Genomic DNA, 72,089 nt, shown 5'->3' on the forward strand with positions numbered 1-72,089 from the left:
ATATTTGTCCGCCTTTTTGATATATTGAATAATGAAAGCGTTAGCGTTGAATCCATTAAACGTCAGTGTTAACAGTTATTTTAAAGGTTTGAATGGTAAGAACTTATTACAACTTCATGACTCAAAGGTCAGGTGAACTCACGACCACCTGTGAAGTTAACCTGACCTTTACATAAATACAAATTTTGTAAGGGCAAACATCGCTATTAGGCGTCCAGGTTATAAAAGGTGGTTTATCAAAGTTTGGCAACCATTTTAGTCTACCATTTTGAATTCAGTAATTATGAAAGCTTTGTACTGTTTTGTCCACCATAGTAGTTTTTCGTACTGATGTACATATACATATGTAGCGTCTAAGATTTTTTGAAATTAACAGTTGAATCTCAAAAAAAACTTAAAATGAGATAAATACACTGCCCTCCAAAAGTTCTGTTTTACGTGCAGTTTTACAAATATACATAAAGTAGTGAAAACCCTTTTTAATAGAGGCATCAGAATACATTATTTATCAACCTCTTTATCTTCTCTATCTCATTTTTTTCAATAGTTGTCTCATGATAAACTGCCAGCAATTTGTAACCGAACTTTTGGAGGGCAGTGTAGTTTTGTGGTTGACTTTTTAAATGAACTATGATTTTTTTATTATTTAGCGGCCATCTTTGACGAATATGACAAGCTATTTTTTTGTATATTTATTTATTTGTATGCCATCTTGACATTTGAAAATTATAAGAGTGGTAATGGACACTTTATATAATACAACACAAATATAAACAGTTTGTATTTTTATTTTTTGTGTGAATGTTAAAGACATGGCCATCTTAGACGCCATTTTGAATAAGTAGAATACTCACTCAAGGGTGGGAGCTCCACACTCACCTGGATCTTTATATTTATAAAGATAATATTCAGTAGAGAAAACACTATATCAGATATATTGACCATTATCATTGCAATTTTTTTTTCAATACAATACTGATTTTTCACGAGTGTTTAATTTCCCGATTTGCGCGCAAAAACTTTTGCGGTGTTGTTATTTTTGCGATAGATACACTTTTAGACACAAAGTTCATACATGTACAAAATATTACACGTGAGAATTTTCGCGACCAAGCAGCCTTCACGTAATTAGCGTAAATTCACCCCTCGCAAAGCTTTTTACAGTTTACAGTATTCTAATCACTTTTTGATTGATAATTTTTATTGTTTACTTTCACTAAAACTTATAACTTAAAAATAAATTATGAAAACTTTCACCGTGTTGGATACTGTGAATTATGATATATATAAATGGGCTTCTTCAGTAAAACATCTAATGAGGGGTACCACCTGTAGTTTAAAGTGAAAATAAAGTGAAGAATGATACTTGTGTACACATTGGTCCTTCCTGAAGTCCAGATACATAACAGTCAATACTCAGGTGATCGTTTAGGTATCTTGGTCCCTTGTTTTTTTATTAACATAACTTAATATAATAAATATCACATATTTCCAGTGTACATAATTAAAACTGTGATAAACTCAGCCATCAATATCACATATTTCCAGTTTACTTATTAAAGCTATAATAAACACAGACATCAATATCCATTGATCCTAGCAATAAAAGTTGCTTCAATATATTTATAAAATCGACAGTCCTCCATCTTTGAAGCATCCACGGTCGAAATATCTGTTGGTACAAGGATGGAGCCTGTTCTAAGTTCTCTTAATATTTGTGATTTTAATGTGCTACAGAATTTTGCAAACCGACTTCTTTCTTGTTGGGAAACATCAGTTCCTGAAAGAAAACATAATCTAATGGAAAACTTCAATACATCTACACTTCAAATATTATTACCACATGTTAACTGCCAGTTTAAAATATATTACAGTATTGCCTTACTTCAAAGTCCCCATCAATTAATTCTAGAAAATTAATCAAGAGATCCCACGGGGATATCTGCTTTTTAAACTTTAAACTACAAACTACATATGAAATTTGAGAATTCAAAGATCCATTCAATTCCTTTCTGTGAAATTTCGGTATAAACAAACTCCAATTATAAAAATCCAAAATGGCGCCATGTAACCCAAAAGATCACCTTAGAAAAAACACTGATGGCTATGAGAGTACATATGATTTATATAAATTAAATTTAATGATTTTTGCTTCACAGAATCATTTTCACAAGTTGACAATCTTAATCATGCCTTATCTGTACCCTGTAACAATTTATGTACCCTGTGAAATCCAAAACTGATCCTTCTCAATACTGGTTGCTTTTTGAAACTAAATGCAGATGTGATGTTTGGAATGAATTCCTATTTGATATAATGGTATTGCTATTTGAACCAAGTATATCGGGTAGCCTTTGTGTTTCAGTACTTCCAGTACTTTGATTTAAAATGACCATCTCGTTGTGTAGTTATAGTAACTATAAACATTCAGTAATTGCAAGGTCAACCCAAAGTTGAAGGACCAACGGTAGGCAAATGTAAGTCAACTAGTGGAGACATGCAACTAATTACCGTATTTGACCCAATAAGCATCCAGGGTGCTTAAGATTTTTAAGGAATACAGGATGCGCTTAATAGAAACAAATTTGGACTAGCCTTTCATTAAATTGTTCTCCAAAGTAAGCCATAAATCAATTTGCAAAAGATATCAGTAAGAAAACCAAGCAAATTTCCATATTTTCAGTCTGCATTTAATTCAAAGTAAGTGAAATTGAAGCCTAAAAAAAGAGGAGGGGCGCTTATAGTGATGGGGGCGCTTATTGGGTCAAATATGGTACGTTTATATATGGTAATAAAGTGAAGGTTGTTTTTTTATTCATTTTAAACAATGTTTTTACTCTTTTGTGAAAACATTCAAATAGATAAGAAAATAGATCAGTTATATAGAGGTTACATAATGAGTGGTTGTTGAATATTGAATTTATTCCACACGAGTGAGTTATTTTTTAAAAGTTACAAAAGACACAAGCTTTAGCGAGTGTCTTTCGTAACTTTTAAAAAATAACTTAAGAGTGTGGAATAAATTCAATATTCAACAACCACGAGTAGTGTGACCTGTTTCTACCACAATAATATTCGGTTTTAGCCGATAGAAATACGGTAACGTGTCTTTACCGAAATATGCAAATAAGGTGTAGTAATATTTTCATCAGCAAAAAGACTCTAATTAATATTCAAAAGTCATCGTTTGATAAAGAATCTGTCGATATCAAAGTCTTCTAATTGGGAACATCATTAGGGTCAAATAATACTCATTTAACGTCTTATTGAGTTCAAATCTTCAAAATTGCTTCCAGAAAATAAAACTCAATGTCGGACTACATGTATACATGTAAAAGCATTCGCACGACACGGCATCGTCTATTTCCCGCCAGATAATCATCAAGTTATTACCGTCAAGATCAAGTTCGTTTCATACACGTTAAAACTATGAAACTCATCAGTAAATTTCTTGTCCGGCAAGATGTATTACTAGTACAAAAGGTCAATTTTACATGTATGAAAACGTCATGTATTTTGACACAATGACCAAGGTGCATACACTTTCCAACAGCAGTTTTGCACGTCAAGCGTCCATCACAACATAGAATGATGTCATTTGATTATTGATGACGTTGACAATGATGACGTGACACTGGGAAAGAAGTAGTTCGGTCAAAGTTCACCATGTCAGACAATCAGAATGCATACAGAGTTTATACCACATGTGGTATAAACAAATTGTTAATCAACAGTTGCAGTGTTTATTCAATGACCTGAGAGTTGAATAACACTGAATATTGTGGTAGAAAGTATGTCATACAATATAATGTAGAAAACATATCATGGCCTGTTTTTGTACCAAGATACATACAAAAATGTATACTATGCATCTGATTTGTATACGGGTATACAAATCCCAAATGACACTGGTCAACTTTATACAGATCATAATGGTCGAGATTAGGTTCACTTCTCAAAACCAAACCCTCTCTAATCCGACTGAAATTCTATACACCGACTATGGTCAGTTCAGGGAAGTTCCAATGTAATATGTATAACCAATATTTCATGCACTTCCTTGATATAAAGCATTCTAATCTTCATACAAGTATTCCCCCTAATGGGAAATCCTACCTGTGCATTTGATGCGAGAGCTGACAAGTCTGCGGAGAATTTGATCAGCTTGATGAAGTTGATTGGCTGAGCAGATATGCCGACTCTCTTCCTTACCCTCGACATCTTCCAAAACTAACCTTGGGGGATCCAACATGGCTGATTGCACCAGTTGATGGAAGACATGCAACAGACTGTAAGAAAATAAATAATACACACATCAAGTACAATGTGCTTAAAATAATAATTTATAGAAAACGCAAATTTGTTTGATTTTGGGTCTTAAAAATTTTTAGTATATTGAACAAAGTGACAGGCATTTGTAATGTTTTCCCTGGGGATTTTACTGGGCTTAACAGATTCAAAAACGACTTTGCCAACACATCAAGGTATACACCTAATGTCATGTGATACTGTGTAAATCCAGTGTCTTCATATTCAGCATTTTATTAAAGTCTCTCCTAAAAAACAAAACATACAAAAATACGAAACTATGGCTATTTTGATATATAATGTGGTGAACAGCAGTTTATATGGAAGGTTGTTATCTCCCTTGACTATAGGACAATCAGAAGTCTTTAAATAGGTTTACAAATATATGTAAGAAATTCAAACATTTTCCTCGACAGAAAACCTAATTACATCCTAATTATTGAAATGTTGAATTTTTATAGTCATATACACGTGTACACAAATTCTGAAAATAGTCCCATTCAGAAGAAGTTAATTATCTCCCTTTACTATAAAGAAGAAGTAAATGGATTGTCCCTTGACTATACAGAAGAACAAATAGATTATCTCCCTTTGAATCTGTGCTTACTAGAATCAATCATGTGGAAATATGATGTAGTAATTGAGAACAAAATTAGGCCATGGCCATCTATCATTGGGAATGGAGTGAGTTTTAAGCTATACAAATTCACATATTATGTACCTTTGATTAATTGTAGAAGTATCTAATATAACTGAATGTTGTTCCCATGGACATTCCTGTGGATTGGGCATTTCCATTTTAGTTGCCATAGTGATAATGACATCATTGGGAACTCTCCTTTCTGTCCTGGTACTATTTCTCGTCATGGCCAGTTCTTTGTTGCACTGGAGGTGTATTTGGCAAAACCCCTGCTCATCTAAAACAGTGATAAAACTGTATTTACATGTCGCATTGATGTAGTGTTGTTCCATTTAAACCAGAGAACAGAGAGGTTGGAGTCATGGAACATATATGGATACAACGTAAGGTAGAATCCTTAAACGTTAGAAATACATACACTTTCGAGCGAGCTGGAAATATTTGTGCCTCATACTTCTGTAATACATGTTGTCATCAATAACTAAAACACATGGCCTGGAGTTCTCTCCCCTGAAATCGCTACAATCCTGAGTTTGAACAACTTGAGAAAATCTGCTCCACAATGCTTCGTCATCGACAGGCTTCTCCTGGTCTCTCAGTCGGTTTGATGATAGTAAACATTCCACTAGACATTCAACACAGTTTACGATCTTTTCTCTCAAACTTTTCCATTCTGAGTCAACCTGTAAAATCAAAGAAACCAAACTTAATACATTGCTATTTATTTTGAAAATAACAAAGATATATTCAATTGAATCACTTTCTTTACATGATATCTTACTTGCATACATACAGACTGTCTTCGACATTTTAGAGTAGAGAAAATTAATGTTCCTAACCAAATGTTTGGGATGAAATTATGTTATGGTTCAAATTGTATTACACAGATGTGTTATTGATATATAATTAGACAAATGTTCTGTTTGGCGAATGTAGAGAGAGAGAGAGTTGCATTGATTTTGCATCGAGACAGAGAAAGTTGCATTGTTTTTGCATCAAGACAGAGAGATCGAGTTGCATTGTTTTTGTAAGTCTTTATGATTTTTATTCCCCACAAACATTTGTATTTTCTGCGTTGTATCAATGAGTGGTCATACCAACTAAAGTACTAACTGAACCCATCAGTGACCTATTCACCTAAATATATATTTTGTACACTTCATTAATCCATATATTGTGTGTGTATAGTTGTATGGGTGTGATGGCTTTACATTAGGTGGCCAAAGGGGAGATAATTTTACTATAATTGTACGATTACTCCCCTTGCTCAACATGTTTAACAAAAAGAATAACCCTAGACTTGGAACTGACCAGAAGTGTTTTTGTGTTGTAAAGAATCAAGACATGTAGAGCGAGTTTCCTAACCAAGTCCTCACATCCATGACAATATTGAGAATATATTGGCAATATCTCTGGGTTCTATGCCAGCGACAAGGCAAAACTAGATCTATTCAGGGCCTTTTCTGTGGGAGCCAGTTTAGGGCCCAATTAAAAATGGACATATTTTAGCTAAATTTCCCAATGGATGCTTAAGAATCACAGTCTGTGTGTAGATATAAAATGAATTACTAAACTGTAAATATAGCAAAATTAATTATGCTTATTAGACTCCCAATATCACTAGTAGGTATTATAGAGTGATATATATAGTGTGATCAGTTTAATCCTGCTGTATATAGTCACACCCCAAATTCTGTAAACAAACTTATATGCGCGGCTATTACATTTCGCGAATTCCGTTTCAAAACAAGAGCTGTTTGAGAACAGCAAAGCTCGCCTATTCAGAAGAAGTTGATGTTCAAGTATTTACTATTTAAACATGGAAATATGACAAATTAGCAGATTAAAAAAAAACTAAAGGGCCCCAAATTGGTTGTATTATCACGTTCAGCATCCATACACATTCGGAAAATAAAATCATAAACATTTATGATGACTTAAGCTTAAACAATAGACAAAATAGAAACTTGCTCAAAAACTTTAACATGGAAATATGACAAATTAACAGACTCAAAAAAAACCTAAATAGCCCCAAATTGGTTGTATCATCACGTTCAGCATCCATACACATTAGGAAAATAAAATCATAAACATTTATGATGACTTAAGCTTAAACAATTGACAAAACAGAAACTTGCTCAAAAACTTTAACGTGAAATGGGACGCCAACGCTGACGCCGGGGTGACAACATTAGCTCCCCCTATTCTTCGAATAGGCGAGCTAACAAGTTGCAGAGATTAATTTTCATGGAACAGACTGTATAGTCATTTTATACTACTCCAAAAACCTGTTACCTCAGCACTTTTCCTGAAAGTGTTAATAAAAGAAGTTTCATATCTGCTTTTGTAAAACAAACGATAGCCATTTATCAACAGTATGTATGTGTTTGTATGTACATGTTCTGGCAATATCATTCGTAGTAAGTGTTAATGCCTACACAAGCACGTACGACTGAATATAACTCAAACACAAATGAACAATAGAATCAGAAAATATTGGCAATGATCATGCAGTATGCGTTTTCTTTGGTTTTGTATTACACATGGACCTGTTGTGTGTAATGTTGTAGCCTACAGGTTGGATCATACTATGTCTGCAGACATTGACAATAATATGTGGGGATTAATTTCGCGAATTGGAGTCTGTCAATCGCGAAAGTAAACCGGACGCGAATAAAAGTTTGTTACAGCATACCACTGGATTATACCTACATCACTTTGAATCATCTGTACCTCCAAGTCTTCTGGTATCAACTCATCGTAAGAAACGTGAAAAATCCTTGTCGACTGCTGGTCATGTGTCACTTCACGCTCTGGTGGCTGTGTGGATGGATGGAGATTGGTATGTGGTTGCCATGGTGATGGAGTGTCCTCTTGATGAGTGTTCGGACAAGGGTGACTTGTGTCTGGGACACTGCTAGCTTTCAGTAATCTTGCCAATGAGGACTTTCCACATCCAGGTAAACCAGACAGAACCAGAATACACACTCTAGGTGAGTTATCTCTTATAGACATGGGGGAGTTATCTCCCTTATACATAGTGGAGTTATCTCCCTTTAACATGATTCAGTTCATTTCTGTCTCCCTTAAGTGACAAAGTCTCTGAAATAATCATCCCAAACATAATCTCTTAGAATGACTCCAACACTATTTCAGAGTGACATTCCAGGCTTCTTCTAGATATTGAGTTATAGTTGTGATTCACTTGGGTTAATGGTTCCATCTGACATCATTAATATAAGTGGACAGTTTACCATTTTACCTGAAATGAAATTAATAATATTACTTTTAGCAATACATATTATACTGTAGACTAGTACTAGTACTAGGTTGCTTTGTTTATTTTTGAATATTAATGAGATTATGACAGACCTGGTGATTTTATATTGTTTTTAGACCAGGATTGACAAGGCCCTATATGCCTGTATGAAAATCTTTAGGTACACCAGGATCTATTCAGTATACTTGAAATAATGACTTTAATTAATTAACTACTTTGATATTGATAACAATATTAGGAAATTGCTATGTTTTCTGGAAAAAAAATGTTAGTCTTAAGGTTCATGTAAAGGCTTTAACAAGAGATCCCAGAGGGATCTTGGCGCCCACCAAAGAATGATCTATGTCTGACAACAGAAAGAGGGATCTTTTCCCTGCTTTTCAAACTTTTACTACATACTATATATGAACCTTGAGAAAGATCCTTTCAGTACTTTCTGAGATATGTAGCAGTAACAAACTTCAATTATCAAAATTCAAGATGGCTACCTGTCGATCATCTTGCTGACCGATTTGTCCCAAAATGCAATATGCACAACTAGGGTCGTAGGGGAATCTACATATGAAATTTGAGAGAGATCCCTTCAGTACTTTCTGAGAAATAGCGGTAACAAACTTTAACTATCAAAATCCAAGATGGCCGCCGGTCGGCTATCTTGTTGACCGATCACTCCCAAAATGCAATATGCACAGCTACGGTTCAAGGGGAACATGCATATGAAATTTGAGAGAGATCCCTTCAGTACTTTCTGAGAAATAGCGGTAACAAACTTTAACTATCAAAATCCAAGATGGCCGTCGGTTGGTCGGCCATCTTGTTGACTGATTGGTCCCAAAATGCAATATGCACAACTAGGGCCCTAGGGGAACCTATATATGAAATTTGAGAAAGATCCTTTCAGTACTTTCTGGGAAATAGCGGTAACAAACTTTAACTATCAAAATCCAAGATGGCCGCCAGTCGGCCATCTTGTTGACCGATTGGTCCCAAAATGCAATATGCACAACTAGGGCCCTAGGAGAACCAACATATGAAATTTGAGAAAGATCCCTTCAAAACTTTCTGAGAAATAGCGGTAACAAACTTAAACTATCAAAATCCAAGATGGCCGCCAGTCGGCCATCTTGTTGACCGATTGGTCCCAAAATGCAATATGCACAACTAGGGCCCAAGGAGAACCAACATATGAAATTTGAGAAAGATCCCTTCAAAACTTTCTGAGAAATAGCGGTAACAAACTTTAACTATCAAAATCCAAGATGGTCGCCAGTCGGCCATCTTGTTGACCGATTGGTCCCAAAATGCAATATGCACAACTAGGGCCCAAGGAGAACCAACATATGAAATTTGAGAAAGATCCCTTCAGCACTTTCTGAGAAATAGCGGTAACAAACTTTAACTATCAAAATCCAAGATGGCCGCCAGTCGGCCATCTTGTTGACCGATTGGTCCCAAAATGCAATATGCACAACTAGGGCCCAAGGAGAACCAACATATGAAATTTGAGAAAGATCCCTCAAAACTTTCTGAGAAATAGCGGTAACAAACTTTAACTATCAAAATCCAAGATGGCCGCCAGTCGGCCATCTTGTTGACCGATTGGTCCCAAAATGCAATATGCACAACTAGGGCCCTAGGGGAACCTACATGTGAAATTTGAGAAAGATCCCTTTAGTACTTTCTGAGAAATAGCGGTAACAAACTTTATCTATCAAAATCCAAGATGGCCGCCAGTCGGCCATCTTGTTGACCGATTGGTCCCAAAATGCAATATGCACAATTAGGGCCCTAGGGGAACCTACATGTAAAATTTGAGAAAGATCCCTTCAGTACTTTCTGAGAAATAGCGGTAACAAGAATTGTTAACGGACGGACGGACGGACGGACGGAAGGAAGGACGGACGGACGGAAGGACGGACGGACGGACGACGGACCACGGACGAAAGGCGATTTGAATAGCCCACCATCTGATGATGGTGGGCTAAAAAGTGATATTTTGCAAGCCTAAAACTCATTACTGTGCTGCAATTGAACAGAACTAATTTCATTAATTGTTGGTATGTACCCTGGCTAACTGTCAGTCTTACTGTTGATATGTAATTTGTGAAGCTGTTCGTAAAATTCAGTAAAATATGAGAAAAATGTATATTTCTGGAGAAGACATAGAACTCGTGTGAATTGCATTGATGGAACCAAATAATCATGCCATATCGTGTTCAGTTGTGAATATGCCAGGTACTCCAACATTTTGTTTGGCAAAATCGGACCAGCGAATAGCGCAGGAGCCTACTGTAGTAAATGCAAATGACTGCTATAAATAGCAGATCACAAATATCGCATATAAGAAGCCATCTCAATTGATACAAATGGTCTTATAGACACCATAAGGTACTCTGAACATGACAAGAAGACTCTTCACGAAAAAAATAGTTCAACCGATCTGTTTGGGGCGAAAAATACAAATTTCCGGAAAGAGCCTCAAAGTCCACATTTTAAAGGTGATAAAAACAGATTTTAAATATGCTATTTTTGTGTTGATATTTGTTTATTGTGATGCACTTTATGATTTCCAACAAAAAATACAGGTTGTATTTGACGTCATTTCCATAAAATGTGCTTGAAACGAAGTCCACAACGACCCTTGTCTAGAACGATCGCATCGCTTATCGCCCCTGATATCACTAGGTGGCCGTAGATTCGTGGAAATTCAATGGGGCAGTGTTGCGGTATTGGCGATTATAGATATTTAAAACAGTCGCGCTACGTGTAATTGCTATATTGATAAGTGGACATGTATCCGTATATATAATATACAATCTATAACATACCCTGATAAAATAAAAACAATAGTTTACTCATTCTAATCGTCATATTCTGGGCTATAAAATTGTTGTATTCTTTAGGTCAAAAGTCATTTGACATTGTGTAGGCTACGGGTGTGTCAACTCAGGTTCGAGGAGGTTACGCTTGACTTTTGTCTGTAAATTAAAACTCTAAACATAGACTTTAAAGTTTATATTAACAATAAGAAATGTAAGTTTGCAAGAAAATGGACCAAAACATCAATGACACTACATGCTACATGTACATACATATAATGCATATAAAGTAGACCCCGCCACCTTTCATACCCTTTCTAAAATCCTATCATACCGCGACATACGTGCCCCTATCCCGCCTTATATATGTACTACACACATCTATTTCCTATTTGGAACTTAATCCTTCAGAACACCGCACAGAAAGGGTTAGGCTTATTTATTTTTTAAAGTTCTGTAATGAGTTTTACGGATTTATTCGACAAAATTTCGGGGCTTTCCGTGTACGAAAATAGAATAACATGTACAATAGTAACACTACACGCACGACCGATAAAAAAGACGGGACAAAACACAGGTACTAGATACAATGACCAAATATGCATGACATGTACTCGTGGACAAGATATGCATGTTTAATACAACACAGGGCCATGAAACAACATATTTCTTATAAAACGCAAATCATTCACAAGACCACTTCATTATATATTATCTAAGCGAGTGCAGTTTTGGAAATAACAAACCTGTCGACCTTAAGCAAATTTTAAAAGTATACGAACAGTCCACAGTGATTTGAGAATTAGTTAGTTTATGTCAATATGGACACACTAGATAGCCTATTGAACACTATGAGACAATTTAGCCGTCTAGTTAAAAAAAAACGGTAAAATTTGTATTCTACATATACGCAAATGTACTATGTAGAATATAACAGGAAATTAATGAGTATGCAAATTGGCCAAATTGGCGAGCATTGTGGTGTTTTGAGGGTTCGGGGGAGACCCCCAGGAAAACATATCAAGATTTAGAATGGCTGAGATATGAGTTTCACGATGTATTTTAATGATTTTGCGAGCGGCGAAGGCGCGATATTTTGGTGTTTGGGGGTCCGAAGGTCTCCCCCGAGAAGGAAAAAATATTACTATTTACAATGGCTATGATGAGTTTTACGATGTATTTTGAAAATTTTAAAGCGTTTTCAACATTGTAATTTTTGATTTTAAATTACCTGCATTTAAATAATGATAATATTTTTAATGTCATCATATCATTATGCAACCCTGCTTGATCTGAACATACCGGCTTAACGCCATCGGCACATTGTTGTTTAACTCAAAGTACAAAGAAATTTAATAATGAATTAATTGTCTTGCTCAGATTTTTTAAATACATGCAGTAGAATCCCTAAAGTGAAGTATGAAAACTGTTTAGGAGGACCCTTTTTTCTTTTAAATGCGCAGAACATTTCAGTCGACGAAAATGGGAGGCAAAAAGACACAACAGATAAATAATCTGCGTGTATTTTTCTATGTCACCATTTGCTTGTAACGGATGATTTTTTTCATCAAAACGTAAGTCTAAAGAGGAGGGCCGCAATAATTGTCCATTTTCACTACGATCTTATTTCGCACATAAAATTACCAGTATGTATATCAAAACTCCCCGGTTAATTTTATGTGTAAACTATAAATTACATACATGCACAGTCGTATTAGGCTACTCCAGGGTGGACTGAATAGGAAAGTAATACTTATTCATTCGTGAAAAATGACCTTATACTTAACCCCTCACATGATACTCCACATGATACATGTATATGTACTTGACATTAATGACATCATCATTTACATATAGTGACGTCATATTATAGGTTATGACGTCAATAATGTGTCATTATGTAGGGGATAAATCATGCTACCCAATAAGTCGAAATATAACATATTTTTCTCCGTGTGTATTTCCGTAAGTTCTAAGACCTATTGCTAAAATACACATGCATGTTGACAGTTCCGCGATCGGCACACCGGCTTCCGGTAGTTGATTGTCTCAAATGACGTCACAACTCATCGGAACTCAAGGGAGGTAAGTCATAGAAAAAAATCTGTCTTCGAAAAGATGTGAAGATTGCTTTCATTAATTTTACTATTTAGAGACAAAATAAAAGCAAATATCAAACTGGTATATGTTTAGATAGGACATACAAATGTTACTAGCGTATTATCTCATTTTCCATGTCCCTTCTGTTTTTATCACCTTTAACTATTTTTTTCGTAAATAGTCTTCTTGTCATGTTCAGAGTACCTTATAGTGAATATAAGAGCACTTGTATCAATTAAAATTTAGGGGCCGCGGTGGCCGAGTTGTTAAGATGTCCCGACATATTACCACAAGCCCTCCACCTCTGGGATGCGGGTTCGAATCCCATGTGGGGCAGTTGCCAGGTACTGACCGCTGGTCGGTGGTTTTTCTCCGGGTACTCCGGCTTTCCTCCACCAACAAACCTGGCACGTCTTTACATGACCCTGGCTGTTAATAGGACGTAAAAAATAAACAAACCAAACCAAGTATCAATTAAAATGTCTTCTTATATGCTATATTTGTGATCCGCCATTTAAAGCAGCCATTTGCATTTACTACAGTAGGCTCCTGCGCTATTTGCTGGTCCGATTTTGCCAAACAAAATGTTGGAGTACCTGCAAACAGCTTCACAAATTACATATCAACAGTAAGACTGACAGTTAGCCAGGGTATATACCAACAATTAATGAAATTAGTTCTGCTCAATTGCAGCACAGTAATGAGTTTTAGGCTTGCAAAATATCACTGGTTAAAGCCTTTACATGAACCTTAAAATAACAACTTTTCCAGTGTTTATCTAGCATCACTTCAAAGCTGTATACTGTATCTACATCTATAATATGCTGCAGTAAATGATTCAATGCATCTATAATTCTGTTGCTGAAGAAATTCTTTCTTTAATCTAATTATATAAATTACAACGTTTCTTTAAAAAATCTCTAGGCTGCTATCTACAGTTTTAGGTACCGATGTAAAGTTGGAAGCTTTAAACACAGGCGCCTGCTTCTGGTTTGATAAAAAATATAATAACCTACCCCAAGGATTTATAAGTGAGAAGGATTCGTGTCTGTCTCTTTACATTACTAAACACCACGCGAGACGCCTATGAACCGGGAATAAAAACCGTTTTTCTCAACAAATACTTGTCTTATTGAGTCAAACGAAACACCATTGTAGAGTTTATTAAATTTCAAGACGTTTATAACTTGCTTTAAAGACGGAATATTTAGGGGATATGTCTTAAATTTTCGTTAAAAAAATTTACAGCTCATGAAATGACAGCACCGCTTCAGAAAGTAAGACGGTAACCCTCGCACCCGCAAGCTACATCAAAGGCTGCGCCGGCGGATATCAAAGGAAAATCAGTCGTCGCCCAACGTCACGGTCAGTGCACAAACACAAAAGCGCCTGCCTCGGACTTCCCCAAAACCCAGTGTGACTTATCCTTCTCATATACGTCCTTGCCTACCCCTACTTATATGAACATAGTAGGGTTAGGACATTGTATTTTTCCAAAACCAAATGCAGACGCCTGTGCTTTAAACCGGAAGAATTAGTCTATCTAGATTTGTCAGTACATCAGACAAATATCATTCAGCTGATTATCACCAAATTTGCTCGGTGTAAAGCTTACTTTTTCCTTATTACCTTTCAACTTTAGGAAATTCTCTATAGGCCTAGTCAACTGCAAACTAGGCCTAATGTGTGTTTACTACAGGGGATCTCCATTATGACCTTTGACCTCCAGCAGCTCTGTCTGTTGATTGGTAATTAATTTTGTTCAAAAAAATAATAAAAAGAGAAACACTTCTTTTTTATCACATTTATCAGTCAAACAACCGAAATATATTTCGGAAGAAATCTTTATCTATTCTAAAATTAAAAAATAATTGAATTATTAGCCACAGAAACACGCAGATGATCCTGCCCGGGATGGCTTTTGACGTCAGAAATTTCACATGGTCAATGGCGAAGAAGGAACCCACGGCTTTGATTGCACAATCACACGGCGAAAAGTTCTATTTTGGGTTCTTACGATCATAAACAGAAAAATATCACTTAAACAGACTTTAAGTGTTTCAGTAGATCAAACTTACACCTGTAGACCTGAGATTTAGTGCGTAAGAGGCGGGTTTCAGTGATTATTCCCGCCATACGGCCAATCGAAGGGAATTGACATCAGGAAAGTTTTTAAGCTTTGAAGGATGGCATCAAACGGTACAGATGGTGAAAGCAGTGCGGACAGAAATGTGGAGATATGGAAGATAAAGAAACTGATAAAAAGTCTAGAAGCAGCGAGAGGGTAATTTATTGAAACATTATTTGTCGAAATCTAAACTCGCACGTGACATGTCAGAATAACAACTTATTGTCATACGTGTCATGTCCGTAATACACTTTAACAACAATATCTTTACTGAAGTTAAATTGGATGTAGGTTTGACTTTTAGATTGGTTCATGGTTGGTACAATTCAGAAAATTGATCTTAAATGTTTCCTAAAAAAACATTTGATCACAGTACATCCTTGATACTCCAGGAGTTACTATCACTGATGTTATGTGCACCCCTGGAATTCTCATACATATTTACCTGTTAATAACCTCTCCTAGAGGTCTTCATAATATTAGGGCCTAGGCCGGAGGCCTCTCTGAACCATCACATTTATTGCTTTCGGTTTTTCTCAGAAAATACTGAAGGGATCATGCAGTCTAAAATTTTATACATATGTAGGTTCCCCTATGACCTTAGTTGTGCATATTGCATTTTGGGACTGATCGGTCAACAAGATGGCCGCCAGGCATCCATCTTGGATATTAATAGTTAAAATTTGTTATCGCTTTTCGAGAAAGTACTGAAGTGATCTGTCTCAAATTTCATTCGTATGTTCCTATAGGGCCCTAGTTTTGCATCCCTCTTTCCTAGGGGTGAAACGATTAGTCGAATAATTGGAGGCGATTAGGTTAATGAAACTAATCGCTAATAATCGATTGAAGATTTTAATAATCGTTAATGGTATCATGCATAGCAAGTGCATTATAAGCTGACTAAACACGTTGACAGATCATGGATTTCTAAGGAAGCCATTACGACTAGTAGTTTCATCTCTTTATGTACACGTTTTGAACTCAACAAAGCATATATGATGTGAGAAATACTTGTTAAATTACGTCTCTGTGGCAGTTAAAAGTCATTAATTATATTATATAATCAATGAGAAAGTGGATGTCATGAGAAAGCTTACAACACGCAGTACGCTGTTCGCCAATTTTCACTAGCGATCGGCTCCATGTTGTTAGTCAGGGAGGCCTAATCGCCGCCGGGACGCTCAGGACGGAAGGAGCAGTAGTCTTGAACATTTAAATTTTACTATTGCATACAAAAAGAATGTTTTTGTTCATATTCTAATTGAATATAAGAGCTGTTGATGATTTAATATTTTATTTTTTTGATCACGGAAATAAAAAAAAGTTCATTGACAAAAATATGGTCATGTAGCTCCATGGCGATCCAGATTTGGTTGATTAGTTGTACGTGTGAAGGTCACGTCAAAACAGCGGTTTAATTATATATTAGCAGACTGGATTTAAATAATGTTACCAGTGATTTTTCAGGATATTTTGGGGGAAATGTTTTAAAAACAAATTGGGAATTTTTAATCGCAAAAAGAGCAGTTTTGGGGAAAAGTTACATATTACTGAACATGGTATTATAGGTGATTAGATATTGTAAAACAGTAAACTCTGTCAATTTATCAAAAGGTGACGACCATCACAACAGTTTCAGAGTAGTTTTTTTTTTTTAGATTAAATGAGAGGAGAGATTTCCGGGATTTGTTTGGTTTTCAGCAATTTTGATTTGGGAATTTTTCATTGTAATTGGGAAAAAAATACTAAAAGGGGAGTTTGGCATTGGGAATGGGGTCGTTTACCGACCCCAGTTATATAAGGAGAAAAATCACTGGTTACAGAAGATGATACAGGGACAGAATTCAGAACTTATTTGGGATAAAATAAGTTTGTTTTGTCAATAAATATATTCTAATTTATTGGTAGGCTTATATTATGTAAGGCATATGTGCTCTGTCATATTGTACAGTAGGTGTTATTATTAGTCGATATCAAAACATGGCGGACGTTTTCAGTAGTCAGTAGTATATATATATATACATAGTGTACCTTCAATTCAAGTAATTAATCGATTAGTAATCGATTACATATGTGATCGAATAATTGAATACAAATATTACGAATCGTTTCAACTCTTTCCGTTGTCAGACATATCATTCTTTGATGGAGGCAAAGATCCCTCTGGGATCTCTTGTTTCTGCTGAATTGCCTTCAGTTTTACTGTGAGATAGGTGAATATAATGTTAGTGTTAATAAACCCTGGAGTATCAAGGATGCAATTAATATGACTTAAATATATATGTACCATAATTGTTGTGTAAGAGAGAGGGCTGAATAATTCCTATACCCTTATTAGTGTTTTTTCTCTTTTCAAGTCTTTTTACATGCCTCTTAATGCATCTTTATTTTTATTTGGTGTGTTTATGATTATAGAAATGGCACCAGCATGATTTCGCTGATCATTCCACCAAAGGACCAGATATCTCGAGTTTCCAAGATGTTGGCTGATGAATTTGGTACTGCATCAAACATCAAAAGTAGAGTGAACAGGTTATCTGTACTAGGTGCAATCACATCAGTACAGCAGCGACTCAAATTATACAACAAAGGTTTGTATATAGAGAACAAAAATCCCCTCAAATGACTATCTCTAAATGACCAAAAACATGGAGGATTTCTATTTGTTTTCCCCCCTTGCTTTTACAAAAGTTTTTACTTCAAGTGCAACTAACAAAAAAGTAAAAATGATCTGTAGCATATAATAGAAAATTATTAGAATAATAAAATAAATTAGTGATACACAAAAATGGAATTAGAAAATTTATTGCCAGACTTGCCAGTTGGTTTTTTATTTGCCTCTCTGATAATATAATTTGCTATAACTTCCAAATATTTATTGTTCGCCGATGGAGCACTAAATTTATTGTTTTTAGTTCACTGACCCGAACAGCAAGTGATCACGAGCTTATGTCATGGTGCGGTTGTCAATTTTTCCCTTTATACAAGTTCTTCTCCAAAAGTAGGATTAACTTGCAACAGTACAGGGGTTATCTTAACTTTGTAAGATATGGGTATTATGATTTCTTGTTTAAATGTTAAAACAATTACTTCTTCAGTTCCTCCGAACGGCCTGGTGATATACTGTGGTACCATTGTGACAGACGAAGGGAAGGAAAAGAAAGTGAACATTGACTTCGAGCCTTTCAGACCCATCAACACATCCTTGTATCTCTGTGATAACAAGTTTCATACAGAGGTAAGACCAGTCACAAAAAGTTTGGGTTGTATGAAGGGAACTTCAGTCACTTTTGTTTCATTGGTATTGATAGTATTGGCCAATTACAGGCAACAGTGTTGTTATTTTAAACAGTTAAACCTAAACTTTTGTTAGAAAGTGTTTTGTCTGCAACTTTTCACTTGGCAAGACATTAGACAGTAGCTTTGTGATCAATGCAAACCACATATAATTAGATGATTATGAAACTAATTTAACATAATTTCTCAGCTCTTAGATAATTCTAACCAGCAGAAATTATTTTAATGCTCATTGAAAAACAGTGCTGGAGTTCTTTGTCATGCAGTTTTCCTCGTTGGTTCTTAAATCTTGATGCAATATATATATAATTGATTTTTAAAACTTTTTTCATACATCATCAGATTTTATTTCTGATCATGTATAAGCTTAAAGCGAATAGTCGGACAAACAAAGGCTTAAGTCGGTAAAAATGGTGTTAATATATCCAGTATAATTTCTTATGAAATAGAAAATAAAATCTCCCATCAAAATCGCTCTGTATGCGAAGAAATTAATATATATTATAGGAATCCTAATATGTCTTCCCGACCTGCTATCAGTGCAGTTCACTCTAATGCATATCCATGCAGCCTCGTTTTCAAAGAGTTAGGCAAATTTATATTTAGAACTGTGCTAAATTTACACGGGGCTTCCCCATAATTTCAATGGTCAAAACTGGACACCGTAAGCAGAACTTGACCATCATTATGGTATACAAGGACTTTTGGAAGGCCAAAGAACGTATTTAGACTGGTTTCCTTTGCCCGACTATTTGCTTTAAGCCAAACATTGATTTCCCTGTAAAACAATTTTGGCTTATACACTGAAAAATATGGTTTAAATCCGGCACATATTTGGTATCTAAAATGGATCTTTGTTGTGTGTAGGCCCTGACCGCCCTCCTGGCAGACGACAATAAGTTTGGTTTCATTGTAATGGATGGAAATGGTGCCCTGTTTGGCACACTATCAGGAAATACACGAGAGGTCCTACACAAATTTACAGTCGATTTACCAAAGAAACACGGTAAGCATACCATAGCATAACTAAAAAATATCTTAGATAATTTATAAAGTATGAATAATATCTAAATAATTTATGAAGAATAAATGCATATTCAACAGATATCTAAATAATTTATGAAGAATAAATGCATATTCAACAGATATCTAAATAATTTATGAAGAATAAATGCATATTTAACAGACAACTAAATAATTTATGAATAATACATGCATATTCAACACAAATGCTTTAGCATAATCAGTTTAAAAATGGGTTGAATGGTAAAATCCTTAATTTCAATCATTTGGTGGGAAGGCTTCTTTCTGTGTTCCAAAAATCTTTGAAGTTTAGCATGATTTCTATTGCTATATTACATGAAAATATTTGTTCTCCTTGGTGTGATGTCATGAAAATATTTGTTCTCCTTGGTGTGATGTCTAATGCATGAACTGATTTCTTTGTTAGGTAGAGGAGGTCAGTCAGCTCTTCGTTTTGCCCGTCTCCGAATGGAAAAACGACACAACTATGTCCGAAAAGTTGCTGAGGTGGCTGTCACGCTGTTCATCACAAATGACAAACCAAACATCGCTGGCCTAGTTCTGGCTGGTTCTGCCGACTTCAAAACAGAACTCAGTCAGTCAGATATGTTTGATCCAGTAAGTGTGATGTAGCTCAGTCAGACACAGTAAATTTAATGGTGACACTTGGAATTACAAGTACACAAGGTGCAATTAATTATACCTAAACATCATTGAAAAGATAGTCTAACTGGCAATTTACAAGCTAACTACTGTAGACCTACCACTGTGTAAATAAATGTCAATCACTGTGTTAACTCATCCCGCCAGGTAATTTAAATGACCAAAAGGTTGTTTTAAGCACTGATAAACAACAAAACTGTTTAAATTTGATGCTTAAGGGTATTTGGAGACTATGCAAATTTTGGATGAAGATGCCCAAAAATTTTTTTTTTTAAATGATGGAACTGATTTTTTTTTTTTTTTTTTTTGTAATTTTTTATTTATTTCTTCCCCCCCCCCCCCTCCCCCCAAATTAAAACTGGAAAATGTACCTCCACACTCGCACAAAAATAGGTAGTTGAAAAATTGCTGGACTTAGAGGTCTGTAAGGGCCCAAACAATTCATATTCCCAGCACTTAAAAAGTATGGTTGAGATAGATAATAAAGACAACATCTTTTTTAACAGAGATTGCAAGCGAAAATCATCAAGATTGTTGATGTATCGTATGGTGGAGAAAATGGATTTAATCAGGCCATCGAACTTGCAGCCGACGCTCTAGCAAATGTTAAATTTATTCAGGAAAAGAAACTCATTGGTAAGTAATGATATAATTATGGTAGAGAATCAGTGACAAAAGTGTCTCCAATTTGTTTCACAAAAATGAAAAATTCTTGACTCGGTTTCATAAAATCTCATATGAAATGAACGCTCATTTAAGATCCTATATTTATGGCAGAACATGCATCTAGTACGTAATTATATTCATCTTTATTATATTTCCTAGACAAATGATTTTTTTAAACACTTTTACCGAGATTATTCCGATGTAAACTTTGCTATAGTGAGGAGTACAACTAATTACTTTCGGGGAGATATTTTGATGTTAGAACATTTTTCTCGCTTCTGCTAACAGTGAGATATTCTGATGTTGGAACATTTTTCTCGCTTCTGCTAACAGGGAGATATTTTGATGTTAGAACATTTTTCTCGCTCCTGCTAACAGGGAGATATTTTGATGTTAGAACATTTTTCTGCTAACAGGGAGATACTTTGATGAGATCTCACAAGACACAGGGAAATATTGTTTCGGTGTAGAAGATACGCTGAGAGCTTTAGAAATGGGTGCAGTAGATATTCTGATTGTGTGGGAAAATCTCGACATTACACGATATGTATTGAGGAATCACCAGACTGAAGGTAAGCCTTAGTAATCACTAGCCCACAATCGCCTGTCCTTTTTCAATTTCAACAAAGTTTATTTCAAATATTATTTGAAAAAGGATTGAACAACAGGCATAGCCTATATAAGTTCTCTCCCTATCTCCCTGTCCTTTTGTCCGACTATTATGAATTCTTGTTCACATTTTTTCTCAGACATCATATTTTCACTAGTCCATCCTGAATTTATATTGGCTCTTACAGTAAAATGTATCAAATTAATTGAAAATTGATAATACCTATAAAATCAGATAATTTTGAATCTGAATGAATACCATCATCAGATGGCGTCTTCGTCTTTATGAAATTAAGAACCCATTAGTAGTGTAAAGCAATAATTATTTTTGTTGTTTTTAAGAAGATAATTAACAAACAATGATCTGTTCATTTCCGTTATATACTTTATGTTTCTTTTATTTCATTTTTCAGTTGAAAATATTTTACATCTGAAGCCCGAACAAGAAAAAGATAAAACATACTTCATTGACAAAGATGTAAGTGGCTTAAAAACAACTGTTGTAGTCAAGTATATATATATACTCTTGGAAGAAAGCAATTGTAACTTGTTCTGTTAGGTAGAAAACTTGGCTTTTTTTAGCGTTTATTATACATGTAATAGCTATATTATACTCATTTTGTATCACATGGTCCTGTCTATTGGTCATTGACAGGATCAAAGAGATAACAGAACCTCGTGGATCTTTTGTTGGGTGCATGATGATGTGTGAAAAGTTTTTGATTCATTATTACAAAAGAGGCAATAAGCTACTCACAAGTAGCTATTTATTTCATTAGCGGCTCGGTTATTGGTATAACAAACACATCCAACCTACTTTATATGCTACTTAATCATATACAATCAATTCCGATGGTATGAGCAATTAATCCAATTATCATTGACAATAATGTGGAATTTAATATTCTTTTGTTTTATTTTTCTTAAGGAATATAGAAAAATAGTTTTATGTAATAATTAGCTTCACTGAAATGTCCCTTTTATGACAGTATTACTGTTTTGATATATAGGCCCACTACGTACCTTTCACAAAAGATTTTTAATTTTTTTTAAACAAAAATTTAAATCGAGATTGATAATTTGTTACAAGTTAATGGCTTACCATTAATACTGCACTTATCATAACCTTCTGAACAATTAAATTAAATGCTGTTTATCAAAACGCACATGTACACAGACTTTTATGTTTCCCAGCGTCGTCATAATTATTGCCGATTAGTTGACTGTCACTGTGCCAGACGGCAAAACACTTGAGATGAATCTTTAACTGATAGTATGGATTATGCAAGAAATTTTGCATTTTTTTGGTGTTATAATCTCATCTCAGGCCATCGATATATAAATATATTTTAAAGTTAATATTGTTTTTGAGAAACTCTTAATTTTTGTTTCGGAAAAGGTTGAGTTGTTTTACAATACAATAAGCATGAAAATATTTATAAATATTTACTTTGTCTTTCCTATAACACTTTAGTTACATTATTATACCACTACCTTTCCGAAACGGCTTTTAATTTTTAAAATGGGAATGTAAAACAAGATCGATAATTTTGTAGAGTCTTAAGAATTATTAACTTACCGTGAATACTACATTCATCATCACCTTCTGAACGATTTGATTAAAATAAATAAAATGTTTATTTTCATAACGCGGGTCGTATTATGTTTCCCGCCTTCGTCCTAAATACCCGCGCGGTAGTTGACTATAACTGCGCCAGACGGCAAAACAGCGAATTGACTCTCCACTGTTTTCATATATTTACGCAGGAAATCTTGCATACGTTTGGTGTCGTAACCTTATTTTAGGTCATCGGTATGCATTTTCTGGTGTTATTAATGTTTTTTAAGAAACCTTATATTTTGCTCCGGAAAGGTAATGGGCCTTTAAGTTACATTATTATATCAAGTAATTTGATTTAAAACTCACCTTATTTTATATAGACTGGTGTTGAACTTGAGTTGTCCGAACAGATGCCACTACTGGAATGGTTTGCCAACAACTATAAGAAGTTTGGTAAGTAACAAAACTATCATAGAAGATCTAGAATAAGTGAAATTACTAGACCAGGCTTAAGATTCAGAATAAAAATTATACAAAATGATTTTTTTTTCAAGGAAATCATACAAAATAATTCATATATAAGTACCATATATTACTATTATATAAAGTGAAAAATATTGGGGTGCACACTTTACGCATTACAAGGCCCTGGATTAGGGCTGTAACGAGTATCCGAGTACTCGAGTATTCACAAATTATTGAGAAAGATCGGATACGAATATATCTGACCATTATTGATTTATCAATAAAAACAGTTTTACTAACAGTTTTACTTCAATTGAATCTTTTGCTTAAAACTGGTGATTCGTGGTCCGATCTGTGAATCGTCAACCCTGAATCGTGGATCGGATCGCCACATGTTAGACAATCCACAGCCCTACCCTGGATCAGGATCACTTATGTTACTTAAGTCGGTGAAAGGCTGATATTGGGAAACTACAAAATAAAACAACGAAGTTAAAAAAAACGTTACTACACACACTACACGAGTGTGCACTATATCCCTACTACACACTACTACACGAGTGTGCACTATATCTCTACTACACACTATACACGAGTGTGCACTATATCTCTACTACACACTATACACGAGTGTGCACTATATCTCTACTACACACTATACACGAGTGTGCACTATATCCCTACTACACACTATACACGAGTGTGCACTAATCCCTACTACACACTATACACGAGTGTGCACATACCTATACACACTATACACGAGTGTGCACTATATCCTACTACACACTATACACGAGTGTGCACTATATCCTACTACACACTATACACGAGTGTGCACTATATCTCTACTACACACTATACACACACACTCTATACACGAGTGTGCACTAATCCTACACACCATACACAGTGTGCACTAATCCCTACTACACACTATACACGAGTGTGCACTTATATCCCTACTACACACTATACAGGTGTGCACTATATCCCTACTACACACTATACACGAGTGTGCACTATATCCCTACTACACACTAACACGAGTGTGCACTATACTCCCTACTACACACACACGAGTGTGCACTATATCCCTACTACACACATACACACGAGTGTGCACTATATCCCTACTACACACACTATACACGAGTGTGCACTATATCCCTACTACACACTATACACGAGTGTGCACTATATCCTACTACACACTATACACGAGTGTGCATCACTATACACGAGTGTGCACTATATCCTACTACACACTATACACGAGTGTGCACTATATCCCTACTATACACACTACATACACGAGTGTGCACTATATCCTACTACACACACTACACGAGGTGTGCACTACATCCCTACTACACACTATACACGAGTGTAGCACTACATAGCAAAATATGATGGGTTATTTACTTCTGAATGTTCAATGAAAAATGAACTGATCCTAAGTTCACCAGTCTGTCCTCTTAGGTCAAGAGTAGGACAGGATTAATATATATATAATATATTGTAGGCTCTGTTCTTCTTCTGAAGGTTGTGAAACCTTTATCAGCCATGTGATGTATCTTTTTTTATCAACAGGTGCCACTTTAGAAATTATCACAGATAAATCACAAGAGGGTGCACAGTTTGTGCGAGGATTCGGCGGTATAGGAGGTAAGTTGTCACATGTTATAAGTATGTCACAGTTTGTGTTAGGGTTTGGCGGTATAGGAGGTAAGTTGTCACATGTTATAAGTAAGTCACAGTTTGTGTTAGGGTTCGGCGGTATAGGAGGTAAGTTGTCACATGTTATAAGTAAGTCACAGTTTGTGTTAGGGTTCGGCGGTATAGGAGGTAAGTTGTCACATGTTATAAGTAAGTCACAGTTTGTGTTAGGGTTCAGCGGTATAGGAGGTAAGTTGTCACATGTTATAAGTAAGTCACAGTTTGTGGGAGGGTTCGCCGGTATAGGAGGTAAGTTGTCACATGTTATAAGTAAGTCACAGTTTGTGTTAGGGTTCGGCGGTATAGGAGGTAAGTTGCATTGTCACATGTTATAAGTAAGTCACAGTTTGTGGGAGGGTTCGGTGGTATAGGAGGTAAGTTGTCACATGTTATAAGTAAGTCACAGTTTGTGGGAGGGTTCAGCGATATAGGAGGTAAGTTGTCACATGTTATAAGTAAGTCACAGTTTGTGGGAGGGTTCAGCGGTATAGGAGGTAAGTTGTCACATGTTATAAGTAAGTCACAGTTTGTGTTAGGGTTCGGCGGTAAAGGAGGTAAGTTGCATTGTCACATGTTATAAGTAAGTCACAGTTTGTGTTAGGGTTCAGCGGTATAGGAGGTAAGTTGTCACATGTTATAAGTAGGTCACAGTTTGTGGGAGGGTTCGGCGGTATAGGAGGTAAGTTGTCACATGTTATAAGTAAGTCACAGTTTGTGTTAGGGTTCAGCGATATAGGAGGTAAGTTGTCACATGTTATTAAGTCACAGTTTGTGTGAGGGTTCAGCGGTATAGGAGGTAAGTTGTCACATGTTATAAGTAAGTCACAGTTTGTGTGAGGGTTCGGCGGTATAGGAGCCTATTAGGAGGTAAGTTGTCACATGTTATAAGTAAGTCACAGCTTTTGTTAGGGTTCAGCGGTATAGGAGGTAAGTTGTCTGAATGTTTTAGGTAACCAGTCTCTACATCAAATCCTAACCTATACCCTCTACCCTGTACCTGCAACCTCACTCATTGAGGGTACAGGGTAGAGGGTACATGATAATTTGAAACAACTTTACTTGTCATAATGAAGTAAAATCCAAAATAAAAGGCCAAAATTAATTCAAAGTAAAATAAAACAAAAATATCTCTATGGAATATATATTCAGCCACTATATGGCCTTCTTCAGTCAAAAATAACACTAACCTTTACTTGTAAGCAGCCATCTTTGATTTTAGTTGTAACTGAAGAGGTCCAGCTTTTTCCAATTAGAGTTGTAGGTTTTCCATTGTTCTAAGCCATGCTTGGCCATTTTAGAACAAAACTAAGCACAAGAATTGCAGTAATTTTAAATGTGAAACTAAAACAAATTAATTTTCTATTTCAGGTATTTTACGATATCAGGTTGACTTCCAAGTCTTCAACACGCCGACATTTGATGATTATGAGGACTTTGATCTTGATGACTATTAAATCTATAAGTTATGTTGCCAGTCCACACTGTAGGCCTTTCACATACATCTGAAGACATCGTCACCGAGGAGAAGACATCGTCATACAGCGTCACACAGGAGAACTTCTGAATTCCTGACAATAGAATTGTAGGAGAGGACGTGTTACAAATCGCAACATTATAAAATTAAATTGCCTGTTAAATTGCCTGGAACCATGTATGTCGTACCTATTATGGTTGACGTTGCGATTTTTGCTCATTTGGCTGTGGATGGCCTTCCTCTGATTTTATCTCATTACTGTATCTAACAATAAGACCAGTGTTTTGATTCTGTATATTACAGCGTTACCTGCCTTGTATATATAGATTCTTAAACAAACCAAAATAATGACATTACAGTTGATATCTACACAGGGAGATAAATCTCTCATAGATGAAATAATGTTCTGAAAGATCAGAAAGCTTGATGCTAAAATAATATGTATATTTGGAGTTGGTTATTAGATAACACATGACTTAATTATCCCACCTCTAAACATTTGCTCTAATTTATTTCAACAGTAAATAGCATCACCCTTCAGTCTTCTATAAATCCAGCATACATTGCTGAGTTCAGTACAGTTTATTTATTTGACCAAATTATTTACCTCTGCTATATTTATGCAACTTCTTGTGAAAAAGATTTGAAGAAAACTTCACATTCTTATGAAATATCCTGTTAATGAGTGCAAAACTAAAACTTACAAACTAGTGTAGTGTGTTATCAGAGAAGTACTCAACTAACTTGTCAGTGTATTTAGTTTTTGACCTGTACAAGATGTTGTTTTGGACTTTATATTAGACTAGAAGGACATGGATTACATTACTTGGAAAAGTGATTGGTTCATCAATTTGTGGAGATGCTTAGATAGAATGTTCAGACAGAAAACTTCATACAAAGAAAACACAAGGGAGCTAGCTAACTCCTTAAAACAGACCTTTACGGACTGTGACGACTCCTTAAAACAGACCTTTACGGACTGTGACGACTCCTTAAAACAGACCTTTACGGACTGTGACGACTCCTTAAAACAGACCTTTACGGACTGTGACGACTCCTTAAAACAGACCTTTACGGACTGTGACGACTCCTTAAAACAGACCTTTACGGACTGTGACGACTCCTTAAAACAGACCTTTACGGACTGTGACGACTCCTTAAAACAGACCTTTACGGACTGTGACGAGGCAACTTTACGGACTGTGACGACTCCTTAAAACAGACCTTTACGGACTGTGACGACTCCTTAAAACAGACCTTTACGGACTGTGACGACTCCTTAAAACAGACCTTTACGGACTGTGACGACTCCTTAAAACAGACCTTTACGGACTGTGACGACTCCTTAAAACAGACCTTTACGGACTGTGACGACTCCTTAAAACAGACCTTTACGGACTGTGACGACTCCTTAAAACAGACCTTTACGGACTGTGACGACTCCTTAAAACAGACCTTTACGGACTGACGACTCATCGGACTGTGACGAGGCAACTCTTATTCAATGTTCATTATAACAAAAGTTTATGAAATACAGTTATTTGAAGTGCTTATAATTAGTTCCGTGTGGCCACGTACAGATGTTGTGTGTGGCCAACGCTACACCCTGCTCTCATTGTAGTGATGAGAAAGCCGTGTTGGATATAGAAGTTGTACATGTACTTGAATTGTTATTAATGATGGTTAAAAGTATTGTATAATATATCTTGAAAGTTACATGTATTGGTTCAAACTAATTTATATGAACAAGAGGCCCAGAGGGCCTGTATCGCTCACCTGGTTTTTTGTTAGTAATTATCACAAGACTCTGACAATTAGAAAAATAAGCAAAATTGACTCCCAAAGTTTAATTTTGAATCACAACCATACAATGATGCTATTGATACCATACAAATATGCTATCCAATACATAGGTTCAGAGACAAAGTAATTTATATGAAAATAGTAGCCTAATTGACCTTTTGACCTCGCATCTATTGCCGTCTAAGGCCCCGGGGGTCAGCCCTATCATATGTACAATTTCAAATCCCAACCCTATAAGGATGCTACCATTGCACTATAAGTGCTCTTCCATTCTTAGTTGCAGAGAAGAAGTCGTTTATATGGAAATAGCTAAATTGACCCCTTTTGACCCCACCCTTCAGGCCCCCGGGGGGTCAGCCCCATCATTTGCAAAATTTTGAATCCAAACCCTATAAGGATGTAACCATTGCATTATGAGCGTAATCCCATGTTAAGTTGCAGAGAAAAAGTCATATATATATGGAAATTGACCACTTTTGACCCCGCCCCTCAGGCCCCCGGGGGGTCAGCCCTATCATTTGCACAATTTTGAATCCCCACACTATAAGGATACTACCATTGTATTATGGGTGCTATACCGTGCTTAGTTTCAGAGAAGAAGTCGTTTAAATGGAAATAGCCAAATTGGCCACTTTCGACCCCGCCCCTCAGGCCCCCTGGGGGTCAGCCCCATCATTTGCACAATTTTGAATCCCCACCCTATAAAGATGCCACCATTGCATTATGGGTGCTATACCATGCTTAGTTTCAGAGAAGAAGTCGTTTATATGGAAATAGCCAAATTGGCCCCTTTTGACCCCGCCCCTCAGGCCCCCCGGGGGTCAGCCCCATCATTTGTACAATTTTGAATCCCCAACCTATAAAGATACTACCATTGCATTATGAGTGCTATCTCATGCTTAGTTTCAGAGAAGAAGTCGTTTATATGGAAATAGCCAAATTGACCCCATTTGACCCCGCCCCTCAGGCCCCCGGGGGGTCAGCCCCATCATTTGTACAATTTTGAATCCCCACCCTATAAGGATGCTACCATTGCATTATGGGTGCTATCCCATGCTTGGTTTCAGAGAAGAAGTTGTTTATATGGAAATAGCCAAATTGACCCCTTTTGACCCCGCCCCTCAGGCCCCCAGGGGGTCAGCCACATCATTTGTACAATTTTAAATCCCCACCCTATAACGATACTACCATTGCATTATGAGTGCTATCTCATGCTTAGTTTCAGAGAAGAAGTCGTTTATATGGAAATAGCCAAATTGACCCCATTTGACCCCGCCCCTCAGGCCCCCGGGGGGTCAGCCCCATCATTTGTACAATTTTGAATCCCCACCCTATAAGGATGCTACCATTGCATTATGGATGCTATCCCATGCTTGGTTTCAGAGAAGAAGTCGTTTATATGGAAATAGCCAAATTGACCCCTTTTGGCCCCGCCCCTCAGGCCCCTGGGGGGTCAGCCCCATCATTTGTACAATTTTGAATCCCCACCCTATAAGGATGCTACCATTGCATTATGGGTGCTATCCCATGCTTGGTTTCAGAGAAGAAGTCGTTTATATGGAAATAGCCAAATTGACCCCTTTTGGCCCCGCCCCTCAGGCCCCTGGGGGGTCAGCCCCATCATTTGTACAATTTTCAGTTAGTAGCCCATAAGGATGCTACCAATCAAATTTTGTTGAAATCCGACCAGCGGTTATGGAGAAGAAGTCGATTGTTGACGGACGGACGGACGGACGGACGGACGGACGACGGACGCCGGACGCCACGGTATGGCATAAGCTCACCTTGGTCCTTCGGACCAGGTGAGCTAAAAAAGGATTCTGCATCAGATCATAGTTATTGGGCATTGTATACAAGAATACCATATAGGTTCCTGTTGTTATGATGGAAAAGTGAAGAATAATCATCCATGATTTCTCATTCACAGATGTTGGAATGATTCAAATGTGAAGAGGGAATATCTATGATTTCTCATTCAACTGGTGTATGCCCTAAGGTTATATTTCTGACTTGGAAATAAAGCTTACCATGTTTGTAACTTGGAGGGGGGTATTAAAATTAGTTATACCAAGTAAAAAAGAATTGGCTTGAAAGCGACATTGTATCCATTTCGTATCAATATTATAAAACAAATGTAATAAATTGCGATTTTCCAAAGTTTAACTGCTATGTTAAGTCTCTCAAGAGTATTCTTGTATTTGTAGCATATAATTTGTCTTTATAGTCATATAATCTTCCTGAACATTGATTTTATCGACTCAACAACATGCTCTTTTGGAGAATAACACATGATCACTTTTTAGAAATCTTATTATATCAAGACCGTGTTTATAATGTAGTGTCAGAGACGTGTAAATCAGCAAAGTTTATTGATATGCATTATAAACATCAATATACAAGTGTTTCTTTCTGAAGAAAGTTTATATAAATCAAAATTTGCTGTTATTGGACTCTTTCAAGACTTTGAACTTTGAACTGAAAACTTGTGTGAAACATTTTATCATGCAAGGTTTGAATAAAAGAAAAATATTATATATAAGTTTTGTTCTGATATTTAGAACAAAAAATATATTGAGCCATCATAGAATTAAATAAATAAATAAAAAGTAACAAAAAACCAACTTGTTATGTTGTGTTTTCTTCTAATTACAGTATAGCCCCCATCCTTGATATATTACTGTCGTTATGTCAAACTCTGGACCATCCCATAGTAAAACTGGAGTCGGTTCAGGAGAAAAAAACTGACCAATCACATGCCTGCAGAAAGTTTCTTTGGTGATTAACAGAGAGAAGATCAAAGTACAATATTATCTGTGCCTTTAGTTGCCTTCAATTTTGCTATTATGTATTCCTGGGTTGGATATAACAGCGGTGATAGTAACCCCAGGAGTATGTAGGATGAGTTCAGGCCTCTTGATTATCCGATCACTTGGCATGTCCCAAACTGTCTGGTTTGTGATCTCATCACTTGGCGTGTCCCAAACTGTCTGGTTTGTGATCTCATCACTTGGCATGTCCCAAACTGTCTGGTTTGTGATCTCATCACTTGGCGTGTCCCAAACTGTCTGGTTTGTGATCTCATCACTTGGCGTGTTCCAAACTCTGGTTTGTGATCTCATCACTTGGCATGTCCCAAACTGTCTGGTTTGTGATCTCATCACTTGGCATGTCCCAAACTGTCTGGTTTGTGATCTCATCACTTGGAGTGTTCCAAACTCTGGTTTGTGATCTCATCACTTGGCATGTCCCAAACTGTCTGGTTTGTGATCTCATCACTTGGCGTGTCCCAAACTGTCTGGTTTGTGATCTCATCACTTGGCATGTCCCAAACTGTCTGGTTTGTGATCTCATCACTTGGCATGTCCCAAACTGTCTGGTTTGTGATCTCATCACTTGGCATGTCCCAAACTGTCTGGTTTGTGATCTCATCACTTGGCATGTCCCAAACTGTCTTGTCTGTGATCTTATCACCAGGCTCGAATTTTCAACTAACTGTATATATATAATTTTAGTATGAAATATATAATTTTATAATGTCTTGGTAATGGAATGTAAAAAAAAAATGGTTAAACAAATATGATTTATAGTATCTAACAAGAAATATTCCTGAAGAGCCATCATGAAATGGTGAATGTACAAGAGGAAGGTTGTTGACTTTTAATTTATATATATATATATATATACCGTTGGTTGAAATTTTGTGCCAGGTTCTTGTTTATGAGCAGTTGAATATTTGATCACATTGTTTCCGAGTCACAGGGACCAGAGGCAGACCAACAGTGGTCAAAATGACCAAATAGATACCTTTTACCAAACACGCGAGTTCTTATTTTTGTGTTCAAGGTTAATTCGTGAATGTTTATCTCCATGAAATAATATCTTGGACCATTTTTGCACAATCAAATTCCAAGATAATCTCAATTCAAAATTATTTTATATCCGCGAAACTTTATATCTGCAAAAATATTTTGAACCCGAAATCGCAAAATTTAGTAGCCGCGAAAGAAAGTTTGTTAACAAGAAAAACACTTGAAAAAAGGACCTTTTTAATGATATCAGTTTAATAGGTTTTCAACATTTTAAACATGCATGCACACATAAGTATAAGTGATGTAATGCATCAACACATTGTATACTTGTATTATTGTTAGTAGTAAAACAAACATTGATAAGTGGACAAGTGCGTAATAATATTACCCACAATGCACTGGGAATATGTAATACATGTACAAAGAAGAATTAATTTCTTTACTCCAATTAATTAAAAATCATACACTCAATAGATTAATCTCACACTTAATCAGTTCCATCCTTGTTCATAATACCAACTAGAAAGTTAATGTAAAAATTTGATCGCTAACAAGAACCACAGACATGTAATTTAACCTTACAGGATATCTAGACAATAAACATACCTTACTGCTATAATAACACTATATGTGTACTAGGACTTGAAACGTATTAAAATATCAAAAATAATTAACTGAAATGATGACACCATCAAGCATCCATAACCGACATTTCTTCTGCACCAACTCACAACATTTCAATCTCATATAAGTATTCAGTACACTACCCTGGACTACACAACACACAACATTTCAATCTCGTATATGGTAGTATACAGTACACTACCCTCGACTACACAACACACAACATTTCAATCTTGTATATGGTAGTATTCAGTACACTACCCTAGACTACACAACATTTCAATCTTGTATATGGTAGTATTCAGTACACTACCCTGGACTACACAACACACAACATTTCAATCTCGTATATGGTAGTATTCAGTACACTACCCTGGACTACACAACACACAACATTTCAATCTCGTATATGGTAGTATTCAGTACACTACCCTGGACTACACAACACACAACATTTCAATCTCGTATATGGTAGTATTCAGTACACTACCCTGGACTACACAACACACAACATTTCAATCTTGTATATGGTAGTATTCAGTACACTACCCTGGACTACACAACACACAACATTTCAATCTCGTATATGGTAGTATTCAGTACACTACCCTGGACTACACAACACACAACATTTCAATCTCGTATATGGTAGTATTCAGTACACTACCCTGGACTACACAACACACAACATTTCAATCTCGTATATGGTAGTATTCAGTACACTACCCTGGACTACACAACACATAACATTTCAATCTTGTATATGGTAGTATTCAGTACACTACCCTAGACTACATAACATTTCAATCTTGTATATGGTAGTATTCAGTACACTACCCTGGACTACACAACACACAACATTTCAATCTTGTATATGGTAGTATTCAGTACACTACCCTGGACTACACAACACACAACATTTCAATCTCGTATATGGTAGTATACAGTACACTACCCTCGACTACACAACATACAACATTTCAATCTTGTATATGGTAGTATTCAGTACACTACCCTAGACTACACAACATTTCAATCTTGTATATGGTAGTATTCAGTACACTACCCTAGACTACACAACATTTCAATCTCGTATATGGTAGTATTCAGTACACTACCCTGGACTACACAACACACAACATTTCAATCTTGTATATGGTAGTATTCAGTACACTACCCTAGACTACACAACATTTCAATCTTGTATATGGTAGTATTCAGTACACTACCCTGGACTACACAACACACAACATTTCAATCTCGTATATGGTAGTATTCAGTACACTACCCTAGACTACACAACATTTCAATCTTGTATATGGTAGTATTCAGTACACTACCCTGGACTACACAACACACAACATTTCAATCTCGTATATGGTAGTATTCAGTACACTACCCTGGACTACACAACACACAACATTTCAATCTCGTATATGGTAGTATTCAGTACACTACCCTGGACTACACAACACACAACATTTCAATCTCGTATATGGTAGTATTCAGTACACTATCCTGGACTACACAACACACAACATTTCAATCTTGTATATGGTAGTATTCAGTACACTACCCTGGACTACACAACACACAACATTTCAATCTCGTATATGGTAGTATTCAGTACACTACCCTGGACTACACAACACACAACATTTCAATCTCATATATGGTAGTATTCAGTACACTACCCTGGACTACACAACACACAACATTCCAATCTTGTATATGGTAGTATACAGTACACTACCCTTGACTACACAACACACAACATTTCAATCTTGTATATGGTAGTATACAGTACACTACCCTCGACTACACAACACACAACATTTCAATCTCGTATATGGTAGTATTCAGTACACTACCCTGGACTACACAACACACAACATTTCTTTACTGTACTGAATGTTATCAAAAACTTAGTTACAGAAAAGCAGTTGTTTATAAAAAAAGAACGCTCAAGCCTCCTGGTTGGGTCAGCCACGACCATTTGTAAAATTTTGAGTCGCCTCTCCATAAGGATGCGACCAGTCAAATTTTGACCGACCAGCAGTTATGAAGAAGTTGATAATTGACTGATGGATAAGCAGCCAGACTGACGGATGGACACCGGACGCCGTGATATCACCTTCGGGTCAGATGACCTAAAATCCCTAATAATATAGGCAGGTTAAGCGGCGACCCTTGCCTCACTCGTCCAGTGTTTATATATAGACAGGGTTAGCAGTGACCCTTGCCTCACTCATCTAGCGTTATAGAAAGGGCCTTTATATTAGCTAGACCTTGTTGGATTTTAATCGCTCTCTCCTCTTGTGTTCCATTACTTGGTGATGATAATTGGTCCGACAGTTCAGTATTCATACGATAAACTTCAGAGTTGTACCCCACCTTTAAAATAAAGACAATGTAATAACATCCAACAGAGGACAGAACTTGATAAAGGTTCATATAACCTGATAAAGGTTCATATAACCTGATAAAGGTTCATATAACCTGATAAAGATTCATATTAACAAGTAGGTCTGCATTTTACTATTACTTTGACTGATATGGTACCAGACAATGAGTATAAATAGATTAGTGGTTGGATATGTAATTTATTTCACACAAGTGTGTTATTTTTTTCCAAAGTACATTTGTATCAAGAGACAAGCTTTTTTTTAAGTTACAAAATTAGACACACACTTTAGCTAGATGTTACAAATTTAAGACACAAGCTTTAGAGAGTGTCTTTTGTCACTTTAAAAAATTAGACACACGTTTTAGCTAGATGTTACAAATTTAAGACACAAGCTTTAGAGAGTGTCTTTTGTCACTTTAAAAAAAAATCTTACGAGTGTGAAATAAATTCCTAATCCATATCCTTGAGTTGTGTGACCTGCTTCTACCACAATTAAACCGTCTTAAAGAAGGCTTAATTAAGATTACAAACCCTGTTTGCTACAGTATGCAAATTAGGTGTAGTGTTATTTTCATATGCAAAAAGGCACTTACCAAACCTGAAGCAAACTATCCATTCGCTGTTAAGATATACCAAACCTGAAGCACGCTATCAAATCACTGTCAAGATATATCAAACCTGAAGCACGCTATCAAATCACTGTCAAGATATATCAAACCTGAAGCACACTATCAAATCACTGTCAAGATATACCAAACCTGAAGCACGCTATCGAATAACTGTCAAGATATATCAAACCTGAAGCACACTATCAAATAACTGTCAAGATATACCAAACCTGAAGCACGCTATCAAATCACTGTCAAGATATATCAAACCTGAAGCACGCTATCAAATCACTGTCAAGATATACCAAACCTGAAGCACACTATCAAATCACTGTCAAGATATATGAGAATAAATACCTGGGCTTTAATGAGGGCTTCCAAGCTGGGCTGAAAGTAATCCACTCTGCCTTCAATCAGCTTGGGAAGGTCCTCCATCAGATTACTATTCTGTGTCTCAAAATCATCCCTTGCTGACAGCACAGATTTTCTGCTCTGGAAAGATAATTGTCAACTGTAATTTCCAATACAATGATTCTTAAATAAAACAGGGCTTCAAAAAATATCCCTGTGAACTTTAAGTCATTCTTACTGAGTTAAATTATGATTGTTGAGATAAAATTTTACCAAAATATTAGAGAAAATGCTTAAATTATCAAAATGAGTAATTCATAACTATAATACATTTATTACAAAATATCAAGGACCTACATATTCTGTATATATCATCTACATCATTGTAATATATAAACAAAACATACCAAATAAAATCCGTTTTGTATGGGTTTTAGGTGGATTTCAGTAATGAATACTGTGAAATCATTAATTTTCGTGGGGGTTTAATTTTCGTAGATTTTGTTGTTTGACCAAAATCAACAAATATACATCCCCGCGAAAATTGATCTCTTTTAAAGAATGTATATGAATGTCATGTAAGTTTATGCATTCATTTGATGTGTAAAGCCTTCTCCTCAAATTTAAGTGTCAACGAATTTGTAAAATCTTATAAAACACGAAAATTGAGCCCAACAGATTTCACAAAACTGCAGTAAATCCAGCATATGGTCCCTGGGTTAGTAAGCGATCGGAATGTCAAGTCTAATCTTAATTGGATTGGCAATGGTGCAACGTACACCTCGGACCGGGGATGGATTCTGTAAGTATTTTAAAATGCATTGCATATCACAATTACAGTACTGAAGTAGTTCGGATTGTGAGTTTTCTGGACTATTGGCGTCCAAATTATCAGAGGTTCACTATATATATAATGTGTAGAACAGGACATTGAAAGTCAAGCAAGGATACATAATATAAATCAGAATGACAAAACAAAGAAACTCCAACAACTGAAAACATATCAGAACCTAAACAGATTAACTAGTCCAAACAAGAAATGATTGATTATTATGACTGTGGTAACACAAAGCCGATAAAAATGGAGTCAAATAGGCCAACATTAACTACAACTGTCACCAGAAAGGCTGACAAATATCCCCCGCTTCACAAATTTTGTAATAATTCCATTAAAAGGTGACATTGCAGAAACTTATGTAGCTTACTCATCTTCTCTTTATGTTCGAGTTCTGTGTACTAAAATTTTATCAAAATCTGTCGAGTAGTTTAGGAGGAGTTTGCCTGACAAAGTTATGTCTACAGACAGACAGACAGATGGACAGACAGCCAAATTCCAGTATATAACTCCTCCCCTCTCCCTTAACTTCATTGCGGAGTGTATAATTACATGAGAGTTCATTGGTCAATTCAAAAGAGCAAGATGCAGGATTTGTGTGTATGATTATCAGAGTCTCTCCCTACCTAGAGGTTGTAACAACAAAATCACAACCTAATTGGTAATTCATGAATGTCCAATTGCAATCCAAGGCTTAATTGCCTAGGGTTGGACATTCGTGAATTCCCCCAAGGATTGTGATTTTAATGTCCTCAAAGGTAGGGAACAATACTTTCTCAACAATACACAAAAGAAAAAGATGAGATAATGGCCTTATAAGGATCGTTTTCACGGGACATGAACATGGTTCCGTTGACTGCGCATCAATATTGATGACGTCATTGACAATGCACGTCATGGTTACACCACATGAAGCCTAACATGCATTATGAAAAGACAGAAAGAAATATATAAATGCATTCATTCTCAAATTAAAAGGAAGAGTTGCATGGCCGTCCATGTTCAATTTAAAAGTTTTTAAAGCAAATGCATCAAATGTAAACAAATGCGTTATGAAAAGACAGAAAAATAAATGTGAAAGTATTAATTCATAGAGTAAAAGGAGTTGTTGCATGGCCGTCAAAGTTCAATTTAAAAGTTTTTGGTGCAACTGTGCATCAATCGGTGGATAATACTATTGGAACATTCATTATTCCATGAATAGTCCTGCGAATACATACAGCGCCACCTTGAGTAAGTTTTATGTCTGATTCCAACTTGAGTGCCTTTTATGTACCGTAACGGTATAAAGGCATACAAAAAAAAAAAATATTTTGAATTCATAACATAGCACACATTCCTACACATGACACTCAAAGTCAGTCCTTTGAAGTAGCTCATTTTGCAAGGACAAATGCATGTAAATTTGTTCATTATTAAGGTTCAAAATTGATACGTAAATATTTGCAGACACAATCATGCTTAATTATTGCATTAGGTTGCAATGGTCTGGAATTTATTGTGAATGGGTTTTTGCCCTCTATGTAACACCTCCTTTTCAAAGAAACTTTAACAGGCTTTTCTACCTTGTTAAGAACCTGAAAATGTAAAATGTTAAGTTAGTTTGCAAGTTATAATAAATACACTCTACCAAATGTGATCAAACTTAAAAGGATTGGGATACAAACATTACAAGAACATTAAAATATTAGTATACAAGAGGCCCAATAGGCCTTAACAGTCATCAGACTATTAAAATAATTTATCCTGCTACTGTCCCACATACTGACCGATAACTACTGCCAGATAAACTTGTGCTTTATCCGTCAATACGAAATGCTTTATCCGTCAATACGATCACGTGAATTTGTTCCATATTTGACAGAACTTTTTCTGTTCCATATTTGACAGAACTTTTTCTAACTTGACCCCGAACTTGAACCTTCTGGTGAATAAAACATCACTCAGTCCTGCTAAAACGTGACGTCACATTCACCGGAATGACGTCATTTTTACGATATCGAAAATCTCGTATGGCGGTGTCGTCTTTTTCTTGGCTCATGGCAAAGGTATGTTTTGTAAAGTAATTCTTTAATGGGTATTTATTGTTTTTTAAGTATTTTCACTTTGTTTAAGTGATATATCACACTGAATAGATTTACACATACTGTTTGTGAATGCGCTTATTTATTTCCCATGGCAGTAAAAGGAGTACACTCTCATTCAGTTTAGTGAATGAATCTTTACCTCTGCATCAAAAAGCGTCTCGCTTTGAGCAAAACCAAACAACTGTCAATTTGCTTTCTTTTTGAATGCCATAATGGTTGCAGGATAAACAGAATACACGGTTAGTATCTTACAATACAAATTTATTTTGGTGCTCGACACAGAAAGCGGAGACGACTCGGCAAAGCCTCGTCATCTCGGCTTTCCTAAGTCTCGCACCAAAATAAACCTTGTATTGTAAGATACTAACCAAGTATTCTCTATTTATCTCTGAGTTACTGGCATGATGTTATTTAAAGATTTTGAGCCTATTTGACCTCTCTGACCATGAATGAGGGTCAAACAAATATTTTTGAACAGATTGGTATCTCTTAATCCTGGCATGCTACACACCCAATATGGGGCTTTCAGTTATTCAAAAGAAGTCTTTGAATGAAATGTTCATTCACAGCCAACAGCTCACGACGACGGATGAAACATGGTAACTATATAGGTCATCCTGGCTACGAGATAAAAATCAAATTAATAAATGAAACTACTATATGTTACATACCGCGTCCAACTTAACAACATTCTGTCCAGTTCTTTCACGACCTTGATGCTTTTCAAGCTTGGCCTGGCACTTATTGTATTCCTAGAAATATATGTACATGTATGTTATATAAGAAAGATTGGAAGATCAAATGGAACATAAACCAAGAGGTCCATAGACCTTGAAAGAGACCCTTAACGGGCATCTCACAAACTTGGCAACAGCTAAATAGGAAATGAATAATGGCTTTCAATCTGATTTCTGACATCCACCATAATATGTTAATGTACCTGTAGACTTTGCTCCCTCTTCTTTACTGCAGTTTGTATGCTTGGAAATATACTATTGAATCTGCAAAAAAAACCAAAAAAGGATTTTAAAAAAAATATAGATATATTAAAACAATATCAAAACAATATCTAACAAGAGGCCCAATGGGCTTTATGATCGTCTGTATTATAGCATCATACAACATAGAGTAGAAGTAAATCAAATGTGGTCAGGTTGTAAATATATGTGTACTTCAGCTGTGATCAATTTTCAGAGTTGTAAACAAAAATGTGTATTCATGATGGCTGTAAAGTCTAATCATTGTCAGCCTTGTTCAATTGCAATTGATGTAATTCATTGCAAGCACCTAGCCTGGTATCAATGTTGCAGTAATTCTCTAAAGGCCCACTACCTTTCCAAAACGACTTTTGGTTTTTAAAATGGGAATGTGAAATAAGATTGATAATTTTTTAGAGTTCCAAAAAGTTATTTACGAAACGTTAATACTATACTTATCATCACTTTCTATATAATTTAATTAAAATAAATTAAATGTTAAATTTAATAACGCGGGTCGTTTCCCGCTGTCGTCTTAATTACCACATGTTAGTTGAATATAACAGCACCAGACAGCAAAACAGCGACATGAATATTCACTGTTAACATAGATTGTGTTGGGAAACTTGCATTTGTTTGGTGTTGTAATCTTATTTTTAGGCCATCAATATAATTTTTTATGTTTTTCTTCATTTTCAATTTTTGATTTGGAAAGGTAGTGGCCCTTTAAAGATGCTCCACCGCTGACAAATGGTTTTTTGTTCTCTACCAAAACAGAAGCAGACGATTTAGTATTTTTCTTCAGTTACCAAAGTTACCTTCTTTACACCATTGCAACCATTGTAAAGTTTGAGCTTCTAATTTTATTACAAGTTAAAAATATGAAAAATAATTACCGGTAGTAGTTGCATCCCAAAAAAAATTCTGTGACACTTTATCCTATATGGAATGAAGTAATGATTGCACATGGACCAAAGGCAAAATAAATTATTTTATATTATTTTTTGTGTTAATTAGACATATATATTTACATGATTAAACACCAATTATTATTCAAATGATTAATATCCTTTATGCTCTGTTGGCGGTGGAGCATCTCAAGCAATATGTGTGTTGTCTTCGTTAGTTGATTTTTTAAAAAAATAATATTATGTGAACCTTCAAAAATCATGACAAATGCAGATTCACCATTTAACACTTGATTACCAAAAATAAACTGATGTGCATGACTAGGCTTACCACATGTATAGGGTCAAGGGAGGTAATTCAAATTCATCATATACATTGTAGTGTACCATTATACTTACTTTTTCATTGGCTCCAAAACAGTTTTCTGGACAGTAGCATTCTGTACAAACATAAATCACCAAAATTAAACTAAACGGTATTCAATCAAAGTAGTTCTAGCTATAGACCAAAGGATCAAAGCTAAGAACAAGAGATCACGGAGGGATCTGTGCGCCCACCTTTTCTCTTCATATTTTATTTTCTTTTCCATCTCCCTTTCAAAAATTAAATACACATAGGGAACTTCACATAATGTTTGCTCAAACTAAGTTGCTTAGCAGAAACAGTCACTTCAATTGTCAAAGGGTATGTTTACTTTCCATCTGTCGAAACATAGGCCGCGCAAGGCTCTTGCCAGAGCTCAAAATATGCAGGTAAAATGTCATGCGACATACTCTGGAACTCCCAGGTCAAAAATAAAATGTCATGACCTATTTTATTGGTTGCATATGAATGGCAAAGACCGCAATATTATACTGTAATAAGAAATCTAATTCTGTGGGAAATTTAAAGTAATTTTAAACTGCTTATCTCTCTTTCTTTTCTCTACCAAGGTTGACATGGCTTGTTTACAATTGATATTTGATAGATATGAAAAAGATGAATTGTTCATTTCAGGACATTTTATTGTCTCAACATCTTTATTTTTCAATAACCTGTCTGATATCACATCTAATTCATAATTTGTAAATCTCTATTTACCTGACAAAACAGGTTGCTATTGCTAAACTATTGCTTGTTAAAATGATGATGGTGAGCCGAACTTTGAACCTTCTCATTACAGTGCAGAAACTCAACTTAATGAAGGCCAAGGTCATTCACTTGAACAAACTTGGTAACCCTTCATCCCAGTATATCACAGGCCCAATATCAGATCTCTAGGCATCTAGGTTATTAGTTTCTTAGCTGTTTAAAGATTTTAGCTTATTTGACCTCTGTGACCTTAAATGAAGGTAAAGGTCATTTATTTAAACAAACTTAGTAGCTCTTCATCCCAGCATTCTAAAAGCCAAATATATGAAAATTAAGCATCCTACTTTTGGAAGTAGTTTAAAGGGAAAAACTGACACTGGACGGACAGACAGATTGGACGCTGGATCAACAATGGATGCTGTAAGACAAGTGAGTTAAAATTGGAACTATTGATTTTTTTGTTGTGTTCGAAATCGCTTTTATATGCCATCAAATAGTTTAAGGTTGTTGTGTATATCATTTTGTTCTGATAACACATTATTATAAATCATCAGTAATGCAGGACAAAGAAAGTAGACAAATAATTCAGTATCCAGCACAACGGAGCACAATTTACCCTTCGGCAAGTGGCAGCAGAAGGCCGGATCTACCAAAATGTAGCCATGCTGTTCGGCGGAACCCTAAAATATGAGCGGTGACTTTTTTTCTGATAATATATTATTATAAATTATCAGTGTTTTTTCCTACTATTAAAGTGACATACCAATTCCTTCATGCAAAGTTGCTGTTTGTCGAGAGAGCGGTCCCACTCAGTAACCTGTGTACATAGCTGGGGCTCCGTCTGGCACAGTTGGCTAGCTAGTAGGTTCTGTGTTATCTTATGTTCACTGGCTATCACTCCTGTTCATAATTATAGGATAGTTATAAAGTACAATACTATTTACAATTATGACCCTCTGTGGAGAGATACATCGAGAAAAAATAAATCTTTCCAGGGAGACAATTCTAGATGTATCCCTACACATAGGGACATAATTATTTTTTTCGTATCAAACAAACAATGAGATTAACATCATGCTCGGACTCCAGGCTATACACCATAATGACAGAGATGAAACTACTTTACGGGGAATAATTCTAACATCATACTTGCAAGGTAGGTGTTGCTTAATGTTTTCTCTTAAAACAAACTTAAATAGCTTAAACACTAGTTGACAGACAATACCATTCTTTGAATGTGACCTAATTTATACATGTGCCCAGAAAATGTGACCTTTAAAGTAGATCGTGTCAAAATACAAATCAAGTGATTAACATTATTCTAAAGCTTTGAAATGGTTGAAAATTCCTTGGTAACCATGAATTAAGATTCAAAATTTACCGTATTTTCCGGACAATAAACCGCACCTGTGTATAAGCCGCAGAGGCCTTTTTTACGATTTTTTCAGGTTTTGTACACGTATAAGACGCACCGTTATATTAGTCGCACCCAAAAGTTAGGCCCATGTACCAACGTAACCATCTGTGTACATACAATCGATCTCTATTGAAGTAGGGGTAATGCTTATTGATCGTTTATAATCACGAAAATTGTCTGTAAACTTGTACTGTAAATATATAACGAATAAAAATTCACTATGATGTTAACATCTTTAGCAAAATGGACTTGGCCATGTTTCTGTTCCTTGTTTATTCTGCTATTACGTAAGCCTATTTTGTGTAAACAAACATGGCGACCGTTCGATTTCACACTTACTCTCTCTCATATTTCAGCATGCCGGTTAAAACTTTTTTCAGTATGCATATGATTTTATTTTATCTCTATTTTGATATATTTCGTGTATTTATTAAATTGATGTGTAAAGGATTTACTGTATTATCAAGGCTTGCATCATTAACCTAAATCTAACTTCGATTAGAGTGTTCTCTGTCAATTTGCCATCCCATGATGCAATTCACCGAAGCCTTACTTTTGTAAACTTCCGGATATTATTTTCGCTACAGAGATCGATTAAATGATTTTAATATGACTGTGCGATGTTTTAACTCGGTATAATGTTCTAAATTACATGTGATTTACGTTCATAAAATTGATTGCTGATTGTTTCATTAAATCACGGCGACAGGATTTCGGGAAATTCCAATGTTGACCGTCATATGTGTAACACGTACGTGTGCAAGTTTGAGTTCATGCTTACTCTCGTTCATATTTCAGTACGCCGATAAAATACTTTCTTCAGTAACGTTATGCATAGGAATGGATTATATTTCTTTTTTGATATAGTTTGTGTAATAAATATATCTTGGTGTAAAGAGTTACTGCATCAATCAACTTCGTTTAGAGTGTTCTTCCACTGTTTGTTAACTAGGTATCCCATGATGCAATTCACCGAAGCCTTATAGCTGGGTAGTCGCCTTTTATGATCATGCAATGGGGCACAGCAGGCACAATTCTAACACCTTCAGCATATAAAACAAACACACTGTTTAACTCTACTGGGACCCACCCCTCCTGCCCCAGGGGTCAGAGCCAATATTTACACAACCTCTCTTTTCCTTTGCCTAAAGATGTTACTGGCCAAATTTGGTTACCATCCATGAAGAACTCTATGACTAGTAGTGATTTAAAGGAAATGAATGCTGCATCAAGACGCCATGATTTGTTTCTGACCTTGGTTTGATTCAAGCCATCTTTTGGTGTCCTTATAAAGCTTCCTGCTTGTTTCTTCTAGCCTACAAAATACAAGACATTCAGAATTCAAACAAAATCCTTAGAGTGAATGTGTTAAGTGTATCTTTCAACCTAAGATCACTCAAAAAAAATGTCAAAATCTTATAACTTCCAAAATTCCTTATTTTACAATTTTTACATACCCAATAAATATCATTTTCTTTGGTTTCATTCAGAATCTAAATAATATTCCCATATAAGGTCATAATTTGGTGACCTTTTGGATTGTCCAATAAAATAATTGCGTACAGAATCTTGAAGATTATAGATGCTACTGATTCTGTTTTGTTTGATAGAAGCAATAGGTCACATGACTAGTAATGGCATGGTGTAAAGGTTACATGACTACTAATGGCATGGTGTAAAGGTCACATGACTACTAAAGGCATGGTGTAAAGGTCACATACCTACTAATGGCATGGTGTAAAGGTCACATGACTACTAATGACATGGTGTAGAGGTCACATGACTACTAATCACATGGTGTAAAGGTCACATGACTACTAATGACATGGTGTAGAGGTCACATGACTACTAATGACATGGTGTAGAGGTCACATGACTACTAATGACATGGTGTATAGGTCACATGACTACTAATGGCATGGTGTAAAGGTTAAAGGACTACTAATGGCATGGTGTAAAGGTTAAAGGACTACTAATGGCATGGTGTAAAGGTCACATGACTACTAATGGCATGATGTAAAGATTACAGGACTACTAATGGCATGGTGTAAAGGTTAAAGGACTACTAATGGCATGGTGTAGAGGTCACATGACTACTAATGGCATGGTGTAAAGGTTAAAGGACTACTAATGGCATGGTGTAAAGATTACAGGACTACTAATGGCATGGTGTAAAGGTTAAAGGACTACTAATGACATGGTGTAAAGGTTAAAGGACTACTAATGGCATGGTGTAAAGGTTAAAGGACTACTAATGGCATGGTGTAAAGGTCACATGACTACTAATGGCATGGTGTAAGGGTTACAGGACTACTCATGGCATGGTGTTAAGATTACAGGACTACTAATGACATGGCGTAAAGGTAACAGGATTACTAATGGCATGGTGTAAAGGTTAAAGGACTACTAATGACATGGTGTAAAGGTCACATGACTACTAATGACATGGTATAAAGGTTACAGGACTACTAATGACATGGTGTAAAGGTTAAAGGACTACTTATGGCATGGTGTAAAGGTCACATGACTACTAATGGCATGGTGTAAAGGTCACATGACTAATAATGGCATGGTGTAGAGGTCACATGACTACTAATTGCATGGTGTAAAGGTTAAAGGACTACTAATGGCATGGTGTAAAGGTCACATGACTACTAATGGCATGGTGTAAAGGTCACATGACTAATAATGGCATGGTGTAGAGGTCAGATGACTACTAATTGCATGGTGTAGAGGTCACATGACTAATAATGGCATGGTGTAGAGGTCACATGACTACTAATGGCATGGTGTAAAGGTCACATGACTACTAATGGCATGGTGTAAAGGTCACATGACTTATAATGGCATGGTGTAGAGGTCACATGACTAATAATGGCATGGTGTAGAGGTCACATGACTACAAATGATATGGTGTAAAGGTCACATGACTTCTAATGACATGGTGTAAAGGTTAAAGGACTACTAATGGCATGGTGTAAAGGTCACATGACTACTAATGGCATGGTGTAAAGGTCACATGACTAATAATGGCATGGTGTAGAGGTCAGATGACTACTAATTGCATGGTGTAGAGGTCACATGACTACTAATGACATGGTGTAAAGGTCACATGACTACTAATATGATGGAGTAAAGGTTAAAGGACTACTAATGACATGGTGTAAAGGTCACATGACTACTAATGACATGATGTTAAGGTTAAAGGACTACTAATGGCATGGTGTAAAGGTCACATGACTACTAATGTGATGGAGTAAGGTTACATGACTACTAATGACATGGTGTAAAGGTCACATGACTACTAATGTGATGGAGTAAAGGTTACATGACTACTAATGACATGGTGTAAAGGTCACATGACTACTAATGTGATGGTGTAAAGGTCACATGACTACTAATGGCATGATGTAAAGGTTAAAGGACTACTAATGGCATGGTGTAAAGGTCACATGACTAATAATGGCATGGTGTAGAGGTCACATGACTTCTAATGTGATGGTGTAAAGGTCACATGACTACTAATGACATGGTGTAAAGTATACAGGACTACTAATGGCATGGTGTAAAGATTACAGGACTACTAATAGCATGGTAATAGCGTGTAAAGGTCACATGACTACTAATGGCATGGTGTAAAGGTTAAAGGACTACTAATGGCATGCTGTAAAGGTTACAGGACTACTAATGACATGGTGTAAAGGTTACAGGACTACTAATGACATGGTGTAAAGTTTACAGGACTACTAATGACATGGTGTAAAGGTTACAGGACTACTAATGACATGGTGTAAAGGTTACAGGACTACTAATGACATGGTGTAAAGGTCACATGACTACTAATGACATGGTGTAAAGGTCACATGACTACTAATGACATGGTGTAAAGGTCACATGACTTCTAATGACATGGTGTAAAGGTCACATGACTTCTAATGACATGGTGTAAATGTTAAAGGACTACTAATGACATAGTGTTAAGGTCACATGACTACTAATGACATGGTGTAAAGGTCACATGACTACTAATGACATGGTGTAAAGGTTACATGACTACTAATGGCATGGTGTAAAGGTTAAAGGACTACTAATGGCATGGTGTAAAGGTTACAGGACTACTAATGGCATGGTGTAGAGGTCACATGACTACTAATGACATGGTGTAAGGTCACATGACTAATAATGGCATGGTGTAAAGGTTAAAGGACTACTTATGGCATGGTGTAAAGGTTACATGACTACTAATGGCATGGTGTAAAGGTCACATGACTTCTAATGACATGGTGTAAAGGTCACATGACTACTAATGGCATGGTGTAAAGGTTAAAGGACTACTAATGGCATGGTGTAAAGGTTACATGACTACTAAGGACATGGTGTAAAGGTTAAAGGACTACTAATGACATGGTGTAAAGGTTACAGGACTACTAATGGCATGGTGTAAAGGCTACAGGACTACTAATGGCATGGTAATAGCGTGTAAAGGTCACATGACTACTAATGGCATGGTGTAAAGGCTACAGGACTACTAATGGCATGGTGTAAAGGTTACAGGACTACTAATTGCATGGTGTAAAGGCTACAGGACTACTAATGGCATGGTGTAAAGGCTACAGGACTACTAATGGCATGGTGTAAAGGTCACATGACTACAAATGACATGGTGTAAAGGTCACATGACTACTAATGGCATGGTGTAAAGGTTAAAGGACTACTAATGGCGTGGTGTAAAGGTTACAGAACTACTAATGACATGTTGTAAAGGTCACATGACTACTAATGACATGGTGTAAAGGTCACATGACTACTAATGACATGGTGTAAAAGTTACATGACTACTAATGGCATGGTGTAAAGGTCACATGACTACTAATGACATGGTGTAAAGGTCACATGACTACTAATGACATGGTGTAAAGGTCACATGACTTCTAATGACATGGTGTAAAGGTCACATGACTTCTAATGACATGGTGTAAAGGTTACAGGACTACTTATGTAATAGAGTAAAGGTTACAGGACTACTAATGACATGATGTAAAGGTCACATGACTACTAATGACATGGTGTAAAGGTCACATGACTACTAATGACATGGTGTAAAGGTCACATGACTTCTAATGACATGGTGTAAAGGTCACATGACTACTAATGACATGGTGTAAAGGTCACATGACTACTTATGTAATAGAGTAAAGGTTACAGGACTACTAATGACATGATGTAAAGGTCACAAGACTACTAATGACATGGTGTAGAGGTCACATGACTACTAATGACATGGTGTAAGGTCACATGACTACTAATCGCATGGTGTCTGATGAGCTTGTGTTACCTTTCTGCTTTTTTGACTTCCTTCTCTAATTCTCTCTCAGCCTAAAAAGAAAAACAAGAGGCCAAGGGCCTTAACAGTCATCTTATTACATTGGCAACAGTCTTATAGGAAATTAATTATTATGGTGTCATGGTAGCCATCTTTGATCTGGTATCGACCTGAGATGTTACAACATTTTGTTGAGTTCATGTCAGGATCATTTCAAGCAAGTTTAAGCCAAATCGAATGCGTAGAACTTTAGAAGTTCAATTGTGCTTTCAAGATGGCGGCTGTGGCAGCTACCTTGGATTTTGGATTGACCCGAAAAATAACAATACTTTGGCAGGATCATTTCAGGCAAGTTTCAGCCAAATTGGATCAATAGATCTTGAGAAGAAGTTCAAATTGTTTTTTCAAGATGGCGGCTGTGACAGCCATCTTGGATTTCGAAATTTACAAACGGCGGACATCCACAATGACGAGCAAAACATGATGGCTATAGGTCAACCTGACCCTTCAGGTGATCAGATTACCTAAAAATCAAAAGTGACAAAAATAATAATAAACAAATACAAATAGATTCTTCAAATTACAATTCACTATATGACTTGTAATTATCTTCAAAGGAAATATATAATTAGTGATTGGTCAGTTTTTTTCACCTGAAATGCCTTCAGTTAGACATACATTATATAGTGACAGTGGCACTGTTAATGTCCCTGGAACATTGCAGAGGGGATTTGGATTGATATGTGAATGTAATTAATACTTACACTTCTGGATACCACAGAGACGATTTGGATTGATATGTGAATGTATTAATACTTACACCTCTGGATACCACAGAGACGATTTGGATTGATATGTGAATGTATTAATACTTACACTTCTGGATACCACAGAGACGATTTGGATTGATATGTGAATGTATTAATACTTATACTTCTGGATACCACAGAGAAGATTTATATTGATATGTGAATGTATTAATACTTACACTTCTGGATACAACAGAGACGATTTGGATTGATATGTGAATGTATTAATACTTACACTTCTGGATACCACAGAGACGATTTGGATTGATGTGTGAATGTATTAATACTTACACTTCTGGATACCACAGAGACGATTTGGATTGATATGTCTATGTATTAATACTTACACTTCTGGATACCACAGAGGGGATTTGGATTGATATGTGAATGTAATTAATACTTACACTTCTGGATACCACACAGGGGATTTGGATTGATATGTGAATGTAATTAATACTTACACTTCTGGATACCACAGAGACGATTTGGATTGATATGTGTATGTATTAATACTTACACTTCTGGATACCACAGAGACGATTTGGATTGATATGTGTATGTATTAATACTTACACTTCTGGATACCACAGAGACGATTTGGATTGTTATGTGAATGTATTAATACTTACACTTCTGGATACCACAGAGGGTATTTTGATTGATATGTGTATGTATTAATACTTACACTTCTGGATACCACAGAGACGATTTGGATTGATATGTGTATGTATTAATACTTACACTTCTGCATACCACAGAGACGATTTGGATTGATAAGTGTATGTATTAATACTTACACTTCTGGATACCACAGAGACGATTTGGATTGATATGTGTATGTATTAATACTTACACTTCTGGATACGACAGAGACGATTTGGATTGATATGTGTATGTATTAATACTTACACTTCTGGATACCACAGAGACGATTTGGATTGATATGTGAATGTAATTAATACATACACTTCTGGATACCACAGAGACGATTTGGATTGATATGTGAATGTAATTAATACTTACACTTCTGGATACCACAGAGACGATTTGGATTGATATGTGAATGTATTAATACTTACACCTCTGGATACCACAGAGACGATTTGGGTTGATATGTGAATGTATTAATACTTACACTTCTGGATACCACAGAGACGATTTGGATTGATATGTGAATGTAATTAATACTTACACTTCTGGATACCACAGAGACGATTTGGATTGATATGTGTATGTATTAATACTTACACTTCTGGATACGACAGAGACGATTTGGATTGATATGTGTATGTATTAATACTTACACTTCTGGATACCACAGAGACGATTTGGATTGATATGTGAATGTAATTAATACATACACTTCTGGATACCACAGAGACGATTTGGATTGATATGTGAATGTAATTAATACTTACACTTCTGGATACCACAGAGACGATTTGGATTGATATGTGAATGTATTAATACTTACACCTCTGGATACCACAGAGACGATTTGGATTGATATGTGAATGTATTAATACTTACACTTCTGGATACCACAGAGACGATTTGGATTGATATGTGAATGTAATTAATACTTACACTTCTGGATACCACAGAGACGATTTGGATTGATATGTGTATGTATTAATACTTACACCTCTGGATACCACAGAGACGATTTGGATTGATATGTGTATGTATTAATACTTACACTTCTGGATACCACAGAGACGATTTGGATTGATATGTGAATGTAATTAATACTTACACTTCTGGATACCACAGTTTTCTTTGGTACAGAATGACGGCTAAATGGATTCCTGTAACAGCAAGGATCATGTTTTTTTAAATTTACCTCATCACTCTGTGCCTTTTGACCACCCATATCTTTTTGACTTACATAGTTATGCTCCAATACAAGATCTAACAATGCCCTTTTCAGGGTCACCTCAGCATGACCCCTGTGGTTAGCCAATCAGCACAAGCCTAAAGAATCTTCCGTGTGGTTGATTCATTCGGAAATATAAACGGCTAACAGTACATCCTGGGATGTTCCAAATCTAGGTCATGGGTCATGTTGATCAGGTGACACTGAACAGGGCATTGTTAGATCTTGTATTGTAGTGTAACGCAGAACATCGTAGTGAAGCAGAATTACAAGTCTGATTTTAACTAGATTGGGTTTGATGAGTGTTTTATAAGAGCTCTCTACTAACCATAACATGTGTGTGAGCATATAGAATTCAGTACATTCCAGTACCCCTGGACTTTGAAATCATGTCCGCAGGAAAAGTCTCATGCCTCCATATGCAGGCAGTCATGTTTTAATTCTAGTTATCAGTATGATGAGATTTGAAATTTCTCTATGGACTAAACGTTACATTGGGATACTCTATGAAACTGCTGTAAGTAGTTTTAGAAAACTACACAACAACAAGAACTGCGCAATAAATGCACTGGTCAAAATGATATAGTCTGTGTGTTGTCGATCGCACAGTAACGTCAGTTCTGATGTCATGAATCTTGTTGCCAAAGGTGACCGCACATATTTCCACGCATATTTGATACATGGCATGTTTTCTGCCTTTGAGTGAGAGATCAACGAGATCAAAACTATTCCAGTTAAATATATTTCTTTCTGTCATCTATATGATGATTGTCGATAATTGCTAATAAAAAAATTCCTTACCAAAAACATCCATCAATAGTGTTGAAGAATTGCTAATCAAAAAAATTACTTAACAAAAAAAAATGACATCAATAGTGTTGTAGAATTTCATCTTAAAAAATTCAATGATAGGACTACAAGTTAAAATCATTCTGAGATTATAATCCTTCCTATTTTACATTTTTTTACATGAACATAAAGTTGTGCTCTTCTGTAAATTCATATTATGCATGTTTTTTAAATGTGTGGTAAACTAATGGTGATGGTTTGTTTTATGAATCCTAGTGTTCTGTTAGCAGTGATGGTGTTAAATGTGTTTGTCCCATTGGAGTGTGGAAGTTTCAATATTTTTGTATGTTGACCATGGCCATGGTGAAGTATGAGTGTATATATGAGCGAGTGATATCATAGAATGTTAAATACTTTAATTACCTATGAATGCTTACTGTTATATAATGTACTGTCATGTAATATACATGTTGCTACCAGAAGGGACATGTATTTATAGATATTCTACTTTCACTTTCAGCACTATCCTGTCTTTCTATTGGCTGTTTTCAATAAACTGTCCTTTCATTGGGCCAGGAAACTATAAAGGAATGTGTCTCCTTCTATTTCGTGATTACATCTGCCCAGAAACGATTACGTTACGGCACGTAAAACTCTTCAATTCAATTCTATTTCGTCAGTCTGTAGAAGCTTTCCTGCCTGAGCAGACTCACTCTTCCCTCTCTCTTTCTGTTCTTGTTTTTATGTGTAGTGTGTGTGTTTGTTGTCAGGAGTAGCTATGTACTAGCTGACTAGGGATGTCACGGTTCATGTTTTTTCAGCTCGGTTCGGTTTCAACTTTTTTTGATCGGTTTTCGGTTTTTTCAGTTCGGTTCAGGCAAATCTCAATTACACTTTTTAAGTCTATTTTCTATCAAAAGCAAGTTCTGCTTTAGATTTAAAGATGGTATATCACTTAAACAAATGGGTTTTTTTTCTTTATCAAGATTTCACTTCTAATTAAAAACATATAATTTATTGCGCCCTGAAAAATAATCCACAGCACTATATCCTATATACATTGAAGTTCTAAAAGTGCATGCAGCAAAGAAATTCATTAATTATTCTATATCATTTTGTGTCTTAATTAGACATATAACACGATTAAATACCAATTTTTGTTCAAATATTGAGTATCATTTACGATCTCTCAGCAGTGGAACATCTTTAAAAAACATACTTGAACATTTTCTTATCTTTTTAACTCTTTCAGTACTATTGACACATTAATCAGTCACAGAGAGATATATGTCCTCGTATCCTTTATGGTACATTATTTCATCACTACAACTTTTCTCGTATCCTTCATGACGCATTATTATGTGATGATTGACATGTGAAAATCGTAAGTTTTACCGCAAATCAATACATCGGTATTATCCCAGAAAAAGTGTTTTTAAAAAGTATTATGCATTTGAATTATAATAGAGATAAACATTATTACGTACCAGGTGCATGTTCAATCGTAAAATGGTTTAATTCACGGAATATTGGCCGACGAAAACGCGATTGTTTACAATCGGCAACACAATGGCGGCTTGATTTAGCTGCCGATATTCTGCGGGATTAATGTTATCGGAAAAATACATAATAAAAAATTATATGAAATAATAATAAATATTATTATAATATATATTACAATAATAAAAATTATAAAATATCAAACATTTAGTGAAATATATCATTTAGATATTATGTATGTGAAAAATCATGTCCGCAGACAGCAAAAAACGATCTTCTGAATGACTGAACTTGCACACGTGTTACACATATATGTCGGTCAACAGGTGTATTTCTCGGGATTCTGATAAACAACTTCGCCGTATTTTCAATGACATAATCTGCAATACAGTTTATACACGTAAATTACAGGTATTATAGGACAGTTATTTTTTTAATGAACCGAACCGAAACTTAGAATTATCGTACCGAACCGAACCGTACGGTTGAATTTTTCGGTTAACCGTATTTTCGGTTAACCGTGACACTCCTATAGCTGACCTGTGAGTGGTGTATTGTGCATGCATGTGCAATGTTGTACATGTAGTTAGCGATACGCGATATGAGCGGGGCTTTTTATGATGGGTTTTTCTACATCTACATCTATATTATATTGACCACCTTCATCAAGCTGAAGTTTATGTCAAATTGGAGTGAGTGAATGTTTGTCTACTGAGTATATATAATAAATAACATTCAAATGTAGTTCTGTTGTTCTTTGCAATTGATTCTTGGAACCCCAAATAGAACCTGGGTAGTGGTGACGTAGGGTCAGTCCTCCTACTGGATTTGATCGACGGACGGAAGATTTCTGACAGATGGTCGCAGTGAGTGGTTATGGAGAGTGTAGTTGTGGTGCATTTTGTTGCGTTTGGTGGCGAATACATGAGATATACTAAGAATATTGGTAGTGATTAAAACTAGGAGAAATGGTTATTTTTATACATACCAACTCATTATGAAGTGACAATGACTTCATACCGTCAGACAGTTGATTGTCGTTGATGAGGTTTGTGACAGTATCAACGTCCGAATGGCGCTTGAACACATTCTGCAAACGTCCAAGTGATTAAGAGCGGGCTGGTTCGAATATGTAACATATATGGGTCTAGTTCAAAACTCAGTAAATGCCATACTCTAGGCCTACATCATGTAGTACGGTGAACTACTTTGAATGCCACAAAACACAAATTCAACAGTAGAATTGTGGATACATGGAACAGTCTACCTGAAAATGTGGTATCTGAAGTCATTATGTTTTTATGAATTCTCTACAAACTACTTAGGCCTAAACATCGATCAAGGATTTCTAATTTTGTTCAAATATGTACAGTTTCGACAAAAATCCATATCAAATATATATATATATATAATAAATTTAAAGAAAAATCCTTACGGACGAAATCTATACGAAATAAAAACAATAACGACTGACTAGTGAGCGCTTTCGCCCCATTCAAGGGAGCTCTTCAGACTCTGAAATTGATTAAACTTTAACACATAGGCCTAACATAGGAAGGTGAGAGGATATACCCGTTTGAAGTTCCGCAATTGACCGGAAGTGGACGTCGTTTGCAGCTTCAGTCAAAATGGCAAATATGTACGTTGCTTTTTTACGACAATTATGCCATACCAGAGATTTAAATAGTTTTACTACATATGTATTTAAATCGCTGGCCATACAAAACAACAGGAATCTGTAAAATATGCCGTACAGTCATTATTGGCTTACATCATGTTGATCTCCAGTGACTGCAGTCCAAAAGAATTTAAGCACTGTCGTTGGTAAATATATTGATCAATTACTTTTACGAGTGTTGAATATAACAAAATAGTGATTAATTTCTTAACTGTCTTTAAAATACAAAGGATCCCTGGTGTTAATCCACATACAAGTATATGTGTTTGACTATACAACTTCGGAATTTTTAGTGAGAGATTTTTAAGTCTTATTTCTGAAGGAAACAGTCATGACATTGGGTCTTTCCTTAATTCATAATCTTTATTTCTAAGTTTATGCAAAATGACGAGACTAGTTCCCTTTGTTATAATTATAACCGTAATTCTAATAAAAAAATAAACTAGACACGGTGCTCGAAAGCGTTCCCATGTTCCAAATAAAGACGTTCCCTACAAGTTTCGCGAATGTGAAATACACTGTGTGTGGTAAAAGCAATTTTACAAATTTTGTATTTTATCTGGCCTTTTAATACAACATATCAACATATAACGATATGATACAAAGAATCACTACGGAACCGACTCTAATTAATGTTTGGAAGATCTTATGATTGATAACTAGTATAGTTTACGTATATTGCAGTTGTTTATTTATACATTTGTATTTGTAATGTTAAGACTACTGTTTTTAAAATACTCAATAAATACATATTGAAGCATGGGTTTCGTTCATTAGTTTTATTAATACTCTTCTGTACAGTCCTATTTTAATCCGGAAGCATTTTTAATCCGGAAGCATTCTTGACTGACAGACACACAGGAATCCTTTTGTATGGCAACACGCGTACGTTAAACGTTCCTTCTTTCCGTCGTTCTGACAGGCGTTATCTTCCAGTCTTGACAGTCTTGAAAAATACCAAATTTGTATTATTAATAGGCCGGGATCTGGGGGGGGGGTGTTTCCACGTGCACCCCAATTTTTTCCTGAAGCCTTATGACCCACTGATAACGAAATCGAGAGGTAACATTGTATAAACTGGGATGAACATCCGGTTATGACGTCATCAAGATGGCCGTCATCTCGAATTTCACTAAAGATTGAAAAATAGTCATAACATTGACATTTTTCAACCGAAGAAGACATATGAGGCATCAAAATGACCACAATAGAACAACAAATACATATCAGGACCATGTAATCCAATATATGAGTTCTTTCTATGCAGGAAATGAAAAAATCGGATTTTAATCTCAAAAATGGTAATTTTTAAGCAAATTTTTCATATTTGGCTTGACTCAGCAAAAATGTTTGCCAACAGCAAACTATTATTTCTAATCAGTTATTTGACCTCTAATCAATCAGTAAAAACAACAACATCAACTACAAAAAAACAATGTTAACATTGTATAAGCTCCGATTATGACGTCATCAAGATGGCCGCTATCTCGAATTTCACGGAAAAGTTAAAAATAATCATAGACATTTTTCAACCGAAGTAGCCAAATGAGGTATCACAATTACCACAAACGAACAACAAACACATACAAGGACCAAATAATCCTATATAAATAGTGATGAGTACGCAGGAAATGAAAAGATAAGATTTTAAGCTCAAAAATGGTAATATTTTAGCAAATTTTTCACCTTTGGCTTGATGCAGCTATAATTGTTTCCCAACAAGAAACTATTATTCGTAATCAGTTATTTGACTTCTTATCAATTAGTAAAAACAACTACAAAAATATACAGAAATGCAAAAGAGAATTATTGTTATACCATCATTTGGTTTACATGGTATATGATTGCTGGTTTTTTCCAAACCGCTGACACTACAGTTCCCGGATGTCTTACAATTTCCTGAAGATAACATTGGCAATTGACGATTCATATCTTAACACATTTGAATTTTAAGTTGGCTTAATATATAAGTGGGACTTGACAATTTCCTAACATAATCCATTTTCATGTTCGAAAGTTTGTAGACTAGTAGCGTCTTAAAATGAATTTTTACAGCACAACGCCAACTAATAGGGTATCAAATTAAAACTGAAGAAAGCATTTGTTTCCGTTAATACCACGACACTTTCCTTAATGATAAGCATTATCGTTGTGCGTGCTTTCTCGCCAGAGTGTCGATGAGCTGATGAGCTGATGTGACATTACATTACCGGTTTACCATCGTGGTTCTAACTTGTCAACCGTCCATGGCCAGAGGTAACATCAATAACATCGGGTTCGCGGATGTGGGAGCTCATCCTGTTTTCAACCTAGTGATTCACTTATCGTATATGATGTTCCAGACCTCTCCGGTAGGATGGAAAAGACACCAGAGCTACATTCTGCGAATGGTTGAGTTGCTTCTCCTTAATTCGTATGAAGCACAATTCCTCATTCTTGTGAACCCTCAGTGAACATAGATGGCACAGGTGGATTCTTTGAGGTCATAAATGAGGTCTACAGTGAAGTTCCTCTCTTTGCCAAGTCTGGAGAGCACTGTAGAAAACTTTTTTCTGCAGAGTCTTCAATGGTGTATCCACGCATACACCAGATGCGACACAACCAGTACCTTCAAGGGACTGAGGAAAGTCTGACCAATGAAATTTAACATTTATGACCTCATTAAAGACCTCGAGGATATCACCTGTGCCATCTATAGTCGCACGAGTGTCCACAAGGTTGATGAATGGTGCTTGAATCATTCCACCATTCGAAGAATCTGGATCTGGTGTAATTTCCTGAGAGGTCTGAAACAGCATATACGATATGTTAGAATCTGAAGGAGATCCCACATCCCTGAACCTGTTGTTCCTGATATAAACTCTGGCCATGGATGGGACGTGAAAGATGACAGGTTTGAACACCACTGGTAATGTAGTGTCACATCAGCTCATCGACATCGAAGACGACACTCTGGCTTTCGACGAATTGGATACTGATATCTCGATTACTCTGATTCGGACTGCATGTACCAGCCACCAGACATGCCGAGTCAGAGGAAAGTTCAGTGAGGCGGGAGAGCACGCACAATGATAATGGTTATAATTGAGAACCAGTGAAAGAAATATGTGACATTGTGGTAACCATCTGACATTTTGCTTATACTATGCATAGGAAATAAACGAAACTGTGACTTGTCCTACCTAGATATTCTGTCAACTTTACATTCATGTTTCCTACTTATAAATCGCCAATGGTCAAACTTATTTGAGGAACTTATAATACACCAGGAAACTGTAGTGTGAGCGGTTTGGAGTTAGAAAAATAGCATATACCCAGTATACGCACCCGGTGATGTTTTGTAAACTTAATGATGGTATAACAATAAAATTTTTTGGTATCTCTATACATTTTATTGTTTTACTGAGTGATTAGAGGTCAAATAACTGTTTACGAATAATAGTTTGTTGTTGGTAAACATTTTTGCTGTGTCAAGCCAAATATGAAAAATTTGCTAAAAAATTATCATTTTTGAGCTTAAAATCCGATTTTTTTCATTTCCTACTTAGAAATCACAACATATATTGAATTATGTGGTCCCGATATGAATTTGTTGTTCTATTATGATCATTTTGATACCTTATTTGTCTACTTCGGTTGAAAAATGTTAATGTTATGACTATTTTTCAATTGTTAGTGAAATTCGAGATGGCGGCCATCTTGATGACGTCATCACCGAAGCTTATACAGTGTTAACATTGTTTTTTTTGTTGGTGTTGTTTTTACTGATTGATTACAGGTCAAATAACTGTTTACGAATAATAGTTTGTTGTTGGTAAACATTTTTGCTGTGTCAAGCCAAATATGAAAAATTTGCTAAAAAAATTATCATTTTTGAGCTTAAAATCCGATTTTTTAGCTCACCTGGTCCAAAGGACCGAGGTGAGCTTATGGGATACCGCAGCGTCCGGCGTCCGTCGTCCGTCGTCCGGCGTCCGTCAACAATCGACTTCTTCTCCATAACCGCTGGTCGGATTTCAACAAAATTTGACTGGTAGCATCCTTATGGGCTACTAACTGAAAATTGTACAAATGATGGGGCTGACCCCCCGGGGGCCTGAGGGGCGGGGTCAAATGGGGTCAATTTGGCTATTTCCATATAAACGACTTCTTCTCTGAAACTAAGCATGAGATAGCACTCATAACGCAACTGTAGTATCATTATAGGGTGGGGATTCAAAATTGTACAAATGATGGGGCTGACCCCCAGGGGGCCTGAGGGGCGGGGTCAAATGGGGTCAATTTGGCTATTTCCATATAAACGACTTCTTCTCTGAAACTAAGCATGAGATAGCACTCATAATGCAATTGTAGTATCATTATAGGGTGGGGATTCAAAATTGTACAAATGATGGGGCTGACCCCCGGGGGGCCTGAGGGGCGGGGTCAAAAGGGGTCAATTTGGCTATTTCCATATAAACGACTTCTTCTCTGAAACTAAGCATGGTATAGCACCCATAATGCAATGGTAGCATCCTTATAGGGTGGGGATTCAAAATTGTACAAATAATGGGGCTGACCCCCCGGGGGCCTGAGGGGCGGGGTCAAAAGGGGCCAATTTGGCTATTTCCATATAAACGACTTCTTCTCTGAAACTAAGCATGGTATAGCACCCATAATGCAATGGTAGCATCCTTATAGGGTGGGGATTCAAAATTGTGCAAATGATAGGGCTGACCCCCCGGGGGCCTGAGGGGCGGGGTCAAAAGGGGTTAATTTGGCTATTTTCATATAAATGACTTCTTCTCTGCAACTAAGCATGGTATAGCACCCATTATGCAATGGTAGCATCCTTATAGGGTGGGGATTCCAAATTGTGCAAATGATGGGGCTGACCCCCCGGGGGCCCTGAGGGGCGGGGTCAAAAGGGGTCAATTTGGCTATTTCCATATAAACGACTTCTTCTCTGAAACTAAGCATGGTATAGCACCCATAATGCACTGGTAGCATCCTTGTAGGCTGGGGATTCAAAATTTTGCAAATGATAGGGCTGACCCCCCGGGGGCCTGAGGGGCGGGGTCAAAAGGGGTCATTTTGGCTATTTCCATATAAATGACTTCTTCTCTGCAACTAAGCATGGTATAGCACCCATAATGCAATGGTAGCATCCTTGTAGGCTGGGGATTCCAAATTGAGCAAATGATAGGGCTGACCCCCGGGGGCCTGAGGGGCGGGGTCAAAAGTGGTCAATTTCCATATAAATGACTTTTTCTCTGCAACTTAACATAGGATTGCGCTCATAATGCAATGGTTACATCCTTATAGGGTTTGGATTCAAAATTTTGCAAATGATGGGGCTGACCCCCCGGGGCCTGAAGGGTGGGGTCAAAAGGGGTCAATTTGGCTATTTCCATATAAACGACTTCTTCTCTGCAACTAAGAATGGAAAAGCACTTATAATGCAATGGTAGCATCCTAATAGGGTTGGGATTTGAAATTGTACAAATGATAGGGCTGACACCCGGGGCCTTAAACGGCAATAGATGCGAGGTCAAAAAGGTCAATTAGGCTACTATTTTCATATAAATTACTTTGTCTCTGAACCTATGTATTGAATAGCATATTTGTATGGTATCAATAGCATCATTGTATGGTTGTGATTCAAAATTAAACTTTGGGAGTCAATTTTGCTTATTTTTCTAATTGTCAGAGTATTGTGATAATTACTAACAAAAAACCAGGTGAGCGACACAGGCCCTCTGGGCCTCTTGTTTCATTTCCTACTTAGAAATCACTACATATATTGAATTATGTGGTCCCGATATGAATTTGTTGTTCTATTATGATCATTTTGATACCTTATTTGTCTTCTTCGGTTGAAAAATGTTAATGTTATGACTATCTTTCAATTGTTAGTGAAATTCGAGATGGCGGCCATCTTGATGACGTCATCACCGGAGCTTATACAGTGTTAACATTGTTTTTTTTGTTGGTGTTGTTTTTACTGATTGATTACAGGTCAAATAACTGATTAGAAATAATAGTTTGCTGTTGGCAAACATTTTTGCAGTGTCAAGCCAAATATGAAAAATTTGCTAAAAATTACTATTTTTGAGCTTAAAATCCGATTTTTTAATTTCCTGCGTAGAAATAACTACATATATTGGATTATATGGTCCTGATATGTATTTGTTGTTCTATTGTGGTCATTCTGATGCCTCATTTGTCTTTTTCGGTTGAAAAATGTCAATGTTATGACTATTTTTCAATCTATAGTGAAATTCGAGATGGCGGCCATCTTGATGACGTCATAACCGGAAGTTCATCCCAGTTTATACAATGTTACCTCTCGATTTCGTCATCAGTGGGTCATAAGGCTTCAGAAAAACACTGGTTCGTTAAGTTGTGGTGGGGGGGTGCACGTGGAACACCCCCCCCCCCCCCCCCCCCCCCCCCCCCCCCCCCCCCCCCCCCCTAGATCACGGCCTATAATGTTGTACAAATTACTTGTTTGTTGTGTATAAACTTGTTTGTGATTTTCCCTTTGGATGAATAAAGTTATGGTAAGTAATATGTCAGCCTAAATTGGTTACGAGAAACCGTCAATGTCTTTCTATGACTAAGTTGTAGGTTCATTCTATAACATATTCATCTATAAAACTGATTAACAAACAAATCCCAACATTACCAACACTTAAAAACATTAAACATGTGTGTTAGATACCGTATATATCTATAGTGATCTTCTATAAATGGACGGACACAGACAAAACGTGTTATGACATTCCCCAATCTTCCCGTTTGTTTCCTTAACCAGATGATATGAATTCATGGATTTGATGCAGTAGGTTGTGAATGTCCTGGATATTATAACAGTTGTCATAGATTCCGTTAAAGGTGGTGTTCAAGCTAATGTTAAAAATCCCATAGAAACTGCCCACAGTCCAATTTTCTTGAAACTTTGCATATTGTAAGTACTACTAGTGTTGTCCCTTTAAAATGACACTTCTTTATCCTTTTGTGATTTTGAAAAGGCCCAAAGGGCCTGAATTCCTTGTAGTCATTTTCATTAAAACTACCTGCACAAACATGCCAAAAAAGGTTAGCCTTTGTTAAATATTCTACATTTTTTATTCATAAATCATTTGAGTAGATCGTATACTTCGTATCTAAGTCATTTCTTATAGATTTTTAACGGAAAATTTTGTTTGAAATTATATTTTTTACGAAAAACTAACACTTTTTGGAAAAAACGAAAACGAAACATTGCTCTTTGTCATCTTATTTCACCCTGTTACTGGTTTTGTTCACAATTTTACCCCCATTTAAAAATACTCCCATGACATTTCCTGTCTATGTGTAAATCAGGTTCAAAATTAAAATCCGGGAAAACTGTTTTTGAGTGACTTCAAAATAGAGAGTGCATGTAGCAACGGAACACCTATTTGTTAGTATACCTAGTTATACATTTCCAGTTTATGATTCCAGAGTCAAATATAAGTGAAAATCGGTGTACAGTAATAATTTTTGATAATAAATATCATGGTAACCCCTTTAAAAATATTGGTTGCCATGGTAACAAAACGGAGGCCTCTGATTGGCTGAAATTTAAATGATGTCAGAATTAAGTGAACATTGGTATATATGTGTTACAAGGTATGCTGAATAACATGGTAACACTTTCAAAAAGATCAGTTGCCATGGAAACAAATTGGAGGCCTCTGATTGGTTGAAATTTAGATATTGTCAGATTTAAGTGAAAATTGATATATATGGGTTATAAAATATGCTGAATAACATGGAATCCCTTTTTAAACGATTGGTTGCCATGGAAACAAATGGAGGTCTCTGATTGGTTGAAATTTAGATATTATTAGATATTAGTGAAAATTGGTACATATGGGTTATTGGGTAGGCCGAATGAGATAGTAACAGTTTTAAATACATAGATGCCATTGTTTCGAAATAAAAGCCGTCTGATTGCTCAAAATTAAGATTGTAGCCTTTGTGGTGCTGGTATTATTTATGAATTATACATACTTTATTTGAAATTCAAATGTAACTCAGTTTCCCTCTTTAATCATTTTTAATTCAATTTAAAATAGTTTCTATCTACATAAGAGAGATGGATAATCTTAATTTGTATCTTTTGAGTTTGGGTTGCTGACGAAAATATATTTCTTTCCAATAATTTTTTGATTTCTGATATGAAAAGAGAAACTATTTGTTTCACCCAAGAGCTTATCTAGTAGTTAGGTTTTTTTGTACTGATAGGGAAGATGCATATGTATAGAAATACAATAATTTTAGAGTACATATGTTAACTAACAAAAAAATTCTATCACTAACTGTTGTTTTATTATGATGTTTATGATCATTTTTTAATTTATGGTCAACTAGGGCAAATATTGATTTTTTAGAAACGTCCCCTCGCTACATTTCAGCCTATGAAATGCTTTTTTCCCGGATTTCAATTTTTTTTGAAAAAGTATCTGTTATAAGATTATACCTATAGCATGTTTTTAAAATGGTTTAAAAGTGTGGACAAAATCGATAACAAGTGAAATATTTCGAGCAAACCCAATATCCTCAATTTTTATCCTGACAAAAATTTGAGGGTTTTTTGCTTCAAAATCAATTTGTCGTAAAAATAATTCGTAAATATCATTATAAATGGATATGAAATAAAGAATGAAGTATCTTTTATTAACAAAAATAATTGAAAAATAAAAATTATGTTCAAAAGATGGACACATGGGGTCCCCTTGCCACATACCCAAAGCAATTTTAGAAAATATCATCTCAGGCCCTTTATGCCTTTTTAAAACATACAAAATAAATAAACAACACATAAAAAGTAGTTATGTACCTAGACCTTTAACACTGCAAAATTTGAAAAAAATCGGCACGTGGCCGGATTTTGCAACCCCACCTTTTAACCGCCCACATACTACATCATGCGGTTGATTCTAACTGGTAAAAGTTTATCATGTAAACATACTTGAACATGATTATTAATATCATTGTTTGCCAGCTTAGTTAAAGAAACGGACATATGTAGCAGTTCGTGTCAACTCATTAATCCAAAACGGTACGTGTTTACTCATCCTTTCGTAAAACCAAAGAATTAACATGATGTTTTCTGCCAGAAAGTTTAGATGTGCAATTGAATGTAGACTATAACATATAGACAGTATCACATTTACAGCGAATGGCCCCGTCTAAACACAGAAAACGTACGAAAAGTGTACGTTCGTGTATACTACCAATTCTACAACGAGCACAATCGCTCCGATTCAAAACTTTGGTCAGAATGTTACAGAAAAGTACAGAGCGTTGCAACACAACTAAGGTATCGTTTTGTCTAGAATTATGTATAGCATATGCTCGTCACTATAAAATGCCGATACATAGAGTATTTTCAGTGACTTACCTGAATTTTCTGGCAAAACTGCTGGCGGCCGCCATTTTGATTCGTGTAACACACCAACTACAGACCACGTGATTCCCCACCGTGTAACCCGTACCCATGGAATTTGGCGAACTCGTACCCATCATAAAATATATATAAGACTTAATATATTCGTGTTCGATCAGATACTACAAATAAGTGATAGCAGCTTGTATATATACATGTTTAAAATAAATAAATACAACATAGCCAAAAAAATTGTTTACTCCTTGGTTAATGACGACCTATTTGTTTCATTGGATTTTTTGTTTACAAGAGCGTCAAACCAAATGGGAATTAGCCTTTATAATAATTATTGCATGTGGAGCATTTGTCGTGTAAAGTCACAACCGGCTCGGAATATATGCTTTAGAATTATATTTAACTTTTACAAATTTATTACAGATGTTAAACCGTGTAAAATATATCGACTTGAAGTCCATGTGTATGTAAATGTAACAATGCTGATTAATTGTATTGTAGGGGAAAGTAGTCAAATTTCGGACACCTTAATTGTAAAACCTTTGTATGCTTGAAACCTATCCACATACCCCCATAACTGAGGTATGAGCAGAAAGAGAATTTTCTTTTCTTGCATTTATCACTTGAAACTCGACACAGATACTAAATTTGTGTTATACCAGGCCAAAGTAATCAGCAATGTATAACTGTTCGAATTTCAGACAGGGGTGTTCATAATTCGGACATAGGGTGTTCAAATTTCGGACAGCAATTAAAAACCAATTAAAATAAGTATGATTTTCATATAAAACATGTATATTGTTACATAATCATGAATTTCATGTGAGCAAATGTATATGCATTGAAATAAAAAGTTTGTTGAGTTTGTTTAGTTAATATAATATATATCTTTTGTAACTTTCATCATATATATCCAGATTTTGGGCTCAGTGTGTAAGTACCCTTAAAGGCTTTAGCTGATAAACATGTTCCCTTGTCTACTTGCACTTTTATCTCTAGGATATAACTGGTTACCCTAGTTACTACTTTTACATTTTTATTGATTTTATAACTAAGGAAAGCTCTGAATTACTAAAATCCATTCAGAACTTTACAAATGTTATGAAAATCGAACAATATTTAAGTATTTATTGATTATTTGGACTGTTCCAAATAAGGAAATTTTCATATTAGTAATGGGTGTTCAAATTTCAGACACCAAACTTTATATAGGTATAATGATGGCTAATTCCCACTGTATTATTTATTTTTTACTCAAAATACAATAAAAGGATGTGTTAAACAAAAAAAAAATTAAAAGTTTAATGAACACACTGAATAAGACATGTTTGACATGGAGTTCAATATTGTGTCATTTGACACAAGTTCATTTTTGTATATTAAATCGCAGAAAAGGTCGCAGTCACATATTCACATTCAAACTTACAATACAAAATATAATGCTCACATATCTGTTCTTCCGCTAGCGCGCTTCATTAAATTTACCTTTCCCCAGTTTGCATTCATATTGCTCATGAATGCCAACTAAAAGCAGTTCAATGCTTAAATGAATTACTTTTAAATGTAACCATCAACTTGCACTACATGTATGACAAAAACCAGTGACCATTGCACTGATCAATTGGCCAAAACAGTTTGCAGGAGGGCATCATAATTTTCAATGTGCTAGTGAAACCACAGTTCTTTTTTAACGTTGATTTTTTTACAGTGATCAGTGGATATATTACCACATGTTAATTTCACCATGCATTAATACAGTCTCGAGAAAGATGGAAGTTATAGGATAGGACTCATGAAGTCGAATTGACCCTCCACTAAAACTTTTAATATCGGCCACGCCCACTTAAAAAATGAACGAAAAAGTGGGGAAACTATCCAATATTTACGAGAAAAAACACATACATATAACAAAATATGCAGTCCAAACAGTATTACCAACAACACAGCAAAGGAACGTGTCACAAATCGGGAAAAATCGTTTCAAAGTTACTCAAAAATGCAGGTAGCTGTAAGCGTAATGAAAACCGGAAGTGTCTTTACTCCGATCAAGGGGAGGATAACTATAAAATTTCAAGATGGCGGATTGATGTTGATACGTCAAAAGGATTGTGGAATTGTAGAGACTATTTATATTAGAGAAATAAGTGTAAGCTTTGTGTAAGAAATACGGATATATTTTCAGCATGGTAAGATTTCCTTGCAGTTACGATAGTTAATAATTTATAGAGATCAGTTATCATGATTCGGAGGTATACTGTGGAAGACAACTTTTAATCCGGATTGTTAAGCCTAAATGTAAAGTTGGATGATTATAATAATGATTATAGTGTGGTTATGAGAGCATAGTAATATATTGCCAGATATTTATCAAGTGATACACGTACTTTTGTAAAAAGATTTATGCAACTTTAGAACATGTTTTATATATTTACACGTGTATGGGAAATGTTTCTCCGAGGCGCGTGGTATAAAGTAGAAGGTGAAAGGTGTCCTCTATGTGTTGTAAAGGGGAGAATTTAGCCTGTGTTAAAACAAAGAAATGTACAAATGTACAAATGTTTTTCTCTGAAATTCTGGAGGTTATGTTTACCAGAATTATTTTTTGAATTCAATGTTAGTAACATGTTATTGTAAGATGAACTTACATGTTAGCAGCAATTTATCAGTCATATGTCCAGGAAGATAAAGTGTTGACGAGGACATCAAGTTTTAGAAAACAGGGGGTAATGTAACAAAATAGGCCTAGTGGCCTGTGGTTTGGGCATATATCCGATCAGGTATCGGATCGAGGTGTTACGATACGGTTTTAGGTTAAGATGTAACAAAACAGGTTTGTGGCCTGTGGTTTGGGCATATATCCGATCAGGGATCGGGTCGAGGTGTTCCAGTTTACATAAACGATACACTGTGTGGTACAGTAGGGAATACAGTATTTGAAGATTCTGACATAAATAGCGTTAGGACGTCACGTGGCAGTTTTATGCTGTGGACATAAAAATATAAATGCTGAAGATTGTTTGTTATTCATTGATTGAGTTATTGCATTGTATGAATTAATTGTTAAGATGCGAGAGTGATTGAAATAATGTACGAGTGCATCACTGTTATGTGTTGCTTCATGTGTTTTGGGAATGTTAGAGTGAGAGACAGCAACACGTCCGTTCATTTTGGCTTCCTTTTATTCTTCTCAATTTTCTATCTTTTACAACAAAAGAGTTCCAAAGTTCCAAATGTGATTAGAGTTATTTCCCCCTTGCCCACAACTAGATCGTTTCATCACTCATTCCAATACAATACTATAACATGCCGCCCCTTAAAATAAAATTTTCCCCAATGTATCAAAAATTTTACCATGAGTGATGAAAAGATTCAGTGAATGGACACGTACGAGAAAAAAAATTACATGAAAGTCAGTTAATAAAAGAAATGCAAACAGTTGCATTTAAAATACATTGAACAGTATATTACTAAATAGAATGACGGGAAGTATTTCAATTGGTATTTTTTAAACGTACATGAAATTGGAGTTATGAGTAAGTTTTAAACAAGGTAATGCTACTGAAGCATTAAATTGACCCAAAAGGATCAAAGAAAGAAAACATTATTCAAACAGTAGTGTATATGAAATACAGTGAACATCAATTAATATGGTATAATTCAGTTTGGTCAATGTTTACCAGGCTAATCATATGAGGTACATACAACATACATTATAATTCAATATTCAGTATTCACTTAAGAGTTGACAGACCATAAGATTTCTCACTCAAAAACGTGTACAATTGATATAAAATGGTGGTATGTTATAACTCATTGTAGCCATAGGTACAACATTTAAGATACATGATTGAAAAATCAAGGAAATATGATACCTTAATAAGAATGTTGGCAATTATCAAAGAGTTCAAGATAAAAAGCATGTGTCTTTGCATACAAAGTCACACAAGGTAAAGAAATGTGAAAATTTTTACAAGTATACAAAATACTCCTATGGTACACAAATGTATTGATAATGAATGGATGTGATCAACAATGGTGTAACCATATACATGTAATCTACTATGTCCGTAGTAACATGGAGTAATACTTATTAAAAAAAACAATAGTTGAAAAATCATACAATGGTGTTGGCATAAAAAGATTTTGAAATATAAACATAAGTCATTATGTTCAAAACAATACAAAGAAACTTCAAATTCAACTATGAAATTGGAGATGAAACAAGCCTAGGATTATACTAAAGAATGTTCATTTCACTTACAATGAATCAGGCTTGGTTTATAATGTAGTTAATACAAATAACTAAACACATTTAGGTGGGCATTTAGCGATTAACTGTAGAGCTTTAGTGTTCAAACTTGAGGCAGGACACCAAGTTGCTAACTGAGCTGGCTCTCCAACCGCATGTACAAGATACTGAATACCAGCTGCGGTTTGTCGTTTAGCAAGCACTTTTTTCACCTTGACCTTAGAAGTGGTAGGATCTTGGGTGGCGAAAACAATGTCAGGGTCAATGTGATCAGAATCTCTGTACCACAGAGGTTTCCGTATCTGTCTCTGTGGACGATGGGATTGAACAGGAGGTTTAGGCAATTGTCGTCGTGGCAGCAGAGCTGAGGATTCCTTTACTAATGCATCATCCTCGGTAGATGAAGACGTCAAATGGGAATTACTCTGTCGATTATTACCCTTGTCAAACATTACAGTCAGAGTTTGGGTACCTGTAGTCTGAAAGGTCCGTTTGGAGGTAACTGTGAAGAAATTTGACGGTGATGGTTGTCGCAAATGAGCAATCTTCAAACGGTCAACATGAATAGGTTGAGGAAAAGATTTCTTTCCTGTAGGGTCAGTTAGTGTGACCATGTGGCCACTGACGTGTTCATTAATGACATAAGGACCATCATAATGATGATGAAGTTTCTTTGCAGGGCCTGTGTATTCATTAGTCATGTAAACATAATCTCTTTGCTTGAGATCTATAAGGTTTTTACCCTGATTGGTAGCTGTCAACATATGATGTTGGGTTTTCTGTACATTTGCATGTTGATCAGTACAAATTTCATTTAAGAGTTGTTGCTTTTGAGCGACGTAATCTCTCATGTCCACTGGAAGAGATTTCAGATCCTTCGTATGATTAACAAGAGGAAACTTTGGTCGCTGGGCAAAAATAACCTCAAATGGTGAAAATCCTGTGCTGTTGTGTACAGAGTTGTTCATAGAAAATGTAACAGCAGGTAAAACTGTGTCCCAATTATTACACTCATCATTCATGTAGGGAGTAAGGCGAACTCCAAGGGTGTTATGAGTCCTCTCACAAGCTCCTAGACAATGGTGTATGAAGCTGGGGGTAAACTGTTGGGGTATATCAAGTAGATCACAGAGTGCTGATGTAACTTTAGCAGTGAACTCTGTACCTTGGTCGCTGATCAATGTATCACAGACACCATAGGTTGTGAAGAGTGTAGAGAGTGCTTCTGACACCGTTACAGCATCCTTGACAGGGATAGGTATTGACACAATGTATTTTGAGAATAAATCCACTGCTGTCGAGACATAAGGGTTTCCCTTTGTAGTACGTGGAAGTGGTCCATATAAGTCTATTTCCCATACAGAAAAAGGTTCCGAAGGCGTCGGATATGCCATGATTTTATTTTGGCTATGTACTTTGGTTATTTTCCTGGCTTGACACTCGCTGAATGAGAGCATAGTCAGCTTGCTGTCGTAGGGCAAGTCTCGATTTGCGTTGAGATTTGGGTAACTTCCCTTTGGACAGATAGTTGATTATAGGAAAAAGTTCATGGTCTTGCTTCTGTTTAGCTATGATGCTATCTACAGACATGTCAGGTATATCTAGTTGATTAAGATATGTTTCAACAAACTCCTCATCTGTTGTAGTGTCGCTTGAGCTTCGTGTTTGTCCATCATTGCTCTCATCAGTACTCTGTTCATGTGTAGGTACATTGTGAAAGTCTAACTGATCACGGTCCTCTGAAGTAATGATATTGTCTCTCATTGTTGAGTAATCAGTACCATTTGATATACATGTGTTGTCCTTAACATTAACAAAAATCTGTGAATCACTACTGCTTTGAGAGCAATTCGTATCACACACATAGTTGTCGCTTGTTGTCCGTCTAGGATTGTCTCCCTTATGCCTTGTCTGACCAAAATTGTCATTCTTGTTGCTAGTTGTCGGTATCAAGCTGTCCGTGTTGGATGTTGGAATCTGTATCTGTATCTGTCTGTATCTGTTACGCCGCTATATCCCAGTACTGGTAATTTTGCGGCGGGTGAGAGAGAGCGCAGAATTGGTTAGTAGCGCGTTTCGAGTGCTGATCTGAATGCCTCGATACTGCTGCAATGAACTACACTATTATCCAGGTGGTTCCAATCTAGTATAGTTCTAGTGAAGAATGAGTTCTTGTATTGGTCAGTCTTTGGCGATTTAACTCTGAAGCCTCTGTCGTTGTTACATATTGATCTGTGAACGATGTTGATAGAATTAAAGTCACATAGGTTCTTAGCAGTAATTTGTCTTCCCTGTTTTTTTGGTATAAGGTAATCTGATGGAGTTATAGCTGGCACTAACCCCTCCACGACCCTGTATAGATATACGAGTCTGTTGTGTCGACGTCTGACCTCTAATGGTGGTAGGTCCAGATTGTTTAGCATTGTTGTTACACAGCCTGTGTTGTTGGATCTATAGTCTCCCGTGATGAATCTCGCTGCACGGTGCTGTATACGCTCTAGGGTATTGATGTCATTTTGGTAATATGGGTCCCATACTATTGATCCGTACTCTAATATTGGTCTTACTAGTCCAACATATGCGCTACGCCTACTAGATTGTGGACAGCTGCGTAGGTTCCTTCTTAAGAAGCCGAGGGTGGAGTTTGCTCTATTGGATATGTTGGTTATATGTTGGTGCCATTTCATGTCCTCAGAGATGGTAATACCTAGGTATGGATTTGATCGCACCTGTTGGAGGATGGTATTGTCCAAGTTGTAGAAGTGAGTGGTCTTTTGTTTAATACTTAGGATGTAGCATTTCT

At 36.0% G+C, this 72,089-nt stretch overlaps 3 protein-coding genes and 1 long non-coding RNA gene across 6 annotated transcripts; 1 reads left to right on the forward strand and 3 right to left on the reverse strand.

Annotated features, from left to right (window-relative positions):
* Window positions 1–1,423: 1,423 nt before the first annotated feature.
* On the reverse strand, window positions 1,424–14,877 carry LOC138335580 (L-seryl-tRNA(Sec) kinase-like). Of its 2 annotated transcripts, none has more exons than XM_069284740.1 (6): window positions 14,777–14,877; window positions 7,661–8,210; window positions 5,367–5,631; window positions 5,030–5,225; window positions 4,117–4,289; window positions 1,424–1,780 (listed from the first exon to the last, which is right to left on the reverse strand). In XM_069284740.1, exons 2-6 carry the CDS (start codon window positions 8,009–8,011, stop codon window positions 1,581–1,583), a joined length of 1,185 nt encoding a protein of 394 aa, XP_069140841.1. In that variant the 5' UTR covers window positions 8,012–8,210; window positions 14,777–14,877; the 3' UTR covers window positions 1,424–1,580. The 2 variants fall into 2 exon arrangements, with proteins under 2 accessions (XP_069140841.1, XP_069140842.1); XM_069284741.1 differs by having other exon boundaries at window positions 14,763–14,857.
* Window positions 14,878–15,071: 194 nt separating this feature from the next.
* LOC138335581 (eukaryotic peptide chain release factor subunit 1) lies at window positions 15,072–27,810 on the forward strand. The gene is made up of 11 exons (XM_069284742.1): window positions 15,072–15,431; window positions 17,691–17,866; window positions 18,374–18,513; window positions 19,440–19,578; window positions 20,023–20,213; window positions 20,765–20,894; window positions 21,341–21,496; window positions 21,947–22,011; window positions 23,475–23,547; window positions 25,153–25,227; window positions 26,647–27,810. Exons 1-11 carry the CDS (start codon window positions 15,334–15,336, stop codon window positions 26,730–26,732), a joined length of 1,329 nt encoding a protein of 442 aa, XP_069140843.1. The 5' UTR covers window positions 15,072–15,333; the 3' UTR covers window positions 26,733–27,810.
* LOC138335582 (uncharacterized) lies at window positions 27,702–28,199 on the reverse strand. Its single transcript, XR_011210302.1, has 2 exons — window positions 27,977–28,199; window positions 27,702–27,920 (listed from the first exon to the last, which is right to left on the reverse strand). It is a non-coding gene; the product is annotated as an uncharacterized lncRNA (long non-coding RNA).
* Window positions 28,200–32,596: 4,397 nt separating this feature from the next.
* Window positions 32,597–55,223, reverse strand: LOC138335583 (bridging integrator 3-like). Of its 2 annotated transcripts, XM_069284743.1 has the most exons (11): window positions 54,936–55,223; window positions 51,539–51,590; window positions 48,986–49,026; window positions 44,905–44,966; window positions 42,997–43,133; window positions 41,561–41,601; window positions 40,217–40,277; window positions 39,948–40,028; window positions 38,755–38,766; window positions 36,361–36,495; window positions 32,597–35,382 (listed from the first exon to the last, which is right to left on the reverse strand). In XM_069284743.1, the coding sequence occupies exons 1-11, from the start codon at window positions 54,941–54,943 to the stop codon at window positions 35,233–35,235; spliced, it is 780 nt and encodes a 259-aa protein (XP_069140844.1). In that variant the 5' UTR covers window positions 54,944–55,223; the 3' UTR covers window positions 32,597–35,232. The 2 variants fall into 2 exon arrangements, with proteins under 2 accessions (XP_069140844.1, XP_069140845.1); XM_069284744.1 differs by lacking the exon at window positions 38,755–38,766 and having other exon boundaries at window positions 54,936–55,085.
* Between the last annotated feature and the right edge of the window lie 16,866 nt (window positions 55,224–72,089).

The sequence above is a fragment of the Argopecten irradians genome, chromosome 11 (assembly GCF_041381155.1).
Source record: "Argopecten irradians isolate NY chromosome 11, Ai_NY, whole genome shotgun sequence".
Taxonomy (NCBI): Eukaryota; Metazoa; Mollusca; class Bivalvia; order Pectinida; family Pectinidae; genus Argopecten; species Argopecten irradians.

Bases quoted from the DNA above. Each gene is read 5' to 3' on its own strand.
- LOC138335583 (XM_069284743.1), bottom strand. The intron at 49,027-51,538 runs GTAAGTATTAAT...TTTTCTTTTTAG, and splicing joins AAACTGTGGTATCCAGAAGT to GCTGAGAGAGAATTAGAGAA. The intron at 40,029-40,216 runs GTACATTAACAT...ATATATTTCTAG, and splicing joins AGAGGGAGCAAAGTCTACAG to GAATACAATAAGTGCCAGGC.
- LOC138335581 (XM_069284742.1), top strand. From the start codon at position 15,334: ATGGCATCAAACGGTACAGATGGTGAAAGCAGTGCGGACAGAAATGTG. The intron at 19,579-20,022 runs GTAAGCATACCA...TTTCTTTGTTAG, and splicing joins CGATTTACCAAAGAAACACG to GTAGAGGAGGTCAGTCAGCT. The intron at 22,012-23,474 runs GTAAGTGGCTTA...TATTTTATATAG, and splicing joins CATACTTCATTGACAAAGAT to ACTGGTGTTGAACTTGAGTT.
- LOC138335580 (XM_069284740.1), bottom strand. From the start codon at position 8,011: ATGTTAAAGGGAGATAACTCCACTATGTATAAGGGAGATAACTCCCCC. The intron at 5,226-5,366 runs GTATGTATTTCT...TCACTGTTTTAG, and splicing joins TTTCCAGCTCGCTCGAAAGT to ATGAGCAGGGGTTTTGCCAA. The intron at 4,290-5,029 runs GTACATAATATG...ATTTTCTTACAG, and splicing joins ACTTCTACAATTAATCAAAG to TCTGTTGCATGTCTTCCATC.